Source organism: Sminthopsis crassicaudata, chromosome 1 (genome assembly GCF_048593235.1).
Source record: "Sminthopsis crassicaudata isolate SCR6 chromosome 1, ASM4859323v1, whole genome shotgun sequence".
NCBI lineage: Eukaryota > Metazoa > Chordata > Mammalia > Dasyuromorphia > Dasyuridae > Sminthopsis > Sminthopsis crassicaudata.
This window is the reverse complement of record NC_133617.1, coordinates 588876474-588948562: the sequence shown is the minus strand read 5'-3', so window position 1 is coordinate 588948562 and position 72089 is coordinate 588876474. Positions and strand designations below refer to the sequence as shown.

At 37.3% G+C, this 72089-nt stretch overlaps 2 protein-coding genes across 2 annotated transcripts in view; one reads left to right on the top strand and one right to left on the bottom strand.

The window, feature by feature from the left end:
• MAST4 (microtubule associated serine/threonine kinase family member 4) overlaps positions 1 to 13009 on the top strand; it is a 769506-nt gene extending 756497 nt beyond the window's left edge. The window contains 4 exon segments of the mRNA XM_074282373.1: positions 3650 to 3682; positions 3685 to 3788; positions 5377 to 5558; positions 6671 to 13009. Coding sequence (XP_074138474.1) covers positions 3650 to 3682; positions 3685 to 3788; positions 5377 to 5558; positions 6671 to 10539 — 4188 coding nt within the window. The 3' untranslated portion in view covers positions 10540 to 13009.
• A 21210-nt stretch (positions 13010 to 34219) lies between these two features.
• Positions 34220 to 67430, bottom strand: CD180 (CD180 molecule). Its single transcript, XM_074282372.1, has 3 exons — positions 67226 to 67430; positions 46199 to 46365; positions 34220 to 41661 (listed from the first exon to the last, which is right to left on the bottom strand). Exons 1-3 carry the CDS (start codon positions 67325 to 67327, stop codon positions 39936 to 39938), a joined length of 1995 nt encoding a protein of 664 aa, XP_074138473.1. The 5' UTR covers positions 67328 to 67430; the 3' UTR covers positions 34220 to 39935.
• Between the last annotated feature and the right edge of the window lie 4659 nt (positions 67431 to 72089).

The following is a 72089-nucleotide window of genomic DNA, read 5'->3' as shown; positions in this document are numbered from 1 at the left end:
CCTTTGTCCTCCAGAATATCATATTCCAGGCCCTCCAGGCCCTTAAAGTGGAAGCTGGTAAGTCCTGGGTAATTTTGATTGTAGCTCATCAATATTTGGATTATTTTCTCCTTGATCTGATAATTCTGAAATTTAGAGGTTTCATTTTAGCATCTCTTTCAGTAAGTGATTGGTGAATTCTTTCAATGGCCAATTTATCCTGCAATTCTAGGACATTAGGGCAGTTTTCTTTAGGATTTCTTGAAAGATACTAAACAGACTCTTTGTTTCATCATGATTTTCAAGAAGTCCAATAATTCTTAGATTGTCTTTTCTGGATCTATTTTCCAGGTCAGTTGTTTTTATGATGATGCATTTTACATTTTCTTCTATTCACTTTTTTGTTTTGTCTGATTTTTGATGTCTCCTTGAGTCATTCACTTCCATTTGTTCAATTCTTATTTTAATTAATTTCTTCAGTTAGATTTTTTTTTATCTCCTTTTGCATTTGGCCGATTGAACTTTTAAATGAGTTGTTTTGTTCATTGATTTTTTTTTTCCATTTCATAAATTCTGTTCTTCAGGGAATTGTTTTCTTTTTTCCATTTTGCCAAAATTATTTTTTAAGGAGTGATTTTTTTTCAGACAATTTCTGTGTTTCCTTTTCCAGTGCTCTCATTTCCCTTCCCCATTTTTCTTCTAACTCTCTTTTAAGATTTCTTTTGAATTCTTCCAAGAGAGTCTTGTAAGATATAGACCAACTTCTATCACCCTTTGAGGCTCCATCTGCAGATGTCTTTAATTTCCTCCGGGTTTGATGTCTCTTCTTCCCTGTCTCCATAAAAAAGCTATGTATGATCAGAGCTATTTTTGCTTTTTTGCTCATTTTTAAAGGTTGATGTGTGCTCTTGGGGCAAAGGGAAAATTGTTCCAAGCTTCCTCTACAGGCAATTGTGGCTTCAAGCTGCTTTTACTTGATGCTGCTCGCTTCTTCTTGTGCTGGGTGGGTGCAGAGCCAAGTCCTTTTTGTTATGCTGGGATTCGGGGGCTCACTATTTGCCTTCTGTAGTTATATTGGAGATTTCACAACTAATCTGATGATTGGCTAGCTTCTGAGCCAGGACAAAGTAGCCAATGCTGCTTTTTTTGGCTATAAGCTTCTAACTAAATTCCCCTCACCCTGGATCTCCCTGTGCTGTACTGTGCCTGTGCTAGGCTGCAGCATCTTCTCCCTTCCCCCCACCCCAACCTCCACTGGGAATTTGTTACACTCTAAATATTTGTTGGTTCTGTCACTCCAAAACCCATATCAAGGCTTGATCTAGTGTTGATCTGAGTGAAGTCAGGAAGAGCTCAAAAGACTTTCTACTATCTTGTTTCCCTTTTTATTTTTCCATTTTATTAATTCTACTTTTCAAAGTGTTTCTTGCTTTAGTGGATTTTTTTTTCTTTTTTCATTTGGCAAATTGTATTTTTAAAAGGAATTATTTATTTCAGTCAATTTTTGTCCCTCCTTTTCCAGTCTGTTGACTCTCTTGTACACCTCTCATTTTCCCCCACAATTTTTCTTCTACCTATTTTATTTGCCTTTTAATTTTTTATGAGTGCTTTCAAGAAGCCCCTTTGGGCTTAAAACCAATTCATATCATCCTTTGAGATTTCCCCTGTGGACATTTTGGTCTTGTTTGAGTTGGTAGTTTAGTCTTCCTCGTCACTGTAGTAGCTGTCTATGCTTAAGGTTCTTTTCTGTTTCTTGCTCATTTTCTTTCTTTCTTTCTCTTTTTCTATTTTATGACTTCTAAGATTCAGTACAAGGGATGCTATCCCAAACTTTTTTATGGCTCTTTGAGCCTTGGCTTTGAGCACAAGTTCCCCTTGTTTCTGGTTTCTTGCTCACAATAAGAGGTAGCCTTACCTGATCTCTCCAGGCAACAACCTGGCTTCCTTGGCTGGAGATTTGCCTTCTGTGCTGGGATTGGAGGTGCCTCTTTGATCCAGGATTCAGGGTCTCAGTTGCTGACCTGCTGTGATTAAGACCTTCTCAACTGGCTTTCCTGAACACTGTCTGAGGTGGGCTGAGCACTCTTTTCCCTTCAGTGATACTGACTTTCTTGAAGTCCTTCTATTCTATCTTGAGTTGAGAGTAATTTAATTCTATTAGACTCTGTTCAGAAGTTTGGTTTAATGTAATTTTTGAGGGAAACTGAAAGAGCTCAAGCAGCTTCCTGGCTTCACTCCGCCACCTTGGCTCGACCCCAGAATTTGAAATACTTTATTTGCTTGCCACTGATTCTTGGAATCCCTTACTCCCTTGGGGCTTAGCTGAAATGCCACTGCTTCCAAGTGACCTCTCCAGATTTGTTAGGTGTTTGGGTTCTCTTGCTCTCCCCTTCTTCCTACCCCCAGAAAATTACTTTATCTTTGGTCTTTATTTACTTGTTTTTGAACATGCTTTAAACACAGAAAGCAATGCCCCTGATTGCAAAAACTTCTTTATTTATAAATTCTCAATTAGAACTATTTTTTTTCTTCCTAATCAGATTTCTCCCTAATTGACAAGTCATAGTATTTGCACATATATTATTCACAAAACTGAATATACTATATATCTTTTCCTTTTTGAATGTTCCCATGTGTTGAGTATCCATGCACAATTTACCCAACAGTATAATAAGTAAATTTTCAAGTGATGTTCAGCCAAAGTGAATGCAACAGTTAAGTCAGTTTCTCATGATATAAAATGTTGTATAGTCCTTTTATTAGATAGGTAATTTCTGTGGTGTTTGTAACAATTCTGAAAGAATTTATGCCTTTCTCCTTAAGTATATCCAGAGTATTTTCAAAATATCCATCTCAGCTCTCCCCATAGAGAAGCATAGCTCTCTCTTAGGCTACCAAGATGCTAAAGATGAGCACTGGTATTGCCCATATGCAGACTTCAGTCCTGTGCTTTAACAGAAGCAGGCTTACTCCTGATCCCTTGACCCTGTGAGACACATTTTGATATACAATGCCTGAGAGTACCCCAATACAAATATACACTTAATTCTCAGTTTGTTATCTAGTTAAAGAGTAACTGTCTCTCAGTTTTATTAGCTCTAGCAGAGATTTATTTCTAAAATTCATCAACAAGCAGGGCTATTTAATGAGAGTGAAGAAGTTGCCTTTTAAAAAAATCAGCTAAAAATTTGAGAATTCTTGACCTTTTTTACTAGGAGTTGAGGAGGAAGATTGAGAGGATAGAGAATAAAAAAAAGTGCTAGAGGACTCAGGAAGGTGGGATGGAAAAAATTGAACTAGTAGGTAGATTACATCAACTTTCTCACTAATTATATTGCTGTTATTATTTTCCCTCTATTCACTTTGTGTAGTATATAGTATCTTTGTTAAATTTAAATTTATTATTTTTTCAATTAATTAAGCATTTATTTTCTTTTTCTCTCATTCTTGTCCTCTCTTACATTGAGAAAAAAAAGGAAAAACAATATTGTTTTCCAATCATTAAAGTGTTTTTTCTAAGACTTATGTACCATATATGTACATTTATTATCTTTTACATTCCTATCTTTATATTGGTGTCATTGAGTCACTGAATTACTTTTAAATATCCTTTCCTTTTTTCTTTTCTTTCTTTTTTTTTTTTTTTTTTTTTTTTTTTTTTTGTGGATAGAGTGGAAATAAGGTGTCAATCACCACAACCCCTTTTTGAAAAACACATCAATCAAGACAGGCCCAGCTCGAAGAAATAGCTACAAGAGCCGGATGGTAAGACGGAGTAAGAAGACCAAAAAGAAAGAAAGTCTAGAAAGGTTTTGTTAATTTTCATCTTGTACAGTCCATATTCTTTTTTTGGTGGGGGAGGGGTGAAGGTAGATTTGATGTACAGTTTTTATTTTGTGATTCTTCCTCTCCTATATTCCCCTCTCCCAATAAAAGTCACAAATAATAGCTCACATTTATGTAGTGATAAACTTTGTACCAGACACTGTGCTAAGCCCTTTACAATTATTACCTTATTTTTTTTCCCTCTTAAACAACCCTGGGAGGCAGGAGCTATTATTATATCCATTTTACAGATAAGAAAACTGAGCCCAGTAGGGGTTAACTGACTTGCTCAGAGTTATACACTAGTCCCTGAGTTCAATGTTACCTCTCACAGGCCATGTGACCCCTGAGCAAATCACCTAAACTATTGTGTTCAAGATTGGCCTTGATCAAAGGTAGTTTCTTCACCCAGGAGTTTCCTATCCCCCTGAAAAGCACAGATACAGCTCTGTCTGTCACTTCCACCCTCTCTGTCACTTTCAGTCCTCTATTTAAGATAAAAAACATTTTAAGGGCAGGAAGAGGAGTATCCCATTTAAACACACCAAAAATGTGGAATTCTAAAGTTTGATATTATGATAGAAATGCTGAGCTGTACGGACAGAATATTTCCAACTGTTATCTACTGCTTTTAGGGGAGTACTAAATCATCATGGTCTGGGTTTTCTACCTGCTAGGGGGATTCTGCTGTGATAAGCTTCCTTCCCTGGTTTTTTTCTACTTTAAATGCACAACCTATCTTGTTAATTACATATGTTTGAGTGCCACCCAATGCAAGAAGCACCTGGCAAAATTTGAATTGGGTAAAGCTCCCTGCCCAGGGTAATCCCATCAAAAACATTTACTCATGTAGAGATAATGGCTTTTCTTTCTGTAGGGATTTACGTTCCAGTATTTCTTAATTAAATTGTGCCTCTTTATATTTTTGGATATATGCCCAGAAGCAAAAGATGCCCTTTTAATGAAATGAACAAATAAATAAGTAATTGAATATATTTAACAGCCTCATTTTTTCCACATCTCTTTTTAAATATAGAATGTTTATGAACTAAGTGGTGAAATCTGAACTATACATAGTTTTAAGGAGGCTGTAATTTTTCTGGCTTGCCATCCTGTTTCATATCTTAAAATGCTTTTCAAAAATGAAAATAGCACCTTATTCTTTACTAAGGCTATGGTTTTAACACTGTGGCATCTCTACCATTCCTCACCCCCACCTTGCTCAATGCTACTTACTTGCCTCCCTATTGGTTATGTTGAATACACCAGGGCTTCTTAAATTTTTTCCACTTGTGATCCCTTTTTGCCCAAGAAATGTTCATGTGACTCTGGGTTTATAGGTATATTAATAGGCATGCAAATCAAAAATTTAATGATAATAAATCATAATTTTGCATTCCCCTCAGTTATAAGACCCTATATGGGGTTATGACAGTTTAAGAAGCTGGGAAATACTATGAAGTAGGAATATACTATGCTGGAAAGGATAAGATCATGAGAGAGGGATGGAGTAAAAATTGAGAATTTATCTCCCAAAGTCTTCTGATTTATTTATTGCTATTTCTTCTTTAGGAGAAGATCCCTCTTCAAAAAACTAGCCAAACAGCCTTCACCTTTACTCCACACTAGCCGAAGTTTCTCCTGCTTAAACCGTTCTCTCTCATCTGGAGAAAGTCTCCCTGGATCCCCAACTCATAGCTTATCTCCCCGATCACCGACACCAAGCTACCGTTCCACTCCAGATTTTCCATCTGGTGAGTTACCTCATCTAAATAAGAACCGATAGATGGAAATACATAGAAGGCATATCTAGTCTTGTGTAACATATCAAATTACTTGCCTTCTTAATGAGGGAAGAAGAGTAGGAGGGAGGGAAAGAATTTGGAAAAAAATTTTAAAAAGCAAATGTTGAGAATTATTGTTACAAAATGACTAATATGGAAATGTTTTGTATAATTGCTGCTTGCCATCTTGGGGAGAAAGGGGGGAAGAAAAGAAGGAGGGATAAAATTTGGAACTCAAAACTTGAAAAAAATGTTAAAATTGTTTTAACATATAATTAGGGAAAATAAAATATGTTAAAAAATTTGTTACATGTAATTGGGGAAAATATCAAAGAAAAAAAAAATTTTAAAGAGTATGCTCTTTGAGGAGATGGGTTGAGTAGACCCTGTTATGTTTCCAGATAAAGAGAACTGATTAGACTCATGATATAAAATATTTTAAAATAATTACTAAAAATAATAATGGGTCTCTACACATATGAGGGGATATGAGCCTGGAATGCTACATATCACTTTTGCTAGCCGTAAAATCTGTTAGCTATATAATTATAACCAATTTAGTATATCTCTCACAGCCTCAGTCTGTAGTAATAAAAAGAAGATGCTATATGTGAACTCCAGGGACCTTTTTTTTTTTTTTTTTTTTTTTGTCAAGTTGATTAATTTTGCCAAACTTTGTTTTTTCTCTTGTTAAAATCCCCAATTAAAAGGAATAGCTATTTAGGGTGTTTAGGGAGATGGGAAGGAGACATACTGGTGGTTGCAGAGAAAGTGCTGGTTGGCATTAATAGAGAGGAATTTCTAATATGGAAATTGCAAGTTATATGAAAACAAAAGAAATTGATTAAAAGAAATCATTATTGACATAATGAACATTATAAAGCTACTAAGAATAAGGCATTATATCTTGGGTATAAAAAAGGTTTAGCTTAAAAAATTCAAACATGATTTTTAATTGGGGTAATTAAATCCCTGACCAGTTCATTGACCATGTTTGTACATAGATTGCTCTGCATTCTGTAGATGTAGAAAAGAAAAGTGGACTTTGGTTCTCACAAGGTCTTTGTTTTTTATGCCCTCAGGTACTAATTCCTCTCAAAGCAGCTCTCCAAGCTCTAGTGCTCCTAATTCTCCAGCTGGTTCTGGGCACATTAGGCCCAGTACTCTTCACGGCTTGGCCCCCAAACTCAGTGGACAAAGATACCGATCAGGAAGACGAAAATCAGCTGGCAGCATTCCGCTTTCACCATTGGCCAGGACACCTTCTCCAACTCCGCAACCACCTTCCCCTCAGCGGTCACCATCCCCTTTGTTAGGGCACTCTCTTGGCAATTCCAAGATCGTACAGGCTTTTCCCAGCAAAATGCATTCCCCACCCACAATTGTCAGACATATTGTGAGGCCCAAAAGCGCTGAGCCACCAAGGTCCCCGCTGCTCAAGAGAGTCCAGTCTGAAGAAAAACTCTCTCCATCCTATAGCAGCGACAAGAAGCATCTATGTTCTCGTAAGCACAGCTTGGAGGTGACTCAAGAAGAGGTGCAGCGGGAGCAGTCCCAAAGAGATTCCACACTCCAGAGTCTGGAGGAGAATGTGTGTGATGCTCCTTCCCTCACTCGCGCCAGACCTGTGGAACAAGGCTGCCTGAAACGCCCCATCTCAAGAAAGCTGGGAAGGCAGGAGTCTGTGGATGAGTTGGACAGGGACAAATTGAAAGTTAAAGTGGTGACAAAAAAACAAGACTTCCCTGAGAAACAAGAATCCCTGCAGAAATCCCATGATTTCCCATGCAGTGATTTGGAAAACCTTGCAACCCTGAGGCTGGAAGAAAGAGAGAAGAGAACATATCAAAAGACTTTGGAGAGATCAAATAATTTTGACAACAGAGTGGCAATGCAGGAGGCGTCATCATTGTTGGTCAGCAGTCTGCTTCACAAGAACACTGCCAGTGGGAAGCCCAGTGATGCCGTCCCCTCGGACGCCCAGGTGGTCTGCCACAGACTTCCTCTAAATGAGCACAGCCTGAGTTCTCATGACTATAAAAGGCCTCCCCCTTGCCTGCTGCAAGATATGCTCACGTTTCCATCTGAGAGGTCAGCTGGTGGGAAAGGGGATGGTATTGAGAAGACCAGCCAGGCAAAAGAATTCAGCAAGTTTGATAAATTTGATGGCAAGCTTACAAATATTGATTACCTTCGAAAGAAGATGTCCTTTGAGGAGAAAGATGACAGCCTCAATTCAGTGCTAAAGCCCAAGCTGACATCAAATGTCCACGAATGCCTTCAGCTGAACCCCACAAGACCTATCAATATGCAGCAGGATTCCACTTTGGTCTCCGAGACCCGGACAGTTATCAGCAGTGCTCATGGGGTTCAGATCAGTTCAACGGCATTTGTTCCTCTTAAGTCTCTGAGTGGTCGAGCAGAAAGTGGGATGGAAAAAACAGCTTTGATCCCTCCTGAGTCCCCGGTCAGGAAAAGTCCATCAGAATACAAACTGGAAGGCAGGTCTGTCTCTTGCCTCAAGCCTATTGAGGGTACTCTAGACATTGCTTTATTATCAGGGCCTCAGACTTCTAAGACAGAAGTGCCATCACTGGCTTCTACAGAGACTCAACATCCAACTAGTGATGTGGGACCTTTTGGATCACCAGCTTTGTCAGTAGGTTCCATGAAGGGTGAACCTGCCAGTCAGAAGGACTCCTCAATGACGTGTACAAAGATGAGCAAATCCTACCTTCTGGAACCCCGATTTCAGCCACCCAGCAAGGGATTTTCAAGCACACCAGCAATCTCAGAACTGGAAAAGGAGAAACGGGTCTCCCATTCAGCTGTAAGAAACCACACCCCCATCAGTGAAAGTAGTCATAAGAAAGAAGAAGTCCCCGCCAAGCGGCGGGATCATGCTGCTGAGAGCAAACTCCTTGCCTCCCCTAATCAGAATGCTGTGACTGGCCCTAAATCAGCAGCCCCACCAGTGTTCCCAAGTCCTGACAATAACCCTGGAAGAGAGAGGCAGACCCAAAGGGAAACATCTGGAAAGCACCCAGCCACCTTGAGAAGCAGTGAGCCACTGGCCACAGTGAGGGCAGAAAGTGCCAGAGAATCTTTTATGGAGCATTTGACCCCAGATGCTCCAAAAGTTAGCAACTTTGGAAACAATGCTTCTGTGATCCGACCCGGCCCAGATTGTCCCACTCAGCCACGTGCGGTGGAAAAACTTAGGGGTCCTAGTGGGAAAGTCGATCCCAGAGAAAGTAAAGAAATAACTAAGCCTCCTGCTAGAGAGGATGTTCGTTCCTCTAGGATTCCTGGTGAGAAGGAGATGAGCAAGCCAAAAACCAGTGTGGATCTGAAGCCTGAGGTTTCTCCCCCCAAAAGATCTGGCCAGCTGTCGGGAGTCAGTAATACTAAGAATGAAAAAGCCTTGGGTTTAACATCTTTACAAAAAGACAATCCCAAAGAAGTGGAAAGGAAAGATCCAATTTCTCAGAAACAGGTCAGTAACCTCCAGCCTTCCTTGGCCTCCAAGGATGTGTCCGGTGTGAACACTTGGCAGCAACTTAATTCACCTGTCCCCCCTTCAGTTAGGGAGACTCTGTCTAGGACCTGTACCCTGGAGGTAACCATAGGACTTCCTGAAGCTCCTAACAAGGCAGCCACAGCCCAGATGGAAAGCAGTGGCCACAAACTGAAGCCTGCTGCTGAGACCTGCCCTCCTAAGTCTAAATCCTCGGAGAGACTTACAACAAGCCAGAAACAGTGCGCCGGCGCTACCAAGGAGAAAGAGGCTACCCTACAGGTCCTCAGCAGTGCTAGCAAAGAGGGAAAAAACACCAGTAGAACTGTGCCAGAGATCTTTCCATTCAGCTCTGGCTCCCAAAGGAAACTGAACAATGAGGGTGTCCAGGGGGACAAAACTTCTGATTCACAATGTGGATCAGCACCTTCCTGCCAAGTGGAGGGGAGCGCTACTCTTGTCAACAAGTTAAAATCCCTATCTAACAGCAGCAATCCCTCAGCGGTCCATTCACAGAGACAAGACCCCACAGGCTTAACTGAGCTGGTGGAGCAGAAGCTTTCCACAGTCCCAGAAAAACAAACTCTGCCCCTGAAGCACCCCAAGCCATCCACTGTGAAAGATAGTCCCTCTCTGTGCAAACAAACTGACAAGAGCCCTGGTCCCTTGGCCAATGTGGCAGACAAAAAGCCAGAAGGGAAAAAATGCACTGATGCACTTTATGTTCTACCTGATTGTGGAAAGCTGGAGCATAACCTTTCATTGGCGAGCTCTGAAACCAAGGTTAAAGGTGGGGAAAAGCCTGCTGTAGCAGGAAAGAGTTCCTCAGAGCCCAAAGGGAAAGCCCTACCTTCACAGAAGCAGTTGGTGGAAACTAACAAACAGGGTGGGATGAAACGTTCTCCATCAGCCACTGGGCAGAGTTCTTTCCACTCAGCTGCCCCCTCAGAAAAGACTCTGAGCTCCTCAGCCAGTTTCCCTGAGTCCAAGTCCAGAGCCCTTGAGATCTCTGTAGTGGCTGGTGATACCCCTTCTGCCAAGACAAATGGGAGACAAGCAGAACCACCAGCCCCTAGCACCAGGGACTTTAGGAAACCAGGGTCTGGGTCAGATGGCAAAACACAAATGACAAAGAGTGACTCATTGCCATCCTTCTGTAGTGCAGTAGGTGCCCTGGAGTCCCACCCCCCTGATTCACACCCCAGGGGAGAAGTCAGAACCCTGGACAGGGCCCTCTCAATGACCACCACTCCAGGAGAAGTGAAAGGGAAGGAATCCATCCTGGTCCAAACTTTGGCTGCCAGGAAACAAAATGTAGGAAAAGCTACAAACACTGACCGTCTCCCCGTTGCTTCTTCTGAAAAGGACTTTGTGGTACGCCAACGAAGAGGGAAGGAGAGTTTGCGGAGCAGCCCCCACAAAAAGGCTTCCTAATGGGGCAGGACCCAGGAGGCAGGACTGTGAAGACTCAAATTGGACGTTATTACTATGTCCTGACGCCCTTCGAAAAACCAGCACCAAATGAGATCTTTTGCCAGGCAGAACTTCGGGAGGAGTAGGGTGGACAGAGAGATAGAGAGGACCTTTTTCCATATGCCTTCCCAATTGTAACCGGTAAAACTGTTACCATATAGTATTTGTACAAAAATACCTTTACAGTTGAGAGTTGTCGAGGAAAAAAGATGTTCTCTGTAAATAACTAGCAGTGTGTTTGGTTTTTGAATGTAGAATATACACTTTGCTGCTGATTGCGTTGTTTACTACAACTTTTTTTTTTTTAAACAAATTGTTGCTTTGCCACTTACTTACCATAATGTAGGAAAGAAGCAAAATTACTAAAACTGGGCTTGTGCCCTCACACACATACACACAAAACACAGTTTTGCTCTATGGTTTAAGACAATAGTTCAAGACTACATTTTTACAAGTTAAAATATTCTAAGAGTTAAAGACAAAAGAAAATCATAAAAACAGCAGTTTGTGAATTTTTATGTGTATTTTTAATCAGATTTTGATAGTACTGTATCTGGCTACCTATATTTCCAGATCTAATTTAAGATGTAACTTGATCATCACATTTAAAATCTGCCTCAATTAGGATAGGCCTGCACTCACAGGGCCTACCATTTTTATTTCATGAATGTCCTAGCAAAGCCTTTTGATCTGGGTCCAACTGTCTAAAAGACCAGTTGTTCATTTGTGGTCCTTTGGTGTGTCTTGGGCCTCCACCTCACATGGCACTGGGACAATAAAACACTCATTAGCTTAATTTCTGCTGTAATCCTTTCATTTTTTTTTTCTTTCAGCTCTTAAACTCAGGCCTTTATGCTGTGAGTCTTATGTATAAGAAGCACATGTATTGTAGTCCCATGTCTGCCCTGCTCTTGCGTAAGAAAAAAGAAGATGACTTAATTCTCCTCCCCCCCAAGTACTTAGTTTGAGTAATCAAATTTCATGAATCTATAGTTTTTTTTTTCAAGTTTGACATTTTTTTGGCAAAAATAGAAAAAAGTGGTTTTAGCATATTGTCATAAATAGAGATACCCAGGACATCTGATCCATTTTAATACATAGTGGGGGCCTTATGTTATAGATGAAGCTTGCTGTTTTTAGCAAGGAATCCTGGGTTTCACATTCTTCTCTAAATGCATTGGGTAGCTCCATACATTTCATAACATGATCTCTTTATTTGTATGCAAAAAAGTAAATACTGTATTATTAATAAAAAGCAGCATTTTTGTAACAAAGAGACCTGTTGGAGCTATTTGGTGCTTGAATGTGACTGTCCTTTTTACTTTTGCTAAGCCTTATTTAAATTTTGTATACTGTGGAACATGTAGAATTTGTCAGATGATTTTAGTGCTGATGTACTTTGTTTTCTGTTCTGTTTTTGTTTTTGTTTTCTTTTTGAGGAAAAAGCACTTGATGAAACAAGTACTAAGGCACTAAGGGAAAATTGACACAGATAAATATTTTTAAGATGCTTGGGATCGATATCACAATATTTTTGCTCTTTTTTCCCATACTAAGGCACATGCCCAACAAGAAGTAATCAAGTCCCTCATCTCTGATGGGAATTTTGTTTTGTTTTGTTTTTTTTATTTTTTCCAGGTGATAAAAATCATTTTTCTAAGCACATATAATCTTATGGCCAGGCTGAGAACAGGGCTCCTAAAACTAAAGTATGATCCAATTGGTCTCTTGGGTTTTCCCTCATTCTAATGAATTACTAAAAGAAAGGAAAAGAACCACTTTTCCACCTCTTAATTTTTCATAGGGCATGGCCATTTCCTCTCATCCCTTTGACACTTTTAAAGGAAACAAACATTTTCCATTTTTACTGGTTTTGAATACCGGTCTCAATATCTGTGTTTGGCGATCATAACCCCAGTACTAATGCACTCAGACATCATGACACTTCAATCAAGGAGGTATTTCATAGTTTACAGCCCTTGCATTTTAACTGTCCTATTGTTTCCTTTAAAGCACAATTAGCTGCTTGTTTACAATGATATCCTTTTTATGTATATTTTGTATAGTGTGTTATCATTTCTGCCAAATCTGGTTTTGCATTTTGGATAAGTAATGAGTACAATATGGTTGTGTTCATGTAATATCTGTTTGTTGGTGTGAAACTAATCAGCTGGTAGAAATCCTCCTGCTCACTGTGTTCTATCTGGTCAGTCTTTGTGTGATTGTAAGATGTGCTCCTTGGTAGTACTCCCAGCTGTAGATTTACCAGCTTAAAAAAAAAAGTTTGTTAGGTTTTGTGCAATAAAGTGTTTGCAGTCTGATTTTTGGGAAGAAATTCCCTATGGATGTCATAATTGTTGTATATTGAACAAATATTTATACTTATGCGGTTGCATAACATTGAAATAAAAATTTAGCATGAAAAGATAAAGACTGGTAGGTTCTTACCCTTTCCCTCTCCCTGCCCTATTCCTACCCTCCCCCACCCCAAAAAGAAATTCATGAAATATTAAAGAAGTTGTCAAATGTGGTTTTAGGATTGTAGAAGCTATAGGGCTCTATAAATTTGTTTTTATCAAGAACAGTTAGGTTAGCAAAAAACAAACAACTAACCAAGAAATAGCTCCTTGTGATATGTTTATTTTCCCCACACAATTCATTTTTTGACAATAAAAAAGGAGAATTCCAAGATGAAATAATAGACTCTTGGTTATGATCAATTTTAGTGTCTGAGCATAGTTATATGATATATGCTGCTTAAAGAAAACCTACACTTCCGGGCACAATTATGGTACTGGATCCTTTTGTGGGTTTTGTGGTACTATAGAAAAGTGATTCAGGTATTTCAATAAAGAATTTACCATGATATTACAGATATATTCAGAACACTACTCATGAAGCTGATCTCATCATCTGCTGATCAATCATCAGGCTTTTTTTTTTTTTTTTTTTTTTAATTTCTACCATATGTCAGGCATTATATGAGGTGCTTAATATACAGGATCTTACATTCTACAGAATGATCCAATATGAACATATAGAAGTGTATATTTAAAATTCAAGGCAATTTGGGGGAAGTCACTAGAAACTGGAGGATGGAAAGGATTGAGAAAGACTTCATCTAGGATATAGTATTTCAGCAGAGCTTCAAATGAATGTTGGGATTCTCAGAGAAAGAGGTGACCCAGACATGGGATAAAGACCATGTAGAAAGGCAAGGAGAAGGGAAATGAGGTATATGTTAGGAACAGAGAGAAAGCCACTTCACCTGGGCTAGAGAGTGTGTGAAAGGAAATAACGTAGGATTATACAGCTAGCAAATAAAAGAAATAGGATCATTGGATTTGGAGGTGAAAGGAAGCTTAGAAGTCATATAACTAACTTGAATTTTGGAAATTTAGAATGTAAGAGAGAATTCAAAATCTGAGCCTTTGATGCCCAAATCATGATTCTTTCCAATAAAGGAACTTTTTATCCCCAAGAGGTCAATTCTTGTGCTTTTAAAAACTAATGTTTACTTTGGTTTTTAAATAAGGAAGAGGCAGTCACAAAGCTAGTAGAACCTAGATTTGTGTCCATCTTCTAATTCCATCCTCTAATCCAAGTTGGTTTTGTGACATGGGGCAAGGTATAGCCTCTCAGTCCTCTGACTATATAACATTAAGTTACCCAAAATGCATTAACCTGTATTGGTAGAGAAAGTTTCTCTTTCTTAATTTCATATGCTAACAAAATCCCAAGTCCAGTTCCTATCCTTTTAAATGAAGAAAGAGTTGAGGGGAAAAAAAAAAAAAAAAAAAAAATATATATATATATATATATATATATATATATATATATATTTAAAACCCTTAGGGAAGAGAATAAACCACTACGATAAGTCTTTTACAGAAAATATCTTTTGATCCTTACAATAAGCCTGAGAAAGAAGTCCTATTGTAATCCACATTTTACAGTTGAGGAAACTAAGGCAGCAGAGGTTAAGTGACTTAGGGTTACACAGTCAGGAAGTGTAGTGACTGTATTTGAATTCGGGTTTTCTTAACCCCAGGCTTGGCATTCTGTTCACTACACTAATGGTCTTTTAGATGAAGCTTGGATTTAAAAGACCTTATTGTCACTTTACAAATATTTCATTTTATCCTCACAATAACCCTAGGATATTATTAGCCCCTTTTTTACAGATGAAGAAATCGAGGTAAATGGAGCTTAAGTGATTTGCCCAAGTTCACACAGATATATGTCTGAGGCTGGATTTGGATTTAGGTCTCCCCGACTACAAGCCCAGAATTCTATACATTTACTACCCATATTCTACTCTTCTAAAAATAATTACTTTGTTAGAAAAGTTTTCTGCAAGCATAGCTTTGGTTTCCTTGAATTTTAGGGCCAGCTTATTTTTTTCTACTGGAAGAACACAACTTTGATTTTATATTGAAAGGGGAAAAGCCGATGGAGGATAGTGGTTTGATTTATGAAAAGAAAAATATAGCCAACTTTTCAAGAATTCATCTGTTCCACATATAATTTAAACCATCATATAGGCAGCAACTGATTTTTTTTTCCATAAGTAAATTCAGTAGAATTGGTTTAAAGTTTCATATTCTTTTCCAAAAAGTAATCAAAAATGGCTTTGCCAAATCTGGGTAGAAATATTTCTTTATATCAATTAATTTCTTTGTGAATATTTTTACCCCAGTGGGGTATTGTAAAGAACTAGCCCCAGAGCCAGAAAAAAAAAAAAAAAACATGGGTTGAAGTCCATTCTCTGCTATATAGACTGCTCATCCATATAGACTGCACAAGTCACTTGATTTCTAACTAATAGAAAGAAGCTAATCTGCCTTAATCTAGGGAGATTCTCCACTAGGAATACTCTATACCATATAAATCACAGGTTCAGCCTAAAATTTAAAAGTAATAATTTGGTGGCTACACTTTAAATTAAAATGTTACACTTTAAATTAAATAATTTTCTTAGAATTTTTGATACTTTTACAAATAAAGAAACATCCTTCTCCATGGCACAGTGGAGAGATAAAGCAAGTAGAAGGCAGAGGACCTGAGTTTGAAGGTCATCCTCACTGTGTATGTGACTCAGTGTTCTCATCTATAAAATGAGGGGACTTAAATAAATTAGGATTTCCTTCATGTCTCTGATTTTTAGCATTGTAACGTTTGTTCATTTCCCTTTCCTCTAGATTAAAGAGTGCACTCATCTTGTTTCCCTAATCAGATATAAATTTTGCAAAGGTAGGGACTATATTATAAAGCATGGGCAGTTAGGTGGCCCAGTCGAGAAAGCACTAAGCCTGAGGTCAGGGAAACCTAAGTTCAAATTCACCCTCAGACACTTAGTAGCTGTATGTACTGGGCAATCATAATCCTGTTTGCCTCCATTCCTCAATCTATAAAAGAAACTGCAGAAGGAAATGATAAACTGCTGCACTATTTTTGCCAAGAAAATCTTAAATGGGGTCACAGAGAGTTGGACACAACTGAAAACAACAACACATTTTAAAGCAATGGCAACCAAAGGAAGCTTTAATGTGAAAGCTTTTTAGTGTAATTCCAATTCAGTTTCTGGGAGAAGATAGGTAATTTGAAAGGCAGGCCAATCAACAAGAAGCCAAACTGAATCAAACTTCAATTCAAGCTATTTTGCCGTGTTAACAGGTATTAACTATGTATTTCATTAGATTTTTCAAACAGATTCAGAACTGGAGTGAACATCCAAGGAGTTTTACCACAAGTATGTATGGGAACAAGCACTAAAGACTTTGTGATATTACTTCAAAGGAAGTTCCAGATCATATTGTGAAAATCCCAAGACATCTAGTTCCCCATTCCCTTATCACTGGGCCATTAAAATACTTCTTGGTTTTAAATTGACAATTTGTGGATGGGTGAAAAACCATCAGACAAGAAAACTAATCATTCTGAGTAATAATATTCCTTCTAATTAATCAACAGGCAATTACCCATTTAATACATTTGGTTCATAGCACAAAAAGAACATGAGAGAGCAGAGCTATATTAATTATAGAAATTTGCTCCCTGGTGTGTAGATTAGACATTAAGGAACCATGGGAGTAGTCTTCTTTATATACTGTGTTTATTGGCCTTGTATTGGAGACTAAATTAACTTTACATAGACTCCTTTTCTTTTACTCCTATTATAATCAACATTGAAGTCAGTTCCAGGAGAATAAGGTGTCTCAATGAATAGAGAATTAAACTTGGAGTCACGAGTTCAAATCCTGCTTCAGACCATGAGTCTGAGTATGCCTAGACATGTTATTTAACCCACCTCAATTTCCTCATCTATAAAATGGGAATAATAATATCCCCCAGGGTTTTTGTTTTTTGAGGTTCAGAATAATGTATCTGAAGCATTTTTAAAATTTTAATATGCTATATAAAAAACTATCATCACCATTATCAGGATCATCATCATTACAAATCTTTAAAGATCATGAAAGTATTGGCAGCCCTTCCTAGCACTTCCCATTGCTTCTGCCAAAATATTCTATCTTACACCCTAACCCTAATATAAATATCTTCTCCCAGAGTTTACAAGTTTATATTCTTCCTCCCACAACCTATCCCCCAGGGAAAGAATTATTATGATATATGAATATGCCTCATTCTTTGGTTGTGTGGATAATTGGGGGTTTCAATGGAGAGAATGCAGTATGTATAGTTCAGTGGGGAAAAGTATTGGATTTGAAGTTACGGGATCTGTCTTCAAACATTTGAGAAGCATTTTAACCTCATTGAGCTTTAGTTTCTTCACCTGTAAAATTAGTGGAGCGGGACAAGATGACCTATGAGATCTTTTCCCCTCTAATTATAGCATCACATGAGTCCCTTGCCGTCAAACATTATCAAAATGGAACAGCTGGGTGGTACAGTGGATAAAGTCTGATAGAGTCAGGAAGACCTCTGTTCCTGGGTTCAAATCTGGCCTCAGACACTAGCTATTCTTGACCCTGGGCAACCACTCCAATATCTTTGACAGGAAAACCCCAAATGTGGTCATGAAGAGTTGGATACAAAAATAACAAGATGGCAGGATCATGTATTTAGAGCTTAAAAGGACCTCCCCAGCATCTCCCTGTTAAGTAGTAAGGGGAAGAACTAGGATATGAATACAAATCTGCTCACTAAATCCACTGTTCATGTCTCAGTACCAAGATGCTTTTGCTTTCTATAGGGAAGAGGTCCTGTCCTTTTAAAAGAACAGGAGGTGGGTCACGTTTGAGGGAGTTGAAGCTATAAAGGGCTCGGTAGTTTTTCTCTTAGTAGGATTTCTGGGCCCAAGGTGGCACTTACTCACACTTGCCAGCTCATCCTAGCCCTTCCTATCCAATGAATCCAGGGCAGCTGGGGCAGCTCCCTCCTTCTCCTCTTCTGGTTAATGTGTGTCTATCTCTTGTGTGCTTAGCAGAATCCCTCTTGGCTCACACTAAGCTTTGCTACCTTATGCATATTTGATAGCCAGGGTGGCCTAAGGTTCAAATCCATTAGCTCTTTGGTCACCCCGGGCATTTCTATAGGCAAATGGGACTCATTAGCCACAGAACCTCATAGGAAACACACAGCTGCGGCCCCAGGGAGCTTCGGAACAATACATCCTAAAGAACAAAATCACCATATCTTATTTATAATATCACTAGGTGATCTTAGAAAGCAATCTCTGTACTATAAATTTCTGACTGTATAATCTATGCCTTTCCCTGCTTTGCATGAAAGCCCTTCAGAAAGGTAATTTGTTTCAAAAGCTGAAGTCTTGCTTAGGTGTACGTTTTGACATACCACCCAGGGTCAGACCTGACTTCCAGTTGTTTGAGATGTCATTCTGTTCGTGGAAATGGATGGAAGGGGAAATCTATTGCATACAATTACTAATTATGGCCCCACACATGTTTGCTGTTCCCTACCTGAAAAATAAAAAAATAAAAAAATTATTAATACCACCATAAGCTGAGAAAACTTCATAAATATTCATAGGGGGATGGAACAGCCAAGACTGTCAAGAGATGGCTGTGGCCCTGAGGGTTGAAATATGTTGATGTGTTCAGACCCTGAAGCAGGTACCCAGCGTCTACAAAATCTTCATATGTCACACTGGCACCACCATGTCCTAGGGTCCTAACCTGTCTAATAACAACCCCTGGTCTGCCATTTCTGTCTTGTAGATTATACATGTGGTGATAAATGATGTTCTTCTAAAGCCATTCATGAAATTGAGAGGTTTCTGCTCAATTTGGGTCTGGAGGCACTACTCTGGCTGGTCTCTTGACAGGCCCCTTCTTCTTGGGAAATGGTCATCCATAAAAATATGTGGCTGGAAAAATGTATTTGAACACACAGAGTGGTGGGGAATTGTTACCATTTTTATCAGCCCAGAATGGGAGAACATTTCTCAACTGACAGTACTTTTATTTTAAATATTTTCATAAAATTGGTAATTCTCTGATTAGATTTTAGCATTAATACATATTGTATACTAGCAGTGCCTTTATTGTGAGTTACTATGAATAGCAGTTGGGGTTGGGGCAAGGGTGTATGAGAAGATATGAAACTAAATAACATAAGTGTGCATCTTTGATTTAAAAAAAAAAAAAAAAAAAAAAAAAAAAGCTTTTCTGCAGGCCTCAGGACTGTGCTTTGTATACCTGGGGCCCAAGTATCATTCTTTGAGCCAAGTGGATTATGGAATGGCATGCATTAAAGAAAGAAATCCAGAGACCCACTGAAAAAGCTGAAAAGGTTACATTGGTTTTGAGTGATCATTTTTTTTTCTCCTGACTTTAGAGGTCACTGGGGGCCAGCAACTTGAATCACTTGCTTTAAAATTGTTAATCATTTTTAGAAGCTTCCAAATATAACAGATAATCATAAACTTCTAAAAGACAATAAATTATTAATTTTGCAATTCAGGTCATCATGGATCCTTCAGAATTGTTTTTGATCATTTTCATGATCAGAGTTAGTAAGTCTTTCACAAGTTTATTATTGTTACAATATATCTATTACTGTGTACAATGTTTTCCTAGTTCTGCTCACTTCACTTTGCATTAGTTGCTATAAGTCTTACCAGAGTTTTTTGAAACCATTCCCTTTGTCATTTTGTTGTTGTTGCATAATATTAATTCCATCACAGTCGTATAACACAATTTGTTTAGCCATTCCCCAATTGATGGACATCCCTTCAATTTCCAATTCTCTTCCATGATAAGAAAATATCTATCAATATTTTTTTTCTCTTTTTTACATTTAGATCCTTTTCCTTTTCTTTTGATTTCTTTGGGACACAGACCCAATGGTGGTATTGTTGGATCAAAGATTATTCACACTTTTATCCTTTATAGTTTTATATTTTGTTTTATATTTTTATAGCTCTTTGGATTGTTTCAGTTTTTCTCCAGAATGATTGGACCAGTTCATAGCTTCACAGATAGAGTAGTATTAAGTGGACAGTATATATTAAGGGTGATACAGGATATTATTGACTTAAGACTGTGTGCTTGCAGACAGATTTAATCTTCAGGATGCCTAAGGAGAACTTGAGATGTATCAAATAAAGTGAGCAGTGACAATGTGATGAAAAGGGCAGTATAGCTGGAGTCAGATCATTCAGGTTAATATCCCACCCAGCTCTGCCACCAGTGTGATCTTAGAAAATTCCCTTTTCTTATATGGGTCTCAATGTCCTTGTTTGTAAAAGGAGAGGATGGGTTTAAATGACTTATGGACTTTCTTCTAACTCTATGATTGAGGATAGGTAATAGGAAGCCAGAAGGGACCACAGAGACAAGCTAATCCAACCCCCTCCTTTTACAAACAAGGACACTGGGAACCTGCAGAGGTTAAGTGACAGAGCCAAGATTTGAATATTGCACATCCAGAATTTTTTCTACTTGCCCCATCAACTGTATGACTAGAAAGTCTACTTTTACAAATGAATGCGACTGAGAGCTCACACTAAAGAAAGATGGATGGGTGATTAATGCAAGTCAGCATCTGGAAAACTGGGGAATGGACAGGACTGATTTCCATGACAAGACTCATAGTGGCTGGTGAAATAATGCTACAAATGCTGAATGCCAATTTAGATCACAAAGCTTTCATCTATATCCTTGTGGCCTTGACCTTGCAAAGGAAGTAAAGATAAGGACTAGTCCTTTCCTGTGGAATGCAGAAAACTCCATTTAAAAGACAGGGGTGGATCTCTAATATACTCTGATTATATGCTTCTGTGGCTAACATGTAAAGTGTTACTTAAGAATTTAAATTTTCAATTTAAACCCTTAAATTTAAATTTAAGTTGCAACTCAAATATCATCTTCTCTGTGAAGCCTTTCCTGATCCCCTGAACTGCTACTGTCCTCTTTCCTAAACTATTTTGTCTATATTAGTATGTATTCATTTTGCGTATCCATATTTTTGTTTGCATTTATTTCCCTTATTAGAATATAAATTTCTTGTGGGGTGTTTAAGGAGAACTATCACCTCTAATGGGAGGGTTTGCTGAGCCCTTTTTTAGGACTGCTCATCCACTTTTGCTATGCACCTCTCCCCCAGCTCTCACCAGTGGCTCCAAGAAGCTGTAGCCTATATAGTATCCATATCCCAATAAAATTCTGATCAGAATGATAGGCTAAATCGGTTGAGAGTAACTGACAAGTCTCAAATGCACCAATGAGTTAGGTGGATGTCCACCCCAAGCATGTGAAGACTTCTCCTGGCAGAGTGGATAGAAGAGAATAATTTGTTTCAGTGACCATGAACGTAGCTGAAGCAGGTACTGTGAATCAGTGTGGATCATTGAGGATGCCAGCCTAGGCTATCACCAGTCATCTTAACTTTTGTCTTGCCACTGGACTTTTATAACTCGAAAATGAGATTACAGACTTTGTGTAATTCTGCTTCACTTAAATCCAGTTCACATGCAAGTCAAGACATTTGGTGTCAGTGATCCTCTTCCAATACAAAAGATAACAACAGTGTTTTTTGCAAATAGAGATTTCATTCTTTGTCCTTGCATCCTCAATACCTAGCACAGTGCCAACCAAGTACATGGTAGGCACTTAATGAATGCTTACTGATTAAGAATTAGGAAAAACTTTCATGCAAATCTTAAGTTATAAAGGAAACTTTGGGTCATTTAAACTGATTTCCTGTTGTCTACTGGTAGATTTTCCCTCGATACCTGATGAGAATAGACGAGTTTCTTAAAATATCTTGGTGAATTTTTTTTTGATCATCTCTACTTCTATAAAATACTAGTACTATCATCACTACCACAATGATGAGAACTTTATTTTAACTTCACTCAACTCTCCCTTACTTAAAACATTCTTCATTTATATCTTGGTATATAGTGAGAGATAGAGAACAACCTTGTCTCCCTATCTCTTAACTTACCTCCTGTTATTTAGCAGATGAAAAGAATAAACTTGAAAAGATCCTTTTTTTGTGTTTTGGCAATCAAGAAAATTTCAAATAAAACTTATTAGAGGGTTGTGCAAAACCAGTCTGCTGGTGCTATTTTTCATTTTAAAATGTTGAGACTTCCAAAAGAAAAATGTACTCATTCCATAATTTGCTATTGAGTTATTAGTGAAAAATGGAAGTCTTGGGATGATACTAACTGGCTCCTAGACTCCTGGGTGCTGCAATTCATTCTCTAAGTCTCCTTGGATGGAGGCTGACCGGCTTTTATGTACCTCTGTGCTATTTGCCCAAACATGCTATGAAATGCAGGGTCAGCTCACAGAGTTCTGGCATACAATAATAACACATTTTTATAGGAGTAACTTGTCAGGGCCAGCAACAACATGTGATACATAAAACCAATAAACACACCAAGTATACAGATTCTGGCCTCATAATCAAGATAAAGCAATAAAATTGACAGCAGCCATCAAAACACTACCATTCTGACTTTGCACTGTGAATTTACTGTTGCTTAAAACAGAGCAGCTGTCATAAAATATTAGATTAGGGCAAAGTTATGGAGTTGCAAATACATACCATTGGCTGGGTACATGCATGGTAAATCAAATCAAAGCAGAGAATTAGAGAGTTTTCCAAACTTGAAACATTTTGACGCAAGCAACTTATTAAATCACACACACACACACACACATCTATTGCATATTGTAGTTATTTATATAGACAATATATGGTCTTTAAAGTTTAATTTAGAAAAATATGCTTCTATGTATATAATATATATTATTATATACACATGCGTATATACATACTTTAATATAGTTGAACATAATACATGTATGTGTTATATGTACACATATATGCTTTGATATACTATATCTGAGTTTTATATATATATTTATTGTGTGTACCTATATTTTAGTATATTATAGTTACATATAATACATGTATATTGGGCATATGTACTTTTATATACTTTAATATAGTTATATATATGTATGTGTATATTATATATGTATATTTTATATATTATAGTTTTACATACTAAATTGTAATTTCTATATTTAAACATGTGTATTATATGTGTATGTTTTTATACTTTACTATAATTATATATTACAAATGTGTATTGTGTGTATATATATTTTTATATAGTATAGTATATTATAAACATATACATGTGTATATGTTGTGTGTTTATATACATTTCCAAATGAAACTTAAAAAGAAGTGCTAGAGGGGCAGGTAGGTGGTGCAGTGGATAGAGCACCAGCCCTGAATTCAGGAGGACCGGAGGAGTTCAAATCTGGTCTCAGACATTAACACTTCCTAGTCACTGGGCAAGTCACTTAACCCCAGACTCAAAAAAAAAAAAAAAAAAAAAAAGTGCTAGAAAGCTTTTATCTACATTATTGAAGGGAAATAAGCACATCAATGGAATTAGAGATACTATAAGTAAACGTAAAATATTAAGCTGGATTGATAAGTGTTAGGTGTGTGGACAATGATTCCTTTTTCTAGTATCAACTTTAAGAGTTCAATGAACCATAAACTCTTTAATATGTGTATTCTCTGCACGGACTCTACAATCTCGTTCTGTTAGATTCTTATTGGTGCACTTCCATATATTCTCTACAGTGAAAAATGAAGATTTTATTCTTGGTGACCAGTTTATATTTCCATTCAGGGCTTGCAATGGAGGATTTGGACTATTTATCTGCTATCACTCCTTTTTGACATATTAAGGTACTTCTTTTTCCTCTCATACGTTTCTCAGTTTCTCAAGTCAAATCTTGATACCACTTCTTATAGGTAGGTCTTTGCTTAGCTTTCTCAAACCTACCATGTATTTCTTGATAGCCTTTTGAGTTACATGCAATCTGGGTTTCAAGTTTCATAACTATATATCATCACCACAAAAACAGTTGTTTGAAAAACATAAGTCTTTGCTTCTTGCTTGGTTTTGTTATAAACATTGTCCAGTGAATAGAGTGCCAGGACTGGAGTTAGGAAGACTTCAATTAAAATTTCAGTAGATCTCAGACACTTACTAGCTGTGTGACCCTGAGAAAGTCATTAATTTCTTTGTCTCAGTTTTCTTAAAATGGAGATCTTGATAGTACCTTCCTTGCAGGATTTTTGTGACAACCAAATAAGATACTTGTAAAAGGTGCTAAGAACAGTGCCTGATGTATAGTAAATGTTAAATAAATACTTCTTATCCCCCCTCCCCTTTTGTAATATTTTATTAACGAGAACAAGTTGCCTTCCAGTGAAAAGCCCAAAAGCTAATCTCAGATTTATGTCAAAGACCATTTAGCAGAAGGACAGCTCCCCTTATGGATTTTGGAGAATATAAAACAAAACAAACAAACAAAAAAACAGAACTAGATATGTGACATCATGAGCTTGAAGGTAACATTAATGTATATGCGCAGACCCAGGATCAGACCTTACTCTTTGCTTCTAAGAAATATTTTCTGTAAATTTATGCATCCTAGTTGTGTCTTTAGGTCAGGGACAGTAAACCAGCCTCTCCTTTCCCTTATTAATTCAATCTAGTCTTCTTTCCCTTCACTCTTTCAAGTCTGGGCCTGGACTTATTGTCCAGTTGTAGAACTGATCTCAGATTTGTTTACTTGTATATAAGTTCAATGCTTTGACCATTCAATTGTTTTTTATAGACTGGAATTTAAGAATTTTCATGCATTTTGCTTTTCTTGCATGGATTTCAAATCCAGTATCTTTTGAATGACCATGGACTTTACCCAAAAAGTTCTGCAGCTTTCTAAGGAATGGTATAGCCAATACAATGTCATCTACCAATAGGAGCATCTGGAACCTTCACTATCTCATGGAAATCTCCCTTCCTCATTAGAAAATTCCTCAGGACCTTGTCCATACCAATTACATTTGGTGTGTATCTCTCTGTTGTATCTTCACTCAACTTTATCAGAACGTCATTGGTCAGTTCTAAACTATAATTTAAATCCATGCCAACTTGAAATCTAAGCCCGAGGGTAGCAAAACAGGTTAGTACTATTCAAGTTTGGTTTTCTTCATAGAGATTTGCCCAAAACTAGTACAAGCAAATTTTCTTTATACGGAACTGGAGAAGAGGGGTCAAGTAAAAAATAATTGTTATATAAAAAAGTACAGTTCTTTGTGAACCACATTTAGGGTTTTTCTTGCAAATACTTTGAAGTGGTTTGCCAATTTCTTCTCCAGTGCATTTTACAGATGAGGAAACTGAGGGAAACAGGATTTAGTGACTTGGCTAGGGTCACACAGCTAATAATGTCTGAGGCTGGATTTGAACTCAGGAAGATGAGTCCTTCTAACCCCAGGACCAGTGCTCTATGCACCAGGGCACTGCCTAACCGCCCAACACAATCATAACTATCTTTAATTTAACTACAAGATCAATTAAGACACAGAAGTACTATGTGGCATATTAAAAACAAGGTTAAAAGGACTACTTGGATTTGGACTTCTGCCCCATTTCCAGCTTTGGCTCTCACTTTGGCTCTGGGAAATCAAGTGGGACATTTGTAGACTTTTATTGGAACTGGCTCTATAGATCAAGAGTTCTCAATCTGGAATCCACTAACTTAAAAGAATAGATAATTCAATTTCAATATAATCAGCTTCCCTTGTGATTCTGAGTATTTTATTTTTAAACATTTTAAAGCATTATTTAAAAGAAGAAGGCATTACTCAACTTCCCAAGGAGTCTATGCCCCAATTTTTTAAAGAACTCCTGCTCTTCATATCAATTCCCAGTGGTCTGTATATTTTAGGATTCATGGGATTTTATCCTGAGGTAAACAGGTGCATAGAAAGGTAGATGCATAGACCACTCACTAGGTGATGCAGTAAATGGAGTGCTAGCTCTGGAGTCAGAAAGATCTGAGTTCAAAATGTCCTCAGATATGTACTAACTGTATGACCCTGACCAAGTCACTTAACCCTGCTTATTTCAGTTTTCTCATCTGTAGAATGAACTTAAGAAGGAAATAACAAACCACTCCACTATTTTTGCCAAGAAAAACCCCAAAAGGGATCAAGAAGAGCTGGACACACCTGAATAACAACAAAGACAAAGGGATCTACAGCTTTTTACAAATGTACTAATTTGGGGTAAGTAAACCTCAGGTACTTTGAATATATCAATGTGAATAAATCAGAATAGGATAATTAGGGGTTGGTAGAATTCATTAGATGTTGGGACCTGCATTCATGACTTTGTTAGTCATTCTAGATATTTCTGTCTATATGTTCTATCTCTCTTCCCTGTAGAAGAAGTTACCCAGTTTAATGAGCTTCTGCTGTAGGGAAAAAAGAAACAAGAGTGGTCTGCCATTCCTGAAAATCTGTGAAGCTTCCCCGGCCCCCTTTGTGGCCATTGCCATCTATTATAGTTATTTTTGTATGTGTCATATTCCCCATTAGATTCTGAGCTATGAAAATGCCTGTCTTCTATAAGGTGCTCTGCATGTAATAAACAATTAATTTTTGTTGGAGCTTAAGGCATGCAAGAATTTATGGCAGGGTGGTCCTAGGAAGTCCAGATGAGAAGCTGTGTCAGATAAGACACGGGGCTGTCACATACTATTAAATCAGGAAGAATGGTGGACAAGGCCAGAGGAGTCCATAAGTAGTGTATATCTAGAAAGGCAGGAGTCCAAATTAAAGGAAGAACAGACAGGCACTACAGATCTAGTTAGGCAGGCAAGGGCCATAACCCAGGAGTATAAGGCAGCAGGAATTTTTTTTTTTAAATTAAAAACAGAATCAAAAACTGGAGAACAAAGGTGAAGGACCCAGACAAAAGGTCTGGACAACAAAGATTTTCAAGTAACGAGCATGGAAAAGTGAAGCTGAATATCAAGCTAAAAGGTTGCTGGGAGAAAGGTTCATTTTATGTTTCTTGGCTGGGGCCAAAATTGACCTTTCAGAGCACAGGTGGGCTTCACCTCCACATAAATGCAGATATGGGATTCTTTCTGCATCTGTTGGCATCCATCTATAAAAGTAAAATTTTCTTTTCACCAAAAATTAAAAAAAAAAAAAAAAGCTTTCAATGTATATATTAACTATCCCCTTAGTAAATTCCCAGGAAAAAAGGGCAGGAAAACCAGAGCTAAATTTCCTAATTACCTCTCTCAGCTCTTTATCTTATCCAGAAGAGATATACTTCTATTGGATTAAATTGGCCTTTGTTATTGTCAACTCAGCACTTCATAAAAATAGTCATTGTTAATTTAGCAATTCAAGATTTGCAAAATGCTTTGCATACATTACTTCCTTTGTTACTTCTCAATTCTGTGAGATAGTAGTGTGTATGAAGACAGGCAAGGGTCCATATTAAAGGAAAAATAGAGAGGGGCTAAAGGGCTATCTAGGCAGTCAAGTAGTACAATCCAAGCAGACAAGACAGCAAGAATTGAAAAGAACAAAATGACAAAAGACAAAACTGAGGTGGATCCTGGGGTCATACAACTAGTAAAAATCTGAGGCAAGATTCAAACTCTGAAATTCCTGATATCAAGTTCAGGTTCTATCTGCTGTATACCTAACTGCTAGACAAAACAGTACTGCAGTTCATCTCTAATAATAGCTAATAGCTAGCATTTGAATAGTATTTTAAAATTTATAAAGTCTATATATACATATATATATGTATATATATATATATATATATATATACATATGTATATGTATATATATTGTCTCATTCTCACAGCAGTCCTGAGGTAGAGGTTATTATCCCCATTTTGCGGATAATGAACTTAAGGCATAAAAAGCCTAATCAACTTGCTCAGGATTCAGACTGTTTATAGATAAGTCTAAAGTTGAACTCTGTGGAATAGTGATTAGAGTGCATGATCTGCAGTCAGGAGGAATATTCATCTTCCTGAGTTCAAAGCTCGCCTCAGACACTTACTAGCAGTATGATTCTGGACAAGTCAGCACTTAACACTGAAACCCTTGATTTTTCTCATCTGTAAAATGGACTGGAGAAGGAAATGGCAAACCTCTCTAGTATCTTTGTCAAGAAAATCCCAAATAGGCTTATGAGGAGTTGAATAACTTTCTAATTCCAGGTCCAAAAATCTAAGTTCTGTAAATGCCATTTCTTAAATTTTCTTAATTTTCTTAAATTGTCATTTGAGACCCAATATGGGGACAGATTATGATTTGTATGCATATTTTTACTTAATGATTATAAGTAAATGTTTGATTTTTATACTTAATTTATATATTTATATTCCCAGAATCATGTAAAATTTCTGGAGCAAAAAGAGATGAGTGGAAAAAGTCTAAGAGGACCTGCTCTAGACCACTTAAATATTAACACCAAGAATGTTTTGTAATAACACAATCATCTCCAAGAGTATTTTTTTTTCCTGAGGCAATTGGGGTTAAGTAACTTGGCTAGGGTCACACAGCTAGGAGGTGTTAAGTGTCTGAGATCAGTTTTGGACTCAGGTCCTCCTGACTTCAGGGCTGGTGATCTATCCACTGCACTAGTTGCCCCTAAGAATATTTTCAAAATATCTAGAACTTAAGGGGAAAATTCAGTTAAGTAACAGTTATTAAGTGCCTACTATATACTGGACATTATATTGGTATAGCGTTTAAACAAGAAGGAAGAGAAGAAAGAAGGGAGAAGGAAGATAATCTGTGTTTTTAAAGTTTCAGTTTACATTCTATCAAATTAAGTTGAATTTAATTTGCTTTGCATATATGAAGAACCTCCAAAGCTTTACTCCCTATCACCATTAGTTATTGAGGTGATTCTGGGTCTTAGCTATGAGCAAAGACAAGCTTTGTCAAAATGTACCAAGCTGGAAAGTTTTCTAGTATGGGCTTATTGACCTATCCTCCTAAGACTAGTCAGCATCAAGATGACCGAAGTCACTTTTTTGAAATACTCAAGAATTTAGGAGTGGTGTTAGAAGCCAGAAATCATCTACTGTCATATCCCAAAAGTCATTGCTTAGAAGCCTTGGGGCTCTCAGGGTTGTGGGAATGTCTGTGAAACTTTGTAAGTGAAGAATAAAGTTTAAAATGCAAAAGTAACTGATGCTAAAATCATAGATGAAAATTGTTCTTTATGGCATTTGGAGAGCTGAGCCACTAGTTTTCACTAAATCAATGAAAATCTCCAGTTCATTAGAACTAAGGATCTTTTTTCCCCCAGCAAAGGTTAGGGGACTGAGCTAGGGCTTCCTGCCAAGCAAGTTTGGGGAATATCGTCTTGTGAGCCTGATTGAAGCTACAATTTGGTCAGCTGAACACATGCTGGTTGTCTGTTCCTACCCAGCCTGCCTGGGAATGAACTTAGGAGACTGAATTAGCCAAGACAGCGCCAAAACAGAAAGGGCCTCTGTATCTTTTCTCAGTGTGGACCTTCTTCTCAGAATGTGGACCTCTTGTCAGAATTCAGCTACAAGTACATAACCAAAAGGGGAATCCCTTCATTCCATTTCTCCCCAAGTAAAATCTTCAGCTCCAGAATTTAAGTCCCTTCAGAAACATAAAAAGGGACAAGTAGTTAAAAAAAGACGGAAATGGAATCCATGGAACTTTTTCCTTGGAGCCAAATAAATAAGGGTTTTCTATCCTTCCCAGTGTTTTTATCTGTTGCCTCAAGATGTTTTCACAAGGCAGCAATATCTTGGAGAAAGGACAGGTGATTAACTCTGCTTTGGAAAGTACTTCTGAAGTCAGATTGAAATAATGACAAATGGAATATGTGTAAAGCTGAAGATGAACATAGACATCTGAAGAAAACCTTAAAGTAATGAATATATAGTGGTCTTGTTTCCTGCCACCCTGATCCCTTACTTCATTTCCCACCCATGCATACCAACTAAACTGATTATATTGGTTTCTGACTGGCATTGGCAAAGGTCAGAATTACCAACAAGCATTTATTAAGCACTCATTTATATGCCAGGAAGAAAGGAAATAATTTCTCAGGGAACATACTCTTGCTGGGGGAAAACATGTACACCAAAAAGCAAATATGAAAAATTCACAAAGTGTTGAGGGGAGAAAAGAGGAACTAATAATGGGAGAATCAGGAATGGCATCTTAAATCTGCTAACACTTGAACTGGACTTTGAAGGATTCCAAGAAGCTTATGTAAAGAAGGTGTATTCAGTTATTCTGGAAATTATCACATTTGTCTCTTGGAAAGACCAAAGTCATTCACTATGTTCTGTCTCATCACCAATCTTCTTGACTTTCATCTTGCCCCTGGACTTGATAACTCTGAAGGAGAGAGTAAGACTAAAGACTTACCTCTGCTTCACTTCAACTTATGCATAAGTCAAGACATCACCAATGACATCATTGGTCTCCTTCAGAAAAAAAGAAGGAAGAATAGTAATAATAACAAATGCCAATCTTTTCCTTTTATCTTTTTTTTCTTTTTTTATTTTTCTAATTTTAATTTTATTTTATAATTATAACATTTTTTTGACAGTACATATGCATGGGTAATTTTTTACAACATTATCCATTGCACTTACTTCTATTCAGGTTTTTTCCCTTCCTTCCCCAACCCCCTCCCCCAGATGGCAAGCAGTCTTATATATGTTAAATATATTACAGTATATTCTAGATACAATATATGTGTGTAGAACCGAATTTTTTGTTGCACAGGAAGAATTGGATTCAGAAGGTAAAAATAACAGTTTACATTCATTTCCCAGTGTTCCTTTTCTGGATGTAGCTGGTTCTGTCCATCATTAATCAATTGGAATTGGATTAGCTCTTCTCTATGTTGAAGAAATCCACTTCCATCAGCATACATCCTCGTACAGTATCATTGTTGAAGTGTATAATGATCTTCTGGTTCTGCTCGTTTCACTCAGCATCAGTTGATGTAAGTCTCTCCAAGCCTCTCTGTATTTCTCCTGTTGGTCATTTCTTATAGAACAATAATATTCCATAACATTCATATACCATAGTTTACCCAACCATTCTCCAATTGATGGACATCCATTCATCTTCCAGCTTCTAGCCACTATGAAAAGGGCTGCCACAAACATTTTGGCACATACAGGTCCCTTTCCCTTCTTTAGTAGTTCCTTGGGGTATAAGCCCAGTAGTAGTATGGCTGGGTCAAAGGGTATGCACATTTTGATAACTTTTTGGGCATAATTCCAGATTGCTCTCCAGAATGGTTGGATTCTTTCACAACTCCACCAACAATGCATCAGTGTCCCAGTTTTCCCACAGCCTCTCCCACATTCATCGTTATTTGTTCCTGTCATCTTAGCCAATCTGACAGGTGTGTAATGATACCTCAGAGTTGTCTTAATTTGCATTTCTCTGATCAATAGTGATTTGGAACACTCTTTCATATGAGTGGAAGTAGTTTTAATTTCATCATCTGAAAATTTTCTGTTCATATCCTTTGACCATTTATCAATTGGAGAATGGCTTGATTTCTTATAAATTAAAGTCAATTCTCTGTATATTTTGGAGATGAGGCCTTTATCAGAACCTTTAACTGTAAATTTTTTTTCCCAATATGTTACTTCCCTTCTAATCTTGTTTGCATTAGTTTTGTTTGTGCAGAAACTTTTTAATTTGGTGTAATCAAAATGTTCTATTTTGTGATCAATAATGGTCTCTAGTTCTCCCTTGGACACAAACTCCTTCCTCCTCCACAAGTCTGAGAGGTAAACCATCCCTTGTTCCTCCAATTTATTTATGATTTCATTCTTTATGCCTAAATCTTGGACCCATTTTGATCTAATCTTAGTATGTGGTGTTAAATGTGGGTCTATGCCTAGTTTCTGCCATACTAATTTCCAGTTTTCCCAGCAGTTTTTGTCAAATAATGAATTCTTATCCCAAAATTTGGGATCTTTGGGTTTGTCAAAGATTAGATTGCTATTTTTATTCACTATCTTGCCCTGTGAACCTAACCTATGCCATTGATCAACTAGTCTATTTCTTAGCCAATACCAAATGGTTTTGGTGACTGTTGCTTTATAATATAGCTTTAAATCAGGTACACTTAGACCACCTTCCTCTGACTTTTTTTTTTCATTAGTTCCCTTGCAATTCTCGACCTTTTATTCTTCCATATGAATTTTGTTGTTATTTTTTCTAGGTCATTAAAATAGTTTCTTGGGAGTCTGATTGGTATAGCACTAAATAAATAGATTAGTTTGGGGAGTATTGTCATCTTTATTATATTCGCTCGGCCTATCCAAGAACATTGAATGTCTTTCCAATTATTTAAATCTGACTTTATTTTTGTGGCAAGTGTTTTGTAATTTTGCTCATATAATTCCTGACTCTCCTTTGGTAGATATATTCCCAAATATTTGATACTATCGACTGTTATTTTGAATGGAATTTCTCTTTGTATCTCTTGCTGTTGGATTGTGTTGGTAATGTATAAAAATCCTGAGGATTTATGTGGATTTATTTTGTATCCTGCGACTTTGCTAAAATTCTGAATTATTTCTAATAGCTTTTTAGCAGAGTCTTTGGGGTTCTCTAAGTATACCATCATGTCATCTGCGAAAAGTGACAATTTGATTTCTTCATTTCCTACTCTAATTCCTTGGATCTCTTTCTCGGCTCTTATTGCCAAGGCTAGAGTTTCTAGTACTATATTGAATAGTAATGGTGATAGTGGGCAACCTTGTTTCACTCCTGATCTTACAGGGAAAGGTTCTAGTTTATCACCATTAAATATGATGTTTACTGAAGGTTTTAAATATATGCTCCTTATTATTTTAAGGAATAGTCCATTTATTCCTATATTCTCAAGCGTTTTTAGTAGGAATGGATGTTGGATTTTATCAAATGCCTTTTCTGCATCTATTGAGATGATCATATGGTTTTTATTAATTTGATTATTAATATGGTCAATTATACTAATAGTTTTCCTAATATTAAACCAGCCCTGCATTCCTGGTATAAATCCCACTTGGTCATAGTGTATTATCCTGGGGATGATTTTCTGAAGTCTATTTGCTAATATCTTATTTAAGATTTTAGCATCAATATTCATTAAGGAAATTGGTCTATAGTTTTCTTTCTCAGTTTTCGATCTACCTGGTTTAGGTATCAGTACCATGTCTGTGTCATAGAAGGAATTTGGTAGGACTCCTTCAATCCCTATTTTTTCAAATAGTTTACATAGCATTGGAGTTAGTTGTTCTTTAAATGTTTGGTAGAATTCACCTGTAATTTTCCTTTTATCTTTCTGGCTCATAGGTCAATTAATTTCACCAACAGCTTCTCTTCTCCAGGATACAAATGTAGATAGATATAGATATTTATATATTTGTCCACCTGTCTATCTCTCTAAATATTAAAATCTCTCTGTTTTCTGATTTTTGCTCAATTAGTCACCTTGTTAAAAACTTTTCCTACCTCTCTTTGCCTCTGTTCTTTCTATTTGACCTTAATTAAGGTCAAGAAACCTGAAAAGATTTTTAGTTTTCCTGGGTCAGACAAAATTAGATCATCAGTTTCAATGCAAAATTAAATAAGAGGGGGAAATGGTGAGGCCATTCTCCAAAGCCCTACCCAAAGTGCCCAAAGATCCTCCTTAGCATCCCTCTCTCAGTCCCTCTTTCCATCTTTCTTTTCATTCTCAGTAAAGTGAGAATTTTTGCCCTCCAGTGCTAATGATAAAAAAAAAACTTTCAATCAATTATATTATTTTTATTATTTTTCCTTTATTTAGTAACTTCTATTAAAATAGTGTTGTTGGGGGCTATATTCACTGTAAATGTCTTTAAACTTGAAAAAGGAGCTATACAACTCCTTTTCCTTTAGGGATTGAACAGGTCTTGGTCAGATAATTTAAGAATCTAATAATAATTTTATTTTTGTGGAAATGAATATTACCTGTGCTGAACAAGGTCTATAACTTATGATAACTATGATAACTGGACCTGAAGAACCAGAACTTCAGGTGGGAGGATATGATCCTCTTTGGGTGTGAAGTTATTAAAAGAAGTATAGTCTGAATCTTAATGCTCTATGGGCATTTCATATCCTATAGAATCATGTCCTCCTAAGGCTCTGAGTAGAATAGTGGAACCTCCTGGACAACAAGTTTATATCTAACACTTTTGGTTTTCATAGGATTGTAGATTTAGAGCAAGGAGGGATCTCAAAGACAATCTAGTCTAATTCTTCAATTTATTAATGAGGAGATGGAAATCTGGAGAAGTAAGATGATTTGCCCAATTGGAGTCACACAAGTCATAAGTGACAGAGCTGGCTTTTAAGATCAAATTCTGTGAATTCAGATCTTGTTTTCTTTCCATAATTCCAGAGTTACCTTTCTTTTAGTTAGTTGCAATTGTCTTTATCATAGCTTTTTATTTACAAGAGATATGCATGGATAATTTTTCAGCATTGACAATTGCAAAACCTTCTGTTTCAACTTTTCTCCTTCCCTTCACCCCCCTCCCTCAGATGGCAGATAGACCAATACATGTTAAATATGTTAAAGTATATGTTAAATACAATATATGTATATATATCCATAGTTATTTAGTTGCAATTTTCTTATTTAAAAGAAGCATTGAAGGTTGTGGTCTAGTTTTTGTGTTTGTGTGGAAAATGAATTGGAGAAGGGAGATAATTGGAAGCAGAGAGATTTATTTTAAGGTTTTTTCCTCAGTTTAGTTTGAGAGGTGACCAGGAACTGAACTGGATATGGTAGTGGTATGATTAAGCAAAAGCGGGTGAATACCAGAAATATTTAGGATGTAGAATCCACAACATTTAGCAACTGATTAGATATGATAGGTGAAAAAGAAGAGTTGAAGCAAACTCCTAGGTTATAAACCTTGGCCATCAGAAGAGTGATGGTACACATGACAAAAATAAAGAAGCTAGAAAGAGAACATTTAGAAGAAGAAATGATGAATTTTGTTGGGAGCACATTATATTTGAATTGTAATTGAGACATTCAATTAGGGATATCCAGTAGGCTATTGAAAACTTGGGACTGGAGATCAGAAGAAAAATGGCTACTGGATATGTAGACTTATTGTACCAAAATGATCATTGAATTCATAGAAACTGATGAAATAAAGAGGAGATAATAAGGACAAAAGGGTACAGAGCAGAGCTTTAGAATATACTTATCAAGTATGGAGGGAGGGACCTGAATGATAATTAGGCAAAGGAGAAGAACAAGTAGAAAGAGCCATGACTAAGAACTGTATAAAAATCCAGGGAGAAGAGAATTTATAAGAGATAACCAACAAATCAATTTTTTCTTTTTCTTTTTAAATTTACTTTTAATACACATTGTTTTATGAATCCTGTTGGGAGAGAAAATTCAGAGCAAAAGGGAAAAATCATGAGAGAGATTTAAAAAAAAAAACAGAAAAAGAAGTGAATATAGTGTGTGTTCATTTACATTCAATCTCCTTAGTTCTTTTTCTGGATACAGATAACTGACATTTTCTGTCCAAGTCTGTTGGGATTGTTTTGAATCACTGAAATACTGAGAAGAAACAAGTCTTTTATAGTAGACCATCACACATTCCTGCTGTTACTATGTACAATATATTCCTGGTTCTGCTTATTTCACTCAACATCAGTTTGTGTAAATCTTTCCAAGCCTTTCTAAAATCAGCTTGTTCATCATTTTTTATGAAACAATAATTAATATTCCATTACCTTCATATAATACAACTTTTTTTTAGCCATTCCCCAATTGATGGACATCTACTTACATTCCAATTCTTTGTTATCACAAAAAAGAGCTGCTACAAACATTTTTGCACATATACAGGTCCTTTTCTCTCCTTTATGATTCCCTTGGGATACAGAAAGTTTTATAACCCTTTGAGCATAGTTCCAAATTACTCTCCAGAATGATTGGATCATTTCAAATGATTTTCATCATTTCATCAATGATGCATTAGTGTCCCAGTTTTCCCATATCCCCTCCAACATTTATCATCTTTTTCTATCATCTAAGCCAATCTGAGAGGTATGAGATAGTAACTCAGAGTTATTGTAATTTGCATTTCTCTAATAACTATTTAGAACATTTTTTCACATAACTATAAATGGCTTTAATTTCATCATCTGAAAATTGTCTGTTCATATTCTTTGACCATTTATTAGTTGGGGAATGACTTTTATTCTTATAAATTTGATACAGTTCTTTATATATTTTAGAAATGAGACCTTTATCAGAAATACTGGCTGTAAATATTTTCCCCAGCTTTGCACTTGCCTTTAATCTTGTTTCTGTTGGTTTTGTTTGTGCAAAAACTTTTAAATTTCATTAATATAATTTTTATTATTAAATATTTTAAATTTAAATTATTAAAATTAATTTTTAATTTATTATAATCTAAGCTGTCCATTTTGCCTTCATGATGTTCTCTAGTTCTTCTTTCATCATAAATTCTTCCCTTTTCCAAAGATCTGATAGGTAAAGTATCCCTTATTCTCCTAATTTGTTTATGGTATCATCCTTTATGCCCAAATCATGTATCCATTTTGACTTTATTTTGATATGGGGTGTGAGATGTAGGTCTACGCTGAGTTTCTAATATATTCTTTTTCAGTTTTCCCAGCAATTTTTGTCAAATAATGAATTTTTATTCCAGAAGCTGTAGTTTGGGGATTTATCAAATACTGATTGCTATAGGCCTTGATTATTATGTTGTGTGTATTTAACTATTCCACTGATCTACTACTTTATTTCTCAACCATTACCAAACAGTTTTGATTACTGCTGCTTTATAATATAGTTTTAGATTTGGTATTGTTAGGTCACCATCCTTTGTAGTTTTTTCATTAATTCTCTTGATATTTTTTACCTGTTGTTCTTCCAGACTAATTGTTGTTATTTTTTTTTCTACTTCTATAAAATAATGTTTTGGCATTTTGATTGGTACAGCACTGAAAAGTAGAACAATTTAGGCAGAATTGTCATTTTTATTATATTAGCTCGGCCCAGTCATGAACAATTTATATATTTCCAATTGTTTAAATATGAATTTATTTGCCTGAGGCATTTAGTAATTGTGTTCATATAGTTCTTGGGTTTCTCTTGGCAGTTAGACTCCAAAGCATTTTATTTTGTCTACAGAAATTTTAAGTGGAATTTCTCTTTCTATATCTTGCTGATGGGCTTTGTCAATAATATAGACAAATGCTGATGACTTGTGTGGCTTATTTTAAATCCTTCAAGTTTGCTAATGCTCTAATTTTTTCTTTTATCATGCAGGCCAAAGGGAGAAATTTGAAAAAATTTTGAACAGAGGAAGAACAAAGTAAGATTTTTGTTTTGGGGCATAGATGGGTTTATTGACTATGTGAAGGTTGGATTAGTGACAGGAAAGAAGCAAAATATTATTGTGCTCCAGCTGAGTGATGATACAGTGCTGTAATCATAATGGGTCTTTGATAAATGTTTCTGGAATTGTTGAACTAGATGATGGCTCTGGGAGAAGAGAGAAAGGAAGGGACAGAAAAAATGTAGTGAAAGTAGAACTGAGTGGAGATTGGATATGAAATTATAGAGGAGGAAAGATGAGTCTGAGGGTTGAAGCTTGAATGGATGAAAGAGTGGTGAAGTTAGGAAGAAAGGCAGGTTTGGGTAGGGTGGTAGGAATCTTCAGGAAGGGAGAAAGATGAGTTCAATTTTGGACACATGCTTAACAGGCAACTGGGGGGAGATTAGGCCTAGATGCACAAATACTGGAGTTAGTACATATATGATAATGGAATCTATGATTGTGGATGAAATCACCAAAGGATGAGAAGAGAAAGAAAAGAAGACTAGGACAGACTCCTGAAAGGGACATCATTGCTTAAGGCCTCAGGCAGGAGAGAGGGGAAAAAGGGAAGAAGATGAAAAAGCAAAAAAAAAAAAAAAGACAGAGGAGTGCTCCAAGAGATAGGAGGAAAATCAGGAGTTGGTGTCATGGAATCTGAGGGAGGACAGGAATAGTAACTAGGAGGAGGAGAACGGTGGTTATGGGTGCACAGAGGTCAAGGAAGTGGAGATCTGAAAAAAGGTCACAATATTGAATTTGTTGTTCGTCACCTTTGAGTAGATTCAATAGAGGAGTAAGATTATAAGTGGCTAGTGACATATTGACCTTGGTGGGGAGAGGGGTGTTCTGTCATTATTTTCTGTATGTTTTAAAGATTAAAAATTATATCCTTGGATTCTATTAAATCTCTTTTCCTTGGGGAAGGATGGGAGGGTTGGGAGAGGAAGGGAAGGACAGCACATCCATCTGAGCACCTTATTGTCAAGGGTTAAGCAAACAGTCTAACTAGGGAAAGTGCTCATTGTTCACTGGGCTCAAGATGTCTGTTATCTCATCTCTATTAATGAAAAGTGAAGCTAAGTGAAATGAGGGAATAGGGAAGGTATGAGTCTGAATAGGGGAAAGTCAGACTCGTGGGACATGTTGAATACAGATAAGGTTAAGGATGGAGAATATGACAATCTTGTCCAATGATCCCTGGTCATATGACCTTTGAGAAGTCAGGAATCCAGATGCCAATCTAATTTAATAGGGAGATAAAGAAAAGGACAAAACTAGCTATTAATTTGGCTAGCAATTTTGAATCTGATTCATGTTCACCAATGATGCATAAAGAATGAGTCAACACAGAGAGGCAGAGATTGGGGTCATTGAGATCCCAGGAAGTGAAAGAAGTGCTATAAGTTCACTAAGCAAGTCAGTTAAGGAGGTAAGGTCAATTCTTGTCCAAGGAATTAAAGTGACACTGGCCTCCTGGCTTTTCTATCAAAAAGACACTTCATGTCTTCTTGGCTCTGGATATTTTCTCTGGCTGTCTCTCATGCCTGCAATGCTCTCTTTTCTCTGCTCCTTAACTTTCTTCAAGTCCCAACAAAAATCCCATCTTCTACAAGAAGTCTTTTACAACTTCTCTTAATACTAAAGTCTTCCCACTCATTTGCTATTTATCCTATCAATAGTTTGTGGTACCTATTTGTTATCTCCTTCAGTAGATTGTGTTCCTTGAGGCTAAGGACTGCCTTTTGCCACCATTTGTATTCCCAATACTTAACACTGTATGTCTGGTACAAAATAGGTATTTACTGAATATTCATTAATTGACAATTGAAAAGCCAATCCAAATCTTTCATATAGAAGACTTGAATTTGAGTCAACATATGATCCTGGCAGATCTAGGCTGGCTGATTCTCAAGATAAAACAGAAAATGAGTTTCAGTCAGAAGAGAGCACCTTAAAAAGGTTGAATTCTATGCCTCCAGAACATTTTAAAAAAGCTGAGATTTACTATGAATGAGAACTTGTTTCCTTTCCCCATTATTTTTGCATATTGTAATACTCCTTGCTGTGTCCATGTAGCTCTGAATAATAAAATAAAGCAAACTAAACAAAACAAAACCCCAAAACCTTTAAAAGATGGAAGAGTAGTATTGTGTACTATTTACTGCAGGGAGAGAGAGAGATTGGGGACAGGAGAAACCTGAGTACTTTTTTGCAACCAAGTCTAGGTTCAAAGAGAAGTGGAAGCAATAAGAAACCAGTAGAGGGAAGCAAAGAACCATGTCCTGAGTCTTGTTCGTAGAAGAGTGGAAGCAAGATGGCAGCCAGCCAATAGCACTACATTTTCCCACTGTGTTTATCTGGCTCACCCCGTCACCAGCACCCATGGGCTTAGAATGGTGAGTTTCCCTTGTGGTTTGTAGCACAGGAGCCTACTACCACCAAAGAAAAAAGAAAATGGAAAAAAAAAGTATTTAATCCTCACTGGATTCAGGAGACAAGCTAAAAGAAAAGGTTGCTCAGAGGAAACAGGAAGTGATCACCCATTTAGAGAAGGTCAGCAGCATCCTTTGCTGGAAACCTTCAGACCTAAATGTTTTCATATTTTCTAATTACATAGCGTCGGATTAAGGTAATGAAGACAATGATGGCCATCAAAAGAAATAGCACCAGAAAAAAGATCCCTACAGTTGAAAAGGCACAGGAAAGAGTTACATTGGTTAGCTTTACTCCCTTTAGATCAGGAGGATCCCCACATGTGGTCTCTTCAGGGTCAGAAATTTTATGCAGATTTTCCTTGTACCACTTCAGAAAGTAGATATTGGAGCAACTGCAGTCTAGGGGGTTATGACTTAAATTAATGATTCTTTGTTGGGAAAAGACAGGTAGAAGACTAGGTGGAATGATATGTATATTGTTGGCTGCCAGATTGAGGTAAGTTTCCTTGAGATCACTAAAAGCATCCAAGCCTGAGCCGGTCAAGCTGTTGTGCTGCAGGTCCAAGTACCTAAGTTTGCGGAGGTTCCCAAAAGCCTGATGTTCCAGGGCTGTTAGACCACAGGATGACAGAATGAGGACTTGTAAGCTGTCCACAGGATGGAGCAGATTGTCCTTTGTGAGGACCCCAGAGTGAAAGGGATTCCCACCCAGGTCTAGATGCCGAAGACCTTGAAGACCTTGCAGAAGCTGAGGATTGCTGGTATCAACAAGGCAGTTGGAGAGATTCAGGACCTGAAGGACATGGAGATTTTGGAAAGGACTTGGGGAAGCATGAGTATGAAGATGTGTAGAAGTGAAATCCAACAGTTCCAATTGAGGGCATTCTCTGAAAGCCTCACTCTGTAAAGTCTGTGGCTCATTATAACTCAAGTTTAGATGCTGTAAATGAGATAGATTTCTCAGTTGAACATTACAGCAGACATCTGAGGCAACTTTACTGTTGCTTAAATCTAGGTGCAGGAGGTTTTTTAGTTTTTCTAAGCAGCCTGTGCCAAAGTCTAGCTTGTGTATGTTGCCTTTAACATAAAGATGAGTCAGGGAAGGAAAGCTGGCAGCATTGATTTGGCACAAATTGTCAAATAAGTTTTGATTCAACACTAATTTCTTAAGCTGATTCATCCCCTCAATGCCAGAGGGTAAACTATTCCAGTGAGTTTGAGTCAGATCCAGCTCTTGGAGTCTGGTGAAGCATTGAAAGATGGTGTTTGACATCGAGAAATGGTGGGACTGTAGGTTGAGAGCTTCCACAGACATATTACACAGCCCCTCCAGCATGTCTGAGCTTATATGTAGATTTTCTGTATCTTGAAAGGACCCAAGCCAAAGAGTCTGAGTGGTGGAATTCTGTAATCCCTTTAACACAATAGAAATATCAAAGATCCCTCCAAAGTTTAAGCTCTGGAAGACAGTAGAATGGAATGCCCCATTCTCAATGTCCAGAATGTTATTGCCCTTTAAGTTAAGGCTTAAATTGGATGCCTGTCTCAAGGATACTATATCTTTCTTAGTGATATGATGTATGGCATTCCCTTCAAAGTCCAGGACTTTCAGGTTATGGGCAGGAAATGTGGAGGGGAGTTGGATGGAAGAAAGGTGATTACTACCAAGAAGCAGAGTTTCTAAGTTTCCCAAATTTTGCATTGGAATAAATGTAACACTGGTCATTCCTGTTTGGGTTAAGGTGAGATGCTTCAGGGCCCTAGGACCCTCAAAAGCTGTGTCTGCCACAAATATCAGGGGATTTCCAGTCAGTATAATGGTGCTCAAGTCTTCGTTGTTTTCAAAAGCATCTTCGTGTACCCAGTTAATTTCACACCTTAAAAAGATGGAGATGGGGGACAGAACAATCAATTAGAAACAAATAAATAAATGAATAGGTAGAGCTACATAGATAGACAGAGACAGATAGACTAAGATAGCTAAATAAACAGGCAGTCAGGCAGGGATATAGATTGATAATCTGACATGTGTTTAGAGGTAGACAAATTGACAGATTGACAGACATACAGGAAGGCAGGCAGCTGGATAGACTGGCAGACAGATAGATATTCAGACAGAAATAGACTGACAGATCAATAGATAGATAGACAGCAGATAGGCAGGCAGGCAGATAGACAAATAGATAAACTGACAGGCAGAGATAGACAGATAGACTTACAGACAGACATAGACAGAAAGGCAAATAGAAATAGACAGAGAAAGATAGGTAGGCAGTACAGAGATAGCCAGACAGACAGACAGATAGATGGATGGATGGATAGATAGAAAGATAGATAGATAGATAGATAGATAGATAGATAGATAGATAGATAGATAGATGCTTAGGCACAGATCATAGGACCACAGATCTTGAGCAGGGAAGAATCTTAGAGGTTATTTAATACAATCTTCTCATTTTACAAATGAGGAAATTAAGGCTAGGAGACATTAAATAACTTAATATCACATAGAGAAGTGGCAGAGATGACAAACTCAAGTCCCAAATTCAACATTTTCACTCTATCATGTTCCCAGACTAAAACAGTCCCTTAGGTATGCACTGAAACATTTCCCCACATACACACCCACATACATACTATTTCTCTAAGTTCCACTTAGGGGACTTGTCTTGTTCCCCACACAGGTGCTGCCCTTCTGGATATTCCAAGTGGGAATTCTTCTCAAATGCCCTACCCTTCTATAACCCATATCTGTTTGAAGGTTTTTGTTTACTGTCTAGAGGAGAGAAAATGCCATATCCACATAGACAAAAAAACAAAACAAAAAAAACAACAAAAAAAAACATCTTCAGAGGATTCATTAAGGCTGATGACTGATGCTAGGAGGTTGCTGGAGCATCAAGACATTTGGTGATTCTTTTATCCTTAAAACAATGCTTAAAAGCAAGCTTGAAACTCAATGAACCAGGGAGACAACTCCAGAAGTGATACACTATGCCTAGGATAAAAAAGGAAGGTCTAAAAGTCCAAAGGGAGATAACCAGCCACATGTCTCTTAAAATGAGCCTTTTGTGCTGATAATAATAACTGGAATTTATAGGTCCCTTTAAAGTTTGAAAATGGTTTTATTGGCATTTTCTCACTGAAGCTTCACAACAACCCAGTGAGCTAAGTGTATTATCATTATTATTCTCATTTTACAGATGAGAACACTGAGGTTTGGGGATTTACCCATGGTCACATAGCTAGTTAGTATTAGAAGTAGAATTGGATTCCTCTTCAGTTTCAGCACTGTCTTCTAGGTCACCTAGTCTTTCTACAGAGACCCATTTGCAAATGGATGGGTCAGTTCTACCCCAAAGCAAAGGAATATTACCTGCTATTAAAAAAAAAAAAAAAGAAAAGAAAAGAAATATCAACCTCAGTTCTTTTGTGTTTGCATTACTAATAGCTCTTTTCCCAAATAGGGTGATATTTTTATTGAAATCCAAAATACTATCTTCTTTTAGATTTTATTATTCTTCTTCTTATCAAGATACTCCCATCTCTTGATTCCAGGTCATTTTCTATGGCTGTCCTCTAAGCCTATAATTCTATTCCTCCTTGTCTCTGCTTCCTAGTTTCCTAGATTTCAAGAAAGCCCCAACTAAAATCCCACTTTTTATAGGAAGCCTTTCCCTACTCTTCTTTATTTTAGTGTCTTCCCTTTTTGATTATTTCCAATTTATGAATACATGCAATATGTCTGTATGTAGATGTTTGAATATTGTCTTGCCCACTGATTTTAAGCTCCTGTCTTTTGCCTATCTTTGTATTCCCAGCTTTTTGTACTGCTTCATAAATGTTTGTTGACTGATTATCACTCTTAAAGTTACCATTCCCATTATTCATATATATGATAAGCAGAATAAACAAAACAATAAAACTCAGTGGAATGACTTACCCTCTCTAATCCCTATTTTTTTCATCTATAAAATGCAATATTCTACTTGCTTCACAGGATTATTATGAGGAGAAAGCATCCTGCTATTATGTCAAATGCCTTGTACCCATAAGAGACATAGAAATATGAGTTATTGATAATATTGTCATGCAAATTCCATGGATTTAGTGGGAGGGGAAAAAACTACAGGAAATTTAAAGCAAATTTCAAGAGTAATTCCAGAGAGTGATTTTCTAAGTCAAAATATGACCTGCAGGGATTCTTATGTATGGATTTGTGAAAACCATTTGTATTTGAGTTCCATACCACAGGTCTACGTCTCATTCTCTGGCCTTTTTTCTCCACCATGCTTCAAACTGTTATAGCAAGAAAGTGGCAAAAAGCACTTTCTAGAATTATAATGACCAAGTTTAACCCTGGAGAAGAATTGAAAAAAATCTATCCTTTCATTACAGAGGTTGGGGACTAAATACAAAATATGGTATATGCTATCAGATGTGATTGATGTATTAATTAGTTTTGCAAAGCTGCTTTTTCTCCCTCCTTTTAAAAAAATTTGTTATAAGAGATAGATAGGAAATGGGGCAAGAAAGCTTGTGGTGTGGATCTGTGTATGTTTGTGTATACAGATACACATATACATAAAGGTGATACAAAAATAAAAGATTTCTTAATATATTTTTTTCAAAAGCGACCATTATTTGAAAGTGTTTCAACAGAACCCTGTTTTGTTATGGATGCTGTTGTAGAAGGAAATCTTTCATTCCTGTCAGGAGTTAGCATACCAGTAAAAACACGTGCATTTCTGTTATTTTTTTATTTTTTAAGATGAGAAGATTGTTCTATATGATTTTTAAAGTCTCTTCCAGATTTAAATCAAATTAGTTTATATGAACACTACTTTGAAAATTATAAAATCACATGGGAAATGATCCTAGGGATTGGGAAGGTGAACCTTTCTTGTATACTTTTCCTTCTACAGGTTTTCAGGAGCAAAAGTTCTATCATGAGTCAGGATAAAATTTATTAGGACCAGGAGAAGACAAAGTCACCAAATAGTGATTTTAAATAGCATTATCAAAATAAAATTGCTGGGTGCATATTGTCTTAGAAAACCACTAAGTTTTCTATATTGTATTGTATTTCTATTTATTTTGTTAAGCATTCCAATAACTTTTTGGTATTGTTCACCACAGTCTGGAGTGGTCCGAGCTTGACATTTCTGCTGCACTTGAGATGATCATAGACAATCATCACCATTTTTCTGGACATCTCTTCCTTTCCCCTCTGCTTCATATATTCTTACCTTCTACCTTTTACCTTTGCAATAGTTTGCATCAAGGTACCCTTTGTTTATATAACCTGATTCCATTTAATTAATGTGAAAAATGGATAGGCATTTGGTTTTGACAGTTGTGAAAATTAAATTGGAGAAATGAAACTTAAATTAGAAAACTGAAACCCACAAGGTTATCAAGGAATAATCAAGGGTGGCTTTTATCTTCCCCCTCCCCCAAATTAAGCTCCTTGGGAGCAGTGACTGGCTATGTAATGAGGGGGTGGAGATTCATTCATTCTGTAAGGAAGGAATCAGAGGAGGAACTTGTGCTTCAAGATAGAAAATAAAATGCTTCCTTTGGAGTTTCAAAGGTGTGTCTACCACCTAGGTACCCACTCTTTCAAAGAATGTAAAATAAAAATTTCCCTAGATTTATCAGTGAGTCAGTAGAGTTCTTGGTAAACTATTTTGTTTCTTACACTAATAATGAAATACCTCACGTTTATATAATGTATTAAGGTTTCAAATACTGAGTGCGTATGTGTAAAATTTTATTTGAATCTCAACTAATAGTCCTTTGAAGCAGCTGTTATTATTATCTCTATTTTACAGATGCAGAAAACTGGAATTGAGAGAGGATAAACATTTATTAAACTTCTGAGGCGAATTTGAACTCAATCCTTACTGACTTTAAGTCTAACAATCTATCCACTATAGTACCTAAAATGTAGGAGCCTGCTAAGGGACAGGATGTGTTTTTCTCCTATTCACACCTCCTAACCGATCCTCACCTGTGAATACCAGATATAGAGCATAGGTTTTTTTCCCCCCATGCTTGTGATTTCATCTGTGTGGAAACTGAGTTGGACTAGATAGTCTCTCCATTGATGAATATTAGTCAATAATTTGATAATCTGATAATCAAAGATAGGTGGTGAAGTAGATAGATTGCCAGGTCTGGAGCCAGGAAAACTCCTCTTTGTGAGTGCAAAGCTATCCTCAGACATTACTAGCTGTGTGATCCTAAGAAAGTCACTTAACTCTGTCTCATTTTCCTTATCTGTCAAATAAGCCTAAAAAGGAAATGACCAACCACTACAGTATCAGGCTGTTTAGCTGCATTTCCATATTGCCTCTCAAGTCATATAATTGCTTCATGAAAACACTGCAGTCACAGAAATCTACTATTTACCTGGTTAAATCTAAGTAGACCAAGTCTCTGAGCCTGCTGAAGGTTGAGTTTTGGAGATCAGGAAGAAAGTTAAAACTGAATTCAAGAAATTTTGTTGTGGCTGGAAGACTTTCAGGAATCTCCTCAAGTCCTAGGCTTTCACAGTTGTAGGTTAAGTTGACTGTAACCTGTTAAAAGGAACAAAAGATATCAATGCTTAAACCCGAGAAGCCAAATAGTGTTTTTTCCATGACATCTTCCCAATTAGGAGGATGAGAAGGGTCATTTACATTCAGCCCAGGCTACATTGAAGATTTAGTGACAAATCATAGGAACACAGATTTGGAGGAGAAAGGGAATTCAGTAGCCCTCTAGTTCAACCCTTTCATTTTACAGAGGAGAACACTGAGGCTGAACCATTCCCTTATTACATGAATCGTATGTTTAAATCCCAGACATAACACAAATAAAACAGCTTTGTAAACTCATGCATGTATTTTAAGCATTGCTAATGTATATATATCTGCCCCAGCACAGGTGCTTTATGACCACAATGGTACATATTATACTAATGCTTCTGAACCTTGGAAATCTCATTCTCTCTGACCATCATGTCTAATTAATTGCCAACTCCCTTAAATATGTTCCCTTCTTGCCACTAGGATGCTAATACTCTAGTTCAGGCCTTTATCATATCTGACAGAGACTTTTACAATCAGTTCCTAATTTATCTCCCTTGTAATCCAACCTCTCCCCTCTGCTGTCTTTCCTCTACATGTCTATTCCTAAAGCTTAGATCTAATCATTTCAGACTCCCACCAAAAAAAAAAAATCCATGACTCCCACTATCTCTATACAAATAAGTATAAAATAAATAACATAATACATAAAATGGACTAAATGTAAACTCTGTTGATATTTAAAATGCTTTACAATCTAGCTTCTAGACATCTAGGTGATATGGTGAATTTAGAATGCTGGGCCTGGAGTCAAAACAACTCATTTTCCTGAGTTTAAATTTGGCATCAGACATTTGCTAGCTGTATGACTCTGGATAAGGCATTTAACCCTGTTTACCTCAGTTCCCTCATCTGTCAAATGATCTAAAGAAGGAAATGGCAAACTACTCCAGTAGTTTGCCAAGAAAATCCCAAATAGGATCACAAAGAGTCAGACATGACTGAAATAGTGGAACGATAACAGTAACAAAGAAGTCAGGAAGATTTGAATTGAAATTCTACTTCTGATATATACTGGGTATATAATTCTAGACAAGTCATTAACCTCCTAATACCTCCAGTTAGAACTAACTCCTTCAGGTATAAATTGCACAACAGTTGCTATTGTGCATTGATTTTGTGCATTGTCTTCCTATATAGGAGTTGAAATTACAGATTCAACATCCCTTCTCTTTCCTCCCCCCCCCCCATAATTTACAGAAAGATTGAAGTCTAGGAAAAATGTTTCTAGTTCAGAGGCTTTGTACTAATCTTATTAGAACTTTACCCAATACTGTCCTCAATATATTCAGTGAGGCCCAGTGATCATTGATCTTAGAGAGACACCTATTCTGTCCTGTCCTATGCCTTGGAAGCTTGGAGGGAATGGTATATCCTTTGCATCAGATCCAGGACCACAGTGTGGCAACTAAGTCCCAAGTTTGCAGTCAATGACAGACAGAACAAAGGATAGGTACAAAGGTAAGATAACAAGGCTGGAGACAATTGGGACAGTTCACAACTGCAGGGAAATGAGAGAAAGAAAGAATGTGTAAAACAGGCAATTCAGATTTGAGGCATCTTTTTCAGATGATACAAAGGGTTCAATAGAGGCAATCCAAGATATAGGCTATTAGCACAGGCTGGCCAGGCTCATCTAGAAGAGAGACCAGATACTCCAGGGATGGGGATGAGGTTGGGGATGGGTTGGAGGAAGAGAACAAGCATTTATTATTATTCTCCTATTTTGTACCAGTCACTGTGCTAAGCACTTTGCAAGTATCTCCTCTGCTCCTTATAATCACCCTAGGAAGTAGATGTTGTTATCATTATCCCCATTTTATGGTTAAGGAAACTGAGGCAGACTTATATTAAATAACTAGTCCAGGTTAATCACTAGTCAGTCTCTAAGGCTGCTCTTGATCTCAGGTTTTCTTGACCCTAACCCTCTACCCTCTTCTACTCCAGGGAGCACAGAGAGCTGGAGCTGGAGTGAGAGGGCCTAGATTGTCTTTCTGGGTGCCAATTTTTTTAAAGCTTTGGATAAGTCTTTCATCTCTCTTACCTCATTGGGAAGCCTCCTTTATCTCAATCTTCTTCTATGAAAAACAAGGAACCAGATAACTAACATCAGAGGCCCTTCTCATTCTACCTCTCTGTGACTGTGGTAACTGAAGATAATTGGAGAGTAGGGACCAAAGTTCAGACAGACTGTTTCCAAGAAATGGCACCAGAAATCTGTTTCTTTTTTGTCTTTGCAACCACAGTGCTTACTTAGCATAGTGTCCTGCACAGAACTGGAATGTGATAAATGCTTATTTAGATTTTTAGGAATACTAAATTTTTAGGATACTAAAAGGAGGCTAGTTCAATGGTGCACTCATTGGGAAAGACCTCACTGACCCACCCTCTCTTTTGTTTCCTCCCTTGCTCAGCCACAAACCCCCAGTATTTAGAACGATTGATTACACAGGATTTTTAGGCCAGCAGATAAACTTTATCCTATGGAATCATCATCCTTAAGCATCTTATTGTAAGGCCAACAAACTAGTTCTGTTTAAATATAAAAAGAAAAATTTGATCATTTATCAACTAGACACCAGTCTAACAGAAATGCAAAGTTCATCTTTCTCACTTAGCATAATATCAGAACTGGAAATCCATAAAACAACAAATAAAAATGTCCCTTTCCTCTTCTCCTCTTCCTTCCCTCATTATCCTCCTTTTTAATCTTCCTTTCTTCTACTCTCTCTGTGCTAATTTTCTTACCTTTCTCTTCATCTCCTCTTTTCTCCTTTCTCCCCATTTTCCCCTTTCCCTACTTCTGTTCTTCTTTACTCTCCCCACTTCTTCTTTCCACCTCCTTTTTAGTGAGATATGAGTTGTGCTGGTGGAGGCGAGAAGCAAAAGGTAACTCTGACTCACCACACCCCATCCCCCATAGAGTCTGCCTGGGCAGATAATGATCTGCTCCAGCTTCCTGTTCCCCTGGGCTCAAGATCAGCATTTCCCTCATGAAAATCTTGAGATTACACATGCCCCCGATGCATGACCTTTACTGAAGTAACCAGGCCTGCCATGCTAATTGCCTTACAGTATATTTCACTCATAGGCATCCTGCTGATCTGGGCATCTTTACCATGGGAAGTATGAGTAAGCTCATAGAAAGGAAGTCAGATTTTCCTCTTAATCACATGGATGAGATGGAAACATTGCAACTGCCACTAATGAAAATTGTATATTTATATCTATTTGTAATTCATTCATTGTCTTACATAGACTTCAGTCCTTTAGGGACTTATACAAATTCTTACCGTGTTTTTGAAATGCACACTCTGCATTTCAAACTCTGATTTGGCTGAGTGACTGATGTGGGGCAACACACATGGGCAGCAGTTCCCAGGTGCCAGCCTCTGTATATAGCAAGAGCCCAGTAGCCATTGATGCACAGCTGCTACCCCAGCTGGGTTACCCTGGTTCCTTTTTCCTTCCCCCAAACAAGGGTGCTTCTGGGCTCTCACTCTGCTGCCTCAGCGGGAGCACTTTATACCCTGATACCAGGAACAAGAAAAATTATGGCAGAATTGGTCTGGTGCATTATGCCTTTGTAACAGGAGACTTTAAGGCAGCAACAACTTTATTCTCCTCTTGAATTTATAAGGGCTCCAGGGCCTAAATAACTCCAGACCTAATTCTTCCCTGAGCCACACTAAGTTTCAGAGAGAGGAGAACAGAAAAAGTGCCTAGCTCTCCAATATGACTCAACCAAAGGCCTAGCTGCTCTCTTGAGACTGTGGTAAAGTAGTCAAGGGAAGAGAAGCCCCCTTCCATATCTATGCCTCCAAGAAGGCAGATCAGACTCAATTTCTCAAAGATATCAAAGTGTTGGCCAATGGGGAAGAGCAGGAAGTGCACTGAATTATATACAACAATATGAAATAAAACCCAATGAATTGCAAAATGCCACAATTTAGCGGACTTTATTCTGGTATTGTTTTTTTAAAGTATTAATCACAAGATCATATATGGTATTCTAGATCTAGAATTGGACAGGACTTAAGATCATCTAGCCTAAAACCATCAATAGATGAGGAAATGGACCAAGGGAATTAAGTGATTTGGTAAGGTCACTGTAGTATCCTCTTGGGATCATAGAAGTCATACAACCTGAGCTCCTCATCTTAAAAATGACTTACCTGAAATCACACAGGGATTAAGTGGGAGAGCAAGTTTCAGAACCCACCTCTTCTGATTCCAAATCTAATTTGCAAGCTACTACTGTGAGTCCCCCAAATAGACTAGGATTGGAATACCCACAAACACGAAACTCTGCAACTATTTAACAATAAATACTGAATTTCTAATCAATAGATCTGAACTTGAGTCCTATCTTTCCTGTCTTATGGTTACTGACTACTGACTACATGGTTCTGGATGGATATGACACTTAATCTGTTTTGACCTTAATGAGCTCACTGCAAAATAACAATGTATTATTATTAATTATTTATTAAGTTTTCTGCCACATCAGAGAAAGAATAACTTTGTCAGCTGTAAGGATTTATAAACAAAAACTAACAAATTTATATTTCTAAACCTAGACATTCAAAATTGATTACTCATAATTAAGATAATTTATTATTATTACTATTATTATGATCATAATTATTATCTTAGCCACTACAAATCCCGAATTACTAAAAAGATTCCTCATTAAATGATGGCCATTCTCCTATTGTTATGAAAGCATGAAAGCAAACTAAAACATTTGAGTGGAAATTGCAATCCAAAGGTAGATTGGGCAGGAGTTCATAACCACAGATTTTCTCATGGATATTAGAGATGGTGAGGCTGAGACAGTTAGATGGCATAGTGGATAAAACTGATGGGGTTGGAGTCAGGAAGATATGAAGTCAAACTTTGCCTTAGACTGAGTAGCTGTGAGACTCTGGCCAAGTTAACTTCTGTTGCCTCAGTTTCTTCATCTTCAAAAATGAGGATAATGTATATCCCAGTTTTATTGTGAATATAAATGAAAAACTATTTATAAAACTCTTTGCAAAGCTCAAAGTACCATATAAGTATTTTTATTATTACTATTACTGTTGAAAAAGTTAGGGTCATAGCATCCAGAATAAATTCTGCATAGAATATAAAGTGACCCTGAAAATAGTTTGAGTTGATGGTTTCCTGGAGGGAGCATGGAAGGGGAGCAGGTGTGGTAGAGAGTAGTGCTATTACACCAGAAGAAGACACCCCAGCTTTGTTATAGAGATGTTGTCCCTCTATGTAAATGCTGTGTTCATCCATACATATGTGCGTCTCTTCATGTATGAATGCTTGTATATTCCCTTTTTGTGAATATCTTCCACATAATTCCTATAAAACTATGCAGTTCATACTGGCTCTATATGGATTTGTTGGAGATTGAGGTTGGGAAGGAAGAATACTCTTATTATTTACATTGCTATTCTATGAAATGTCTTTGTAATGAATTGAATATTGTCATCTGGCTGACTAGTAAAAAACAAAACACTGTAGTGGGGGCTTATGATCTCTGGTTTGGAGAGTATTCTGACTTGCAAAATATCTAGAACCTGAAGTAGGTAGCTGAGAGTACCTCACACTACCTTATAGTTCTAAATCCTATGGTCCACTTAGTATTGCATGTTTCCATGGTTACCTATATAGTTGTTTCACAAATTCATGGCTCTGTAACTAATAAAATGAGTAAGTAGAGGCTTAAGGTAATCAATCTGAAAGGACAGTTTAAAATAGAATTATAAAAATGTTATCTAGAGCTTAGTGTGCAATAATTATTGGACCTCTGAACTATAGCAATTTTTATTTTTTTACACACTAATTTTATTAGCCTGGAGATTGATTCTTTGCTGTTTCTGCACCACTCTCCTCTCAGATTACTTTCTTCCTATTTTGTAATTTTTTATATGTACCTAGTTATTTGCATAGCTTCTGCTCCACTGTAACTTGAACTCTTTGAGGGCAGGAACAATTTTTTTTTTACTTTCTTTTTATCTCAGTGCTTAGGATAACATGTGTCCAGTAGTAGATATTAAATAAATGCTTAATTACTGTCAGATTCTATACTTTCACAAATGTGGTGGTCATATTTACATAAGTAATAGGTTTTTTGCTTTGAGCATCCAGGGGGAATTTATACCCCATGCCCTTGGGGGCTAAGAGCCAAGAGTGTCTTGCTTGCAGAGATGGGGTCAGCCCTTTATGCCTTTAGGAGAGAAGGAGACTGGGATACTTGGTTTGTGCAGCATGGTTTTAGGGTGTTGTATTGTCAGGGGGCTCCAAATTTGAAATGTTGATAGAACATAATTTGTATATTTATAAACAGCTAGTTTCATTTTTTGGTGAGTTCTAATATTATCCTGGGATTGGGGCATTATCATCTTTAAGAAAATGAATTAGGTCTAAGATTCTAAATTCTTCTTGGTCAACAACTAGTCCATCCCCTCCCACACATAGTAGCCCAAGACCTTGCATGTTACTGGCCTGCTAATATTCAACTCTGAATGATCTCTACCACCAGATTGCTGTATTCCTGTTCCTTGACTATCCAGAATGCTTGGAGAGAGCTATGAAATCATGATGATTTCACCTGCTATAAATTTATGGAGTATAACTTCATCTGAACCCTCACAGTTGCAGGACAATCCTTCTTTTAAACTCTCATCAATTTTCTATGTCATTTCCCACAGGGGCTGTTTCAAACCTTTTCCTTTCTTCTAAAATGCATAACATCTCTCACCCCTTATATACATATCAGATGATCTAGCCTCTTATTTCACTTAGAAGACCAAGGTCATCTGAAGTAAGCTTCCTACTCTACAACTTAAAACTTTTGAACATTTTTACCCATTTTCTTTTCCTTCCTCTTATTTTAGGATGAGGTGTCTCTACTCCTTACCAAGATTAATCCATTTGTGCTCCTGATCTTATCCCTTCTGCCTACATTGATTCTATACTATTTGTGTAATAGTTGTCAAATACCATGAATACTATGCCTGAAGTCTCTTGAACTGTCCATTTCTCCTTTCTGTTTTTGTTATTATCACTCAATATCCCATTGCCTACACAGTTATCTCCTTACTCAAACTCCTATCAAATTTCACACTATTCAATTTTGAGTTTATCTCACCAAAACTTGATTACTCAGCACACTTCCTCCATGCCCCACAGTGTCCTATCTTTGGCCCATAGTTCACATTGTTCCCTCTACCTAAAATTTTCTATCCTCACTCCATCTGTTGAAATAATAATTTTTGACCTATTTTAAATGCCACATGCTCCAGGAAGCTTTTGTTCATCCTCCTACTGAGTTATTCTTTCAAATATTTAATAACACTTTTTTTATAAGTTTGCCCTGTCTTTTCTTATTATATTTATAAGGATGTGCTGTGATAATAAGACATTTACATGCACTTCAGGTTTGTGAATCACCTTATATATTTTATTTCATTCTATTCTCACATCAACCATATGAGGTAGACATGGTACTGCAGGTATGATCTTCATTCTACAGATGAGGAAAGTGAGGTTCAGAAAAATTAATTGACATATTTGATCACATATGTGGTATGTGTTGTAGGTTAAATTGGAGTGTTCCTTTTTCTTCCCTTTACTTACTACACTGCACTGATTCTCTATCTGATGTTTAACTATCCCAAACTGGATTCTGAGTTCAGTTAAGATGTGTATTTAACATTCATACTTCTCTGAGGAAAAGGCAGCTTACAGTGATACTTAGAAAGCTGATCTTATAATAAAAAAATCTGGGTTCAAATCCTACCTCTGTTAAACTTTCTGTGTAATCCTAGACAAGTCATTTAACTTCTCAGTTCCTGAGCTGTGAAAGTTTTTTAAGACTAAAATTAACTGAATAGCTAACTGCCAATCTGTATCTGTAGGAGTTTCCTTTTTTTAAAAATACTTTCCTTTTTGAGAGGAAGGAAACAAGCACTGATTACATGATTATGTGAGCATTACATGAAGTGATTTGCACAAACATGATCTTATTTGATCCTCACAACAATCCTAGAAGGAAAGTACTATTATTGCTATCTTCATTTTACAGTTCAGGAAACTGAGACAAAAGGTCAAACTATTTGGACGGTCATTCAGTTAGTAAGTTTGAGGTAGAATTAGAATTCAGGTCTTCCTGACTCCAGGACCAGTGCTCTATATACTGAAATAACAAATCCCCTCTCCCCCCAAACAAAACAAAATTCTCTCCCAGTACTTGCAAATAATAATTTGCAAGTAGTAAATAATAAATAAATATATGTTGTTATTCAGTCATTTTTAGTCATGCCCAACTCTTTAGTTTCCTATTGGTAGGTTTGCTTGACAAAGATTCTGTAGTAATTTGACATTTCCTTCTCCAGTTCATTTTTACAGATGAGAAAACTAAGGCAAAAAATTCAGACTTTTTCTCTAGTATGGAGAGGACCAAAAAATGTCATGTGAATTTTCCAGAGTGACAGGAAAAGGGAGAGGGGGGCACCATGCCCATAATCCTTTTGATGTGGAAGAAATAACTGGATAATGCTGTTTGTGGAGTTAACGGTCAAGAATGGAAGACAGCAGGAGGAGTAGATTGTCTCTAGCTGAAGAGACATACCCAGAATCATATAACTAGTAAATGTCTTAGACTAGATTTGAATTCATGTATTCCTGACTCCAGGCCCAATGTTCTATCCACTAGTCGACTCGCTATTGGTTTAATATTAAAAGTGGCAATGAAAGTGGAAAGTGCTGATGATACATGGATGAAGGGAGATAACAGCCCTTGAATAAAATTCAAAGGATGCTAAATCAGAACATGATTTCAACAAAAGCAAGCAGAAAGAAAAGACAGATGGATCTAAAGGAGTTAGGAACACAGCAGAAAAAAAAAAGCAAAATAAGTTCCAGATTGAAAAATGTAAATGAACTCCCATGGGCAAAGACAACTGAAAATACAGAAGCAGTACTGTGAGTGAATAATGTTTTGGGTTTGAACAAATCAAACCAAAAAAAAAAAAAAAACTGCTCTGAGACAGCTTTGAAGTAACCGTGAGAGAGTAAGGTTCCAAGATACCTCCTTGGGTGGGCAGATAATGATTACTTGATTGATGGAGGGCAGAATGCCATATATAAAGGACAGTCCTTCTGGTGGTAGGGAGGCAAGTTAGAGCCTTTGCAGTCAAGGGCTAGACAAGGTCACACCCTGACTACTTGAAAAGAAGCCAAAACAGAAAGGCTAACTCAAGAGAAGATGCAGAAAACATCCAGAATAGGAAGAAGAAGTCACTAGTACTATTTGAAGGAGTTAAAAGGGGCTAAACACCACAGGCTGGCAGCATTGGAAGTAACTTACTGAAAGTCAGAAACTGCTTTTCTGGCTCTGTTCCTAAAAACATTTTCGATTTCTCTTGCTAATACCCCCCTAAATATGAGTGCCCTGGATACATGAGCACCCATTCTGCCTGGCTCTCTGGGTCTAGGATCTTTGCTTCCTTTAAGCTAAGAGTCAGAACAACCAAAATGCTTTATTATGGCACTTTATGGATACAGTAAAGTGGCATGATGGATGCAGTGCTATATTTGAAGGCAGGGTAGACTTGACTTGAAATTCTGCTTCAGATACTTTTAGTTGTTGCATAATCTTAAACAATTCATTGATATTGCCCCTGCCTCAGTTTCCCCATTTGAAAAATGGAATTAATAAAGCACGTTTCATAAGATTGTTGTGAGAATCAAAAGAGATAATTCATGTGAAGTACTTTGTAAACCTTAAAACTCTATACATTTATCCCTTCTATATCATGACTTTTCCCCATTGTGGTCATAGATTGACATAAAAAAAATTAAATGGGAATTTCTTGGGAGTTTTGCAGAAGCTAGACAACACATAAAGGCAGCCATAGAAAAGGTTTAGAAACTCTCAAGATGCATAAAATATATGCATAGTATTGTATAATATAAAATATTTCATTTTTAATACCATTATAATTCAGACTCTTTTCTGGCACAAGGAAATGCCAAAAAATTTTACTTGTATTTTCCAGAGTGGGGAAAACAAAGGGGGAAGTGAGGAAGAAGAGAGCACCATGCCTGTAATCTCCTTGATGTAGAAGGAATAACTGTATAATGCTATCTGTAGAGTTAAAGGTCAAAACCAATTGAAAGGAAAGAAAGACTGGAAGACAGACACAGGGATAGGTGGTCTCTACTTTAACTCCATCTGGCTTGAGTGAAGGGACTACCCAAAGCCCTGTTCACCCACTCCCAGAGGTGTTAGAGACAGCCCAGTAAAGCAGTCAGATTCCATTTTCTCAGTGTTCCAGTCTGTTTTAGCTATGGATGTATAGGTAGTAAAAGATACTTTGGCACTTATTTGTCTGGACATGCTCACTGGAGGATTTTGGCACTAGCCCGAATCCTATATCATGGATGAGGAGTAAAGGGGAGGAACTCTTGAAGATGGTCAATATAGGAGTTCGTTTATTCAAAATTCTCTCAGCCTTATATACCCTAACACAGTTACATAACTATAGCACACTGCACATGTACTAACTATAGGATACTGTGCATGTGGGACCACATAAGAAGCTACTTGCCATTGTGTGTAGATGTCTCTTTGCCACTTTAGTATAACCCTGCTTTAATTACAACACAGGTTGTCATGCCCCTGAATTCTCAAGAAGGCTGAGATGCCCCCAGGGTTAAGTAATAGAGAGCCAAACCAAATAAATCAGCAGGTTCCCTTGCTGGGTTGGAGGGTCTTATATCTCACCCAGAGTTCCCCCACTATCTGTGACCATTTACACTTATTGAAGACCAAATTAATTTGATTTTGCTACACAAACGCTTCATCTTCCTCACAAAAATGTAAATAAATGGGGAAAGGTGAAGATGCATTATTTCCTGAAAGCAAGATTGACTTAAGCAAAAATGCAAAGTTTATTATCTGGGGTCCCTAGCTGCCCATTTCCACTTTTCTCAGTTTCTTGAATGGTATGCTCCCTTCTCTGGCACCACAATTCCTACTTTCTCTCCTCTCTCTTAGCCTTTCAAACTTAGAGTCTCATAGACTTTCAGAACTGGAAGCATCACCTGACACAGCATTTTACCTACTCTCCTCACTGTGTTAATTGAAGAGATTGAAGCCCAGGGAGGTTGTGACATGCATGAGGTCATTCAGTTAATAAGAAAGCAAGCCAATGCTAGAATCTGAGTCTCTTAACAAAAGTCAGGCCTAGTTCTGTATCCTTTCTAGGACATCTCTTATTAGTTCAGAATAATGATGAAGAACAAAATGAATAAAGTAGGCAAAATACCTTGCAAACCTTGAAACACTGTATAGATAAGATTGGTTATTATCCTTGTTCAGCCAATACTGTCCTGGAGGTAATAGGGTAGGCATATGAACCCGTCTTTTGGCTCCAAAATTTGGCACATTTCCTATCACTTTAAGGGGAAGAAAAAGAGGAGAAGCTTTTTGGTGGTCCCTAAAAATGCCATTGCATTTAGGTGGCACCATAGTGCACAGAGTGCCAGGCCTGGAATGAAAAAGACTCATCTTCCTCTCTTCTAATCTGGCTTCAGACATTTCCTAATTGTGTGAACGCAGGAAAGTCAATTCACCTTGTTCGCCTCAGTTTCCTCTTCTGTCAGATGAGCTGGAGAAGGAAATGGAAAACCACTCCAGTATTTTTGCCAAGACTCCCAAATAGGGTCACAAAGAATCACTTGGACATGACTTAAAGCCACAGAACAACAAAATCTCATTGTGAAGGTGTCTGCCTGGTTGTAAGGCTGACCATGCTTGAACAGAAGCAAGTCTTTTATTCATTTGGACCCAGGAGGTGAGGGCAGGTGATATTTACTCACATGACAGGTCATAGCAAAAGAAGCTGGACCTTAACTTTGATCAATTATTGGATAATTGAAAGGTTCACAGTGTTATTTGAAGAAGTATTTAAAACTAGACCATTTCTGAGAGTGGTTAGAGTGGGATTACCCTGAATGACCTTGTATAACAGTTTCCTATTACCTCTAGGATAAAATATAAGCTCCTCCATAAGATGTTTTAAAGTCCTTCATGATTTTACCTTTCTAGATGTATCATCCATCTACTTTGTCTTTTGTCCTCACTTTTGTCCCTACTCCCCATACCAGCTCCTGCCTCCCTCTGTTCTTTGCTATAGGCTTGGCCCATCCCTAGCTGAAATATACTGCCTCCCTTCTTCCAAGGTTTTCCATTTCCTTCTCCAGCTCATTTTATATACGAGAAAACTGAGGCAAACCCAGAGTCACTGCACACAGCTAGTAAATATCTGAGGCTGGATTTGAACTTAGAAAGATGAATTTTCTAACTTCAAAGCTAGCACTCTATCCTTTGTGCCACCTAATTACTCCCTTAGGGGGCCTTAGTTTCCTTAAATCTCAGCCCAGGTCCTCCCACCTTGAAGAAGTGGGAGGAGCTCTTTCTCTTACTCCAAAGTTGTTAGGGACTTAGTTCTTGTACTTCTTGTACTCCACCTCTGTAGAAAAAAAGTTCCTTGGGGGCAGGAATTTTTGTCTTTATGTTCCCAGGCAGTCATCATCACTGGTTTTTTGGACACCAAAAAGCCAACCTCCTTCTCTGTCTCTAGCACTTCATCTGGGATGTTGAAGTATTTAACACATGATTGTTGAATTGAATTGAACTGGATCATGCAATTTTGTAGTTACATGTGTTTGTATTATATCCATCTTCTACATTGTCACTAAATGAAAACAGGAGTCCTTGCCTGTGAATTCCTTTAGCGTAGTCACTGTTTTTTTTTGTTTTGCTTTGTTTTGTTTTGTATTTCCAGCAGAAATTTTTCCTAACTTGGCTTGACAATTTAATCCTATCAAAATCTTCTCTCTCTCTCTCTCTCTCTCTCCCTCCCTCTCTCTCTCTCTCCCTCTCTCTCTCTCTCTCTCTCCCTCTCTCTCTCTCTCTCTCTCTCTCTCTCTCTCTCTCTCTCTCTCTCTCTCTCTCTCTCTCTCTCTCTCTCTCTCTCTCCCCATCTAGCTCAGACTTTGTCACATTGGATACCTGCTGGGAAATTGATAACATTTATAAAATGCTTTCTGACTTTTTAACTTTTTTGATTCTCCCAACAGTCTGGTGAGGTATTATACCCATTTTAAAGAAAAGGAAACAGGGTCAGAGAGGTTTCTCAGGCTTACATGATCAATGCCAGAGGCAAAATTAAAACCAGTTCTCTCTTGACTTGATAAGGGCAGTCACTAAAATTCTCCTGCCCAAATGAAATTTTTTTCTCTTCCTCCAATTAAATACCACTCTTCTTACCCTCATTATGGCTCACAGACTTACTTCAAAAAACTTATTCTTGTGTCTTGTCTCAATTGATTGCTTTCAAATTATCCTGGGTGTAACTTGTTTGTACATGGCTATTTGCATATTATCTCTCCCATTAGAATGTGATCTCCTCAAAAGCAAGGACCCTCTTTTCCCCTTTGTTTTCAATGCTTAGCCCAGTGCCTGGCACTAAACAAATATTTACTGGCACATTCTCTTATAGGGACTTTTTCCCTGCCATTTTGATTGTCTCTCTATTTCTTATAACAAGCTAACTAGAAAAAACCCAAAAATGTTGCTTAGTGCTTTCAGATTTTAATAATGTAGGTATTTTTTATTTAGTCCCCTTTTTCTCTATAAAAATAAATCATCAAAAGCTTATAAAATCATTCTTCCCTGGTGTCTCCCAGAGACATTTCATAATTTTCAATGCTGTTCTTCAAGCCCCTTCCCATTTTGCCCCCTGTAATTCAGCTAGTGAAGTAAGGCAGATCCTTCACAGACCCAAGGGTGCCTATCATTTTCCTTGAAGGATATTGCTAAGTTTTGTCTTCTTGCAGTTTCAGCTGCCTATGACTTGAGTCTGTGAATATCTTGCCAATACATTTTTACCATCTTCCCTTGGAACTATGAAATAAAATGATCCTTGGGAGGGAGTTTCAGAACTCCCCTCCCTCTCCAAAAGGCAGTGTGACATGACCGAAAAATCCCAGAGTCTGAAGTCAGATTAAAGATTTAGGGTCAGAAAGAAACTTAGATATTATATATGCCAAAAAAGGAACAGATCTGGGAGGTTCCACATAGAGAAAATTTCAGAACCAGAATTCAAATCTAGGCCTTATGATTCATCTGAATAAGTTCATAGCTCCAAAGGATCTACTTAGGCAAATTACAGTATTACTTTATATCTCATTTTTCTCATCTGTGAAATGGGTATAATGATGCATCCATTTCCTACTTTAGAGGGTCATTTTGAGCAAATAAAGTAAAGTACATAGAGCATTTTGTAATTTAAAGCACTAAAGGATAGAGAATCAACTTCCAACATGACTGGATTCTAACATGATCACACTGTTTTTAAGCCTTACCTCTGACTGTGTGATTTAGGATAGCTGTCTTAACCTGTCAGTGTTCTGGGTCAGTAGTTCTCAAATATGGGTCCTAGAATGCGTGGGAAATCTCTGATGCTCCTTCCATGAAGACAAAACTATGTCCATAGTAATACCAAGACATTTTAATTTCTAAATAGCAAATAATAATATATAGAATCCATATAGAAACAAAATTTATTTTGTTTCTGTAGAGAGTCAGAATTCTGTTGCAAGTATACTTCTTTCAAATATATTTCTCCAGAGACCCAAGAAACTTCAGATAGTTCCATCTCTGACAACATGTGCCACTGAAAAAGCATGACAGTGAACATCAAAAATTGTTGATTGAGACTACTACAGTATAATTCCTCATGTTGATTCATTTTGTTTATTACATCACTACTAGTCTGTGTTATTTTACTATGTGCTTGTGTAATACCTCCCATGCTGATGGATTTATGTATACCTGTTTCAAGTAAGACCCTTCAGTCCAGAGGAAACCTGCTAACAATATCTGGTTTGGTGTTCTCATCTCCCTTAGAAATCAGGGAGGGCATGATCACCTCTTTTTTGCTGTTTTTAATCTCCCTTCCTGAGAAGTCAGGGAGGGTGTAACCATCTGTGTTCTAAAACAAACCAACCAACCAACAAACAAAAAAGGCAGGAAATGTAGAGGGCCAGAACTCTGGAGAAGTATATTTGAAAGAAGATGTTAACTCAGAGGAATTGATGATACAATGGTTATCTAGTTTACATATACTTAGTACTTAGCATGGTGATGTAATAGTTCTCTAGTTCACACGTGTTCAGTATGCTGTAATGATGTAATAGGGTATATAAGAACTAGGGACAGTTAGACTTTAGTTAGACTAAAGTCAGACTGACAGACTGCTGAAAGAGACTGAGTCAGACTATGAGAGACACAGACTGTGTAAGAGACAATAAAGACTTTGGAATTCCATACTTGTCCATTCTAGTGGTGTCTATCCTGCTGAGACCAAGGCCCTTCCAGAGGACCTCCAGAAAGCTAGCTCGAACATTACATTTCTCCAGAAAGCTAGCCTGCACATTACAAGATTCCCCAATAATTTTGAGAGTACAGTTATCTGGAGACTAAAAAGTTTGAGATTCATTGCTCTCTAAGACTGTAAGTATCAATAGTGCTGACATGCCCTACTAAAGGGAACTTCCTGTGCTGATGAAATCACAGAGGAAGACCCTACATTTAAGTTTTTCAGTCATTTTCAGAGATGTCCAAATCTTTGTGAAACCTTTTAGGGTTTTCCTAGTAAAGATAATGGAATGATTTGCCATCTCTTTCTCCCTCTCATTTGACGAATGAAGAAACTAAGGCCAACTGCATTAAATGACTTGCCCAGGGTCACAAAGCTAGTAATGTCTGAAGTCAAATTTGAACTCGGGAAGATGAATCTTCTTGACTCCAGGCTGGCATTCTGTTTGCTGTGCCACCTAACCTTTTTGCTCCAAATCCTTCCATCCTGACTTTCCCATTATACTGAATTGCCTTTGCAGGTGAAGGTATGGTCTGGAGTTCCCAAGTAGTCATTTTCTTTCATAGCACCAAGAGAAGATAATGGTATAGATGCATCAGTGACACATTCCTAGGCTTTAGTAGCAGGCTGCTGGGACTGCAGGGAGATAAAACTAGGAATACGTCTACAAATGAATGAAAATCATGTTATTTATTAACTTTTCAGCTTGAGTAATAAGCTGACAACAAATAAAATGAGCTACTTGGATGAAAGGTTTTTAGAAATTTGAATTAATGCAGTGATTAGGAAATTATAATTGAATCAAGGTTCAAACTTAGATCTGGAAGAAACCTTAGAGATCTCATTTTATGTCCTTAATTTCACAAAGGGGGAAACTGAGGCCTCTAGTATGTGAGTATGAAATTTCCCCAAGCTAACAAGTTAGTAATGCTGCAATTCAAACCTATCTTACCTCTCCAAATACTGTTTTCTAAGACTCAATGTACTTACTTCATACTTCTTTCCATATGGATTATACTGAAATTTATGGCCTGTTCCACTTGAACACTTTTACTTACTCATTCAGAGTTTTGGAGTCCAGAACTATGATTTCTTCCTTCCTTCCTTCCTTCCTTCCTTCCTTCCTTCCTTCCTTCCTTCCTTCCTTCCTTCCTTCCTTCCTTCCTTCCCTCCTTCCCTCCTTCCCTCCTTCCCTCCTTCCCTCCTTCCCTCCTTCCCTCCTTCCCTCCTTCCTTCCTTCCCTCCTTCCTTCTTTCCCTCCTTCCTTCCTTCCTTCCTTCCTTCCTTCCTTCCTTCCTTCCTTCCTTCCTTCCTTCCTTCCTTCCTTCCTTCCTTCCTTCCTTCCTTCCTTCCTTCCTTCCTTCCTTCCTTCCCTCCTTCCCTCCTTCCCTCCTTCCCTCCTTCCCTCCTTCCCTCCTTCCCTCCTTCCCTCCTTCCCTCCTTCCCTCCTTCCCTCCTTCCCTCCTTCCCTCCTTCCCTCCTTCCCTCCTCTCCCATATCTTTCTCTCTCTCTGTCTCTGTCTCTCTCAATTTTAATCATTGGTGTTGGGAAAGGCATTATGCATAAACTCTCTCAATGACTTGTCAGTGATCTCATAACTAATGTAGGATGTCCCAAAATTTTTAGTGCAATTTTAAGCTTTAAGAAAAAAAAATGCTATAAACTTATTTTAAAAATCGCTTCAAAGTTTAACTATTGGAATTTCTTATAAGTTTGCCGAGTTTTGTGAATTTTGAACAATGAATTTTAATTTGTACAAAATGAAACACCCTTATATTATTATTATTATTAGTGGAGTAGATTCTCTTGCTTATCTACCTCAGTTATCTAAGTTATCTCCACTAGTCTTTTTTCTTATTGGGTTATCAAAACTGTCATGTATGCATCAAAACCTTGTTCTCTGGATGATTTTAAGGCTAAAGTAGGTCACTGAGCAAGCAACTGATGAGGATTTTTACAAAATTCAAAAATTCACTAGAGCAATGTTCAAAATGAAGCAGTGGTCATGTGAAATTTTAATAAGGAACATATCAATATTTTAAAAATATAAATAATTGATCTGGGGGGGGGGCAGCTAGGTGGTACAGTGAATAGAGCACCAGCCCTGAAGTCAGGAGGACCTGAGTTCAAATTTGACTTCAAACACTTAATACTTCCTAGCTGTGTGACTCCAGGCAAAGTCACTTAACCCCCAATTGCCTCAGCAAAAAAAAAACAACAAAAAAAAAAAAATTAATTGATCTTTAAAATATAATTTTTTGATAAATTGGTAGCCTTTGTATTTCTGAAGTTATTAAAGCCTAAAAATGCACTAAGACTTTTGGAACACTATGTCATCAGTAGTACATATGTCCATTTACTACAACTATTCTGTCTTTTTATCTATGCTTAAAAATGAATATATTTTCCAGATAAAAAAATCAAGACATGTTTAACAAAGTATGTTCCTTTTGCCAAACATCATTAGAAAAATTCTTTCCTTTCTTGAAATTGTGACATTTCTGATGAATTCAGGGCATGTATATGATTGCCATATATAGGATTCCACTACTCCAACAACCTTCTGCCTTTGATATCTAGCTTCAATCATACTTCTTCCATGAAGCCTTCCTTGATTTCCCCAGTGATCAATGTTCCTCACAATTTTCTATTAATGATTGCATTACTCATGTCCTACTTTATATTATAGCTATTAATAAGAACTCCTTGAAAACAAGGTTTGTTTTACTTTTGCCTTTGCATCACCAGTGGGTGGAATAAATCAGGTGCTTAATAAATACTGGTTGAAATGAGTTTGGTGAAATTAATATATTGGATTTTCACAGTAGACTGTAAGTTTCATGAAGACAGGGCTCTGATCCTATTTATAAAAAAATTCAACATAATGCTCTCACCATAGGAATAAGGACAGAGAATTGACCCGGGATATAATTGGTGTTGGGGACTTCCAGGTAAGGAAACTCCTCCCAATATGAGTCAACACCTTCTCTGTAACTGATAGTCATAGGTGAGCTCCCTAGAGCTTTGTACACAGTAAAGATTCAATGTGTTCACTGGATAGTTCCTAAATTGAGTTAATGACCATAGGCAAGATATCAAATGCAGCCACAGCTAAATGCTGGCCTGTGGAGTCTGGGATCAGATGAGCAACACCAGATGAGAATGGGCAGCTGAGGCTTCAAGAGACACCCATGAAAATTGTTTACTTAGGCATGATCCCAGACAACTGTTGTCATCTCTTCAGAAAGAATTCCCACATTGGAGAGACCTTAATTTCTGGTTTAGAGGACCTGGGTTTGACCTCTGAATGTTGCTCCCTCTTGAGACATAGGTTTAATCTCCTGGCTTCCACTTCTTTATTTGCAAAATAAGGTTATACTGGATAGCTTCTGAGGTTCATTCCAGCCCTACATCAGGATCCTATGCCCTCTGTGATATTCGTATCTTTCTAGAGCTAGACTATAGAGTGACTCTGTAAATGTTGGGTTTTGCCTGTTGAGTTGGCAAGCTAATTGAGGCTCTGCCCATGAGCTACTGACAAAAATGAGGGCTCTTCAGTGTAGCTGGCTATTTGCTTCCTCAGTTTTTGAAACCAGGAGATCTAAAAAGTGAAAGTGGTCAAGGTCTACATAACCTGAGATTTCTCAAGGAGCCACCTTACAGTACCCACATGACTTCACAACTACCTAACTTGATCCCTTCTAAGAATAACAGTTTGGAATGTAAAATTTCTCTATTTTCCCCTTTTTTTTCACTCCTAAAGTAAAGCTAATTGAGGAGGCAAGAGCTGGCCTCTCTGGACCTTCTGATACTTGGCTCTGCAAGGTAGTCAGTCTTAGTTACATGTGCTTCACCTTCCCCAGGCAATGCAACCTGGTCCCTAGGGCTGATTCATGCACCCCAGAGCTAGAAGTGGAAGGATACTTAGAGGTCATCCTATCTAGGACTCTCATTTTACTGATAAGGAAACTAAGGCTAGGAGAAATTAAAGAACCTGCCAAGCTCATCAGTTGGCAACCAGACATGATATTTGAGTCCTCTGATCTCAAGTCTAGTATTTCTTCTAGAATCTCATGCAGCCTTCTGGTCTTGGGAATCACAGAGACTGCATGTTTTGCAGAAGAAATTGAATTGATGAGTTTGAAGTAAAATTACCACAAAATGAAGTGACTTAAAAAAAAGAAAAGAAAAAATATGCACGCACATATATATGTATATATATTTGTATGTGTATGTGCATGTATATGTATACACACATATACATATACATATATATATATTAACCAAAATACATAGGATTACAAGGGAAAACAATTATGCTGAAATTAGTTATCAAAATAACCCCCCCACACACACACAATTTCATGGACAATAAGTGAAGAAATTCTCATTTGGTGGACCCTTCTCATGTTTATCATTTCTGTTTCTAATTTGACCTCAACCTAACCCTTATCTGTCTAATCCCAATCCATCATTATTCCTGTTTTCAGATCTTATTTCAGTCTTTTTGTTGTTGTTGTTGTTGTTGTTGTTGTTGTTGTTGTTGTTGTTGTTGTTGTTACTATTAAATTCCTATTTTTGGAGTGTGTTCTTTATAACCAGGCCTGGTTTTAGCACCCTATCATCTCCTATATCCCAAGAGTGTTTTAGCACCCCTATCTCCTAATTCCTGTATTGTTTCCAGTAGATTAATCTGCCTTTTCTTAGTCTCGTTATCTTCTAGTATGACTCTGCTCTAAGCCATTAATATCATATCAACTGTGATCCATCAAGACAGCCTATGGTAGATGAACCTGCATCTTGGCTGCCAGGCCCCCACATTTAGTCATGTGGAGGCCTGGCAGCCAAGATGCAGGTTCATCTACCATGGAAGCAATAGTTAGACAGGTCCTGGGTACTGGAAAGAAAGATAATTCCAGGAAGCCACTCAGGAAGAGCTGAGGATGATGGCTAAGAGTGGGCATTTGATCAAGAAAGAGAATAAGACTGAGGTCTCCAATAATCCCTCTTAGAAACAAAACATAGTTTGAAAAAAATGAGTCCTTAGAAATCAGGTACAATTTAGTCCTCTTCTTTTTTTTATTCTTTGTGAACCTGCTTCCTATTCGTCTCTCTCCCACAACCCTGTGTTTTCTGGCTGAGATATCTGGCTTACTCTCCATAAAGGACAATCTTGCCATGTTCCTTATTCTCCTTTTATTGAGGGAGATTGAATAGTAGGGTGTTTGAACTCAGCCAAGATTCCAAATTGAGCATCTGGATTTCACCTAGAGAAAGATTATCCTCTGTCTTCCCTTATGTTCCTTTCTCTCTTTCATCTATCCCTTCTGCCCCCACTCCCCCTTAGAGCACTCACCTCAGTGCACATTTGGGTTGCAGATATAGTTCCTATATATTGAAGAGTCAATAGGCTGGTCAGAAGCAGATAGGTCATATAGCCAGCCATCACAAAAGCCATATGCTCTTGAGGCCAGCTGGCCTGTTCACCTTCTTGAGTCAAACAGTGGCCATCAATGAAATGCACAACAGATCAGGAGCTCACAGCAGTACACTTTAGTAAAAGTGAATTCATTGGTCAAAGTTTTCACCCTCTGGGCAGTTCCTCCCACAGCAAAAAGAGGAAATCTCTCATGGCCTGGGCCCCTCTCCACCCACCACCAACAAAAGTTTAGCCCCACTGGGAGTTTGAGTGATTAATATAGTACTTCCTGATGGCAAACACAGCACTTCCTTGAACAACCTCCTTGGTTAGGTGTTCTCAATTTTGGGGTCCACAGACATATTTCAGGGAGTCCATGAACTTGGTTTAGAAAAGAAATCATATTTTTATTATCATCATAATTAGTTTTCTTTGTAATCTTATGTATTTTTTTTTTTGTGCTTTAAAATGTTAATTTAAGAAGGGATCCATAGATTTCACCATACTGTGAGAAGGAAGGCTGACACAAAAAAAGATGAAGAATCTCTATTCCATGATGGGGTGGGGTGGATGATGAAATTGGTTTTCAGGTTAATAATTCATTTCAATGTGGATCAGTTTTATTATTTTTATTGATGTTGAGAGTCATTTGTCCCTGGAAATGATTGCTTTGGGAAGCCACATTCAGACACATACACAAACAGGGAGGGAGAAGGAAAGGGAGAGAGTGTGTGTGGTAACGAACTTCAATTGTTTGAGGAACTTTCATTTTATTCTGCTTGAAACAAGATGAAGTGTGATTGCAAAATAGGAAGGGCAAAAGGATGCTCTCAAGTTTTGGGTGAAGTGGCACAGTGAAGGGAAGGAGGATGGGAAAAATTGGGTTGTCATAATTTTCCAATGAGCTCTTACCTACTACCTCATTTTGGCCACCAATTCTTCCCCCCCACCCCCAATACTCTGGGTTTACTTAGCACTGTTTTCCCCATATTTCATCTCTTACTTATTTGACTTCTCTTTGGTCATCAGTGGTTCTATCACTACCCTAAAATGAACTGAAGAAGGAAATGATAAATCACTCCAGTATCTTTGCTAAAAAACAAACAAACAACAACAAAAACCCCAAAAGAGATCAACACAACTACTGTAGATGATACCTAAGTTCTCTCTCTCTTCCTCTCTCCCTCTCTCCCTCTCTCCCTTCTCCCTTTCTCCCTTCTCCCTCTTTCCCTCTCTCCTCCGCCCCCCACAGGTTAAGTTTGGATCCCTATACAGATGGCTCACAGATCTCTATATACAGACCCAATCTTTCTCCTGAGTTAAATCCTGGATTACTAAATATTTCAGACTTTATGTCCTGGAGACTTCTCCTGTTCAAAACAAGAACATTTTTATTCTCCCAGTCTTCCAAGTTCACATGACACCTCACATCTTTGTCATCCTACATATTCCAATATCAGCCAGCCCTTGCTATTTCAATCTCAAGATCATCTCCCAATTGCTTTTGACTCTTTTTTTAGGTGTTTAAATAATTTTAAATATTAACCATAGCAATTATAACAGGATTTTTTTTTAGCAGAAGCCATAACAGTAGTAGTGGCAGCAGCAGCAGTAAAAGTATTATCATTAGCAGCAGCTGCTGCAGTAGTAGCATTATTAGCAGCAGTAGCAGCAATAGTAACAGTTAGAATAACAGCAGCAGCAGTGGCAGCAGCAGCAGAAATAGGATAATAGAAACAGTAACTATAAGAGCAACAGCATTAAAAGCAGCAGAAGCAGTAATAATAGTATTAGCAGAGGCAGCAAAAGCAGTAGTAACAGCAGCAAAAACAGCAGTAGTAACAGTAAGAATAGAAGCAACCATATTAGCAGCAGTAGCAATAGCAGCAGCAGAAGTACTAGAGTAGTAGTAGTAATAGCAGCATCAGTAATATAATAGTAAAAATGGTAGTAGTATCTGTAACAACAACAATAATAGGAATAATAATGGTAGTAGTATCAGTACGAATCAGTATCAGCACCAGCAATAATAATAGAAATGCTAATGGCATTAATATTAGCAGTAGCAATAAAATCATCATCATCAGTAATAGTACTAGTAGTATTTTCACAGCAGGAATAATAATAATAGTCGTGCTAATATCAGTAGCAGGAATAATAATAGTAATAATAGGAGTATTATCATCATCAGTAATAGAAATAGTAATGGTAGTAGTAGCAGCAATAACAACAGCAACTGTAGTAGTAATAGTGATGGTAGTATCAGCAACAATAGTAATAGTAATAGTAATAATGATGGTAGGAAAATCAGCAGGAGTAGCAGTATCAGCCCCATGCAGCAGTAATAGTAAAAACAACTCTAATATCACTTCCAGAAGCAATAATAGTAAAGATAATAGTATCAGCTGCAGTAGCAAGAGTAACAGTAATAGTATCGGCAGCAATAGCAGTAATAGCACTAGTAGTATCATCAGCAGAAGTCTTGTAGCAGCAGTAATAACAATACTAACAGTAACAATAACAGCAATAGTAGCAATGGTAACAATAGTATTAGAATCTGTAACAGTATAGTAGCAGCAGTAGCAGAATTCTATCAGTTGTAGTAGCAGTAGCAGTAGCAGTAGCAACAGTAATAGTATCAGCAGCAATAGGAGTAAAAGCAGTAGCAGTGCAATAGCAGCATTAGTAGTCTCAATAGCAGTAGCTGCAGTAGTAATAGTAACAGTAACAGCACTAGTAGCAGTTGCAGCAGCAGGAGTAACAACAGTGGTTGTAGCGTAGTATCAGTAGTATCAGTAGTAGGGCAATATTAGCAGCAGCAACAATAGCAACAGCAATGGCTTTCACTTCATGTGACCATGAGCAAGTCCCTTAACCCTGATTGCTTATGAAAAAGGAAAAGAAATGGAAACCCTACAGACAATTTGGTCCTTGGTGTCACAAAGAACTGGATTTGAAAGAACAACAGTATCATCTCACCTAATGGAACATAATCTTGAGATCAAGGACTTTTTTTCCCCTTTTGTCTTTGCATTCCCAGGACCTAGCACTGTTTTTGGCATATGGACACTTGATAAATATTTGTTGATGATCAATCAATAAGTATATATGAAACATGCATTATTATATACAGGTAGCATGCTGGGTGCATGGAATTCAAAGATATAAAATGAAACAGTTCCTGCCTTTGCGAGTTTGCATTCTCTCAAGGGAAACTATATATATATATATATATATATATATATATATATATATATATATATATATATATATATATATAAAACTATATTATGAAATACATACAAGGTAATGTAGAAGGGAGACCCAGGAAGCTAGAAGGATCACAATCACAGTGGATACTACTCCCATCTCTTTGCTCCCCTTGTTTTTGTCATTGGAGAAAAGGTAAAAAGTGAGTAGAAATCCCATGTTCCAAGTAGTTATAGTCTACCCTAGAGATAGGATGGTATCCCATGCCTAAGAAGAATATAACAACAGACTTTGGTATAGGAGCCAGGCCTAAGAGCTGGGGGAGAAACAGACCAGGAAGGAAGAGAGGTTTTGTTTTCCTTGATCTCTCCAAAATGCTATTCTTGCAAAAAATTCCCCCAAAATTCCTGTTCCTACAAAAAAAAAAAAATCCAAAATTCTACTAGAGACTGGGATGACTCAGAGAAGGGAAAACTAGACAGAAAACAGACCAGCTCTATATTAAACTAACCTCTATCTCTAATAGAGGATTATCTCTTTGTGTACAAATGGAGGAGTCAGATGGAGGGGGGGAACCAGTCCTGACTCATGCCAGAATTTCTTTTCCATTTTATTCTCCCCTGTCTGCATCTTTGAGTTTCTCCTCCTTATGCAGAGGCTTCAGTAACCTCCCTCTTGACGGGCATAATTTACACTCTTCTTCTAGGCCAAGGTTCTGTCTTGGACAGCAGGCAGCAAGCTTGCTGATGTAATGGGATTTCCCTTTATTATTATTATTATTATTATTATTATTATTATTATTATCTCCATAATTTAAAGTTCTATGATTTCATCATTCTGGGTGCTTCCTTATTGGTAGACATCACAACCTCTCTATAATTTAGAAGATGGTCTTTGGGAGTTTCTGTGGCTGGAAAATTCAGCTCTCTGTGGCAAGCTTGGTTATGAGATTTACTGGACTAACTTATTTAGGCTGGTCCTAGATGACAGATATAGAGTCAATCACCAGGCTTGTAATTGATGCTTTTCTTGATAGAAATTTCCTGCCCTTGTGTTTCATTGGTGTAACCTTAGAGAAATCAGGGTCACTTTTTTTTTTTAAAGCTTTTTATTTTCAAGACATATGCACAAATGGTTTTTCAACATTGACCCTTGCATAGCCTTGTGTTTCAGATTTTTCCATCCTTCCTCTACTCCCTCCCCTAGATAGCAGGCAATCCAATATGTTATACATATTAAAATATATACATGTTAAATCCAATATGTGTAAACATATTTATGCAATTCTCTTGCTGAATAAGAAAAATTAGATCAAAAAGGAAAGTAAATGAGTAAGAAAACAAAATGCAAGTGAACAACAACAAAAAAGAGTGAGAATGCTTTGTTGGGATCTACATTTAGTTCCTATAGTCCTCTCTCTGGGTGTAGATGGCTCTCTTAATCACAAGATCATTGGAACTGGCATCAGTCATCTCATTGTTGGAAAGAGTCACATTCATTAGAATTGATTTTCCTATAATATTGATGTTGCTGATCTCCTGGTTCTGCTCATTTTACTTAGCATCAGTTCATGTAAGTCTCTTCAGACCTC

What these genes read in the sequence shown, in the direction of transcription:
- CD180 (XM_074282372.1), bottom strand. Translation starts at nt 67,327, where the DNA reads ATGGCTTTTGTGATGGCTGGCTATATGACCTATCTGCTTCTGACCAGC. An exon ending in CAACCCAAATGTGCACTGAG is followed by an intron (nt 46,366 to 67,225) that starts GTGAGTGCTCTA and finishes TCCTTTTAACAG; the next exon opens with GTTACAGTCAACTTAACCTA. An exon ending in GTCTACTTAGATTTAACCAG is followed by an intron (nt 41,662 to 46,198) that starts GTAAATAGTAGA and finishes CATCTTTTTAAG; the next exon opens with GTGTGAAATTAACTGGGTAC.